This window comes from Lotus japonicus, chromosome 2 (genome assembly GCF_012489685.1).
Source record: "Lotus japonicus ecotype B-129 chromosome 2, LjGifu_v1.2".
Lineage (NCBI taxonomy): Eukaryota > Viridiplantae > Streptophyta > Magnoliopsida > Fabales > Fabaceae > Lotus > Lotus japonicus.
The window spans coordinates 67582992-67655080 of NC_080042.1; the positions used below are offsets into that span (position 1 = coordinate 67582992).

General features: G+C 35.1%; 5 protein-coding genes and 1 long non-coding RNA gene across 11 annotated transcripts; 5 read left to right on the plus strand and 1 right to left on the minus strand.

Moving 5' to 3' along the window:
• The first annotated feature begins 23488 nt into the window (after positions 1–23488).
• On the plus strand, positions 23489–25780 carry LOC130735579 (protein SPEAR1-like). The gene is made up of 5 exons (XM_057587516.1): positions 23489–23928; positions 24163–24276; positions 24910–24977; positions 25260–25320; positions 25425–25780. Exons 1-5 carry the CDS (start codon positions 23713–23715, stop codon positions 25539–25541), a joined length of 576 nt encoding a protein of 191 aa, XP_057443499.1. The 5' UTR covers positions 23489–23712; the 3' UTR covers positions 25542–25780.
• A 16482-nt stretch (positions 25781–42262) lies between these two features.
• LOC130738997 (aldehyde oxidase GLOX1-like) lies at positions 42263–45438 on the plus strand. The gene is made up of 3 exons (XM_057591195.1): positions 42263–42806; positions 43577–43749; positions 43950–45438. The coding sequence occupies exons 1-3, from the start codon at positions 42306–42308 to the stop codon at positions 45145–45147; spliced, it is 1872 nt and encodes a 623-aa protein (XP_057447178.1). The 5' UTR covers positions 42263–42305; the 3' UTR covers positions 45148–45438.
• A 7192-nt stretch (positions 45439–52630) lies between these two features.
• Positions 52631–53219, minus strand: LOC130735580 (uncharacterized). The gene has a single exon (XM_057587517.1). The coding sequence runs from the start codon at positions 53202–53204 to the stop codon at positions 52743–52745; it is 462 nt and encodes a 153-aa protein (XP_057443500.1). The 5' UTR covers positions 53205–53219; the 3' UTR covers positions 52631–52742.
• Positions 53220–56253: 3034 nt separating this feature from the next.
• LOC130735581 (uncharacterized) lies at positions 56254–57943 on the plus strand. Of its 2 annotated transcripts, none has more exons than XR_009018509.1 (3): positions 56254–56525; positions 56685–56914; positions 57543–57943. It is a non-coding gene; the product is annotated as an uncharacterized LOC130735581 (long non-coding RNA). The 2 variants fall into 2 exon arrangements; XR_009018508.1 differs by having other exon boundaries at positions 56261–56525; positions 56760–56914.
• A 4535-nt stretch (positions 57944–62478) lies between these two features.
• LOC130738998 (probable xyloglucan endotransglucosylase/hydrolase protein 26) lies at positions 62479–64745 on the plus strand. The gene is made up of 4 exons (XM_057591196.1): positions 62479–62721; positions 63558–63658; positions 63767–63960; positions 64185–64745. The coding sequence occupies exons 1-4, from the start codon at positions 62544–62546 to the stop codon at positions 64591–64593; spliced, it is 882 nt and encodes a 293-aa protein (XP_057447179.1). The 5' UTR covers positions 62479–62543; the 3' UTR covers positions 64594–64745.
• A 1006-nt stretch (positions 64746–65751) lies between these two features.
• On the plus strand, positions 65752–72015 carry LOC130739000 (casein kinase 1-like protein 3). 5 transcript variants are annotated; one of them, XR_009019737.1, is made up of 18 exons: positions 65752–65973; positions 66063–66103; positions 67374–67443; positions 67602–67750; positions 67926–68021; positions 68139–68209; positions 68480–68541; positions 68635–68698; positions 68810–68894; positions 68967–69093; positions 69368–69450; positions 69535–69592; positions 69693–69808; positions 69953–70142; positions 70246–70384; positions 70666–70691; positions 71022–71189; positions 71303–72015. XR_009019737.1 is itself a non-coding variant. In XM_057591197.1 (15 exons), exons 1-14 carry the CDS (start codon positions 65898–65900, stop codon positions 70133–70135), a joined length of 1281 nt encoding a protein of 426 aa, XP_057447180.1. In that variant the 5' UTR covers positions 65752–65897; the 3' UTR covers positions 70136–70142; positions 70246–70706. The 5 variants fall into 5 exon arrangements, 1 of the variants encoding a protein (XP_057447180.1); XR_009019735.1 differs by having other exon boundaries at positions 71022–71117; positions 71211–72015; XR_009019736.1 differs by lacking the exon at positions 70666–70691.
• The last annotated feature ends 74 nt before the right edge of the window (positions 72016–72089 follow it).

Consider the following 72089-nt stretch of genomic DNA (forward strand, 5'->3'; position numbering starts at 1 on the left):
TTCTTGATTGTGCTTAGACTTACTTATATAGTTTTCTTGCTCGTTTGTAAAAAAAAAAGGACTACCTAATCACCATTATTTTTATAAGGGCTCTGATGTTGTAAGCATTTGTAATTGACTAATTGCTATTGGATACACCTTGCATTCTTGTCTTTCTTATTAAGTCATTTTCATTGCTTAAGAAAAATAACTAGTGAAATCAATGCTCAGAAGTCCTACATTGGCAAGAGATACAGCATAGATAACATTTATAAGGGTAGTGCAAACCTCAACTCTTGAGCTAGCTTTTGTGGTTGAGTATAAGTCTCCCAATTTCTAATAGCAATACATGAAATAATGTATGTTTTTGAAAGACATAATAATATACCACATAAAATAGTGAGAAACATGTGTATAAAATGAATTATATTTAATTTTACACCTAATATATGTATGCAGTATTTAAATCTCGCACGCATGCTTGTATTCACACAAGTTAGGCAAGTTCGGACGTTGAAAGAATACCAATATATTTGGAAGAAATAATACATGATGTGTGAACCTATCAGCTAGAACATAGTAAAGAATAGAATTTGCTACCATGATAATACTTAATAAAGATAAACTTTCATTGAAGATTAATGGTTGAATGAAAGGCTTTCTCTAAGCTATACTGACAAAACAATTAGAAAGATGCTAACATATTCTTTTAACATACTTTTGTTTTTTTAAAAGGTCAATGCAACTTTTAATAAGGGATAGTAATATATTCACTATTTTAAAAAATAGGTCAATCATAAAAAGTGTGTAAGTAAGAGTGTGTTAAAAAAAATTGTATTGATAGCACTTGTTAAATTTAGATGGAGGAGTTTCAGTAGGATAACTCAAGTGGTAGGAATTGGGAGACATGTGGGTTGGGTAGGGGAAGGTCCATGGATTGATTCCTGGCGGACGCAATTTATCTTTCCGATGTACAAAAGAAAAAGATGGAAGAATGAGAGGGAGATGAGAAGAACTATTGCGAGAGAAAGTGAGAAAAAAATTAAAATAGAGGTTGTGTTATATGATCCACCTCTATTATTTTGGTCAATTATAATTCTGACTTGTGGCTTAACCCGGTTCACATGTTGGTTGGGTAGCAAGAAAAAGAAAAGGTTTTACCAACACAAACTTTGAGGAGTTATTTTTCAATTTGCACTTCTTTGGGTGTGATAAATATTAAATGACTTTCTAAAAGTGTAGTTTTTAAGGTTCAAACAATCATTTTAGACCACTACGACCAACATTCGTTGAGTGCACTCCTTAAATTACTGATGACACGCCTAAATATTTTTTAAGTTTCTTACGTGCAAAAGTACACTTTAATTAAAAAGTCACACACCCTTCTTTCACACACATTATTCGTACAAAAATGCATTTTCATATCAATTCCCATAAGTCATATGGGACTCAAAGCATCTGGCCTCTTACCACCACCCTCCCTGGCCTCTTACCACCACCCTCCCCTGTCATTTTGACTTTGCCTTCCCTAGTAGCCCCAGTGACTCCAAGGTCCATGCCACCAACAAGATCGCCTCCCCGTCACCCATGCACTACTCTTTGTGAAATCTGCGAGTAAACCCGTATTAGCCTCACTTGCTAGGTCCAAGTTACCTCGCATGCGACTACCGCATCCATTCTTCCAGCCCCCTCACCTGTCGCGCGTGAGTGTTTTTCACGTCAACCCCTTCTTCCACTCTCTCCACTTCGCCAAGTCCCCATCTATCGTTAACTTCCTTGACCACTAGCGCTTCTTCAAAGATGATGCAGATGCACAAGCAGAAGCGGATGAGGTTGATGTTGTTTCATGGTTGTTCCCCACCCTTGAGGAAACAAATATATTTTCTAAACCAGATTTTCCTCCTCTATAGAGTTAAATTATGACGCCCAAGCTGAACAAAATATTAGCGAGTGAGGTTTCCGTGCAGGGCAACCTCAATACCTTCACCAACTCGAGGTGGGTTGAGCTAAGTTGACTATTTCTTTAGGACACGGTTTTAACCGACTTATGGGCCAACCTTTTTCTATAGACAAATGTTAGTTATTAGTACTGTTAGTAAATTAGTTCTTTCACCAGGGTTTGAACCATGACCCCTTCATCCTTCACACTCCCAACCCTTATGTCTTTTATCTCTTAACACTTGAGCTAACCTTCGAGGACATGGGCCAACCTAAGTTCACTTTAACAACTCTTTATAAGTCATGGACATTCTCCAACACCCTAACAAATTCATAATAGAAAAGCAACAAACATTTAACTGAAAGAACTAACTAACACCCCCCCCCCCCCCCGCCCCCCACACTCCCCCGCAAAACAAGGTGGAAGATGGAATTATTTGAGCTAAAAATACAGTTCTTATGATGGGTTGAATCAACAAATTTCCAAAATCAATGGAATATATTTTATTTTTAATAATTGTGTGCTTCTTTCAAAATTAATTTTTAATATTGTGTAACCGGTACACAATATTTATGTTTTCAATTTTCATCGTGTTTGGATCGAATAACAGTTTTGCGAATGTGCCTGAAAGTACTTTAGAAAACTACCCAAGGCAAAAAGAACACATTTTCTCAGAGGAAGAAAAGAGTTAGATTGGGTACAGAAACTTTTTCATTCGCAAACATGCTCTATATTTATTTTAAAAAGTATAGTTTACAAAATGAAGGTTGTCCTTAATTTTAACACATAAGAAATTTAGAAAAACACCTCTTCTTCCGTTCCTTATTAGTATAAGAACCAACTTCAAGATATACTGAAATAGTTTCCTTTTTCCGCAACCAAATTTGAATTTGTGATGCATTTTTCTTACAAGAATGTCTTTATGAAATTGGATTTTGTCTCTCTCTCCATTATACAATCATTGATAATGAATATAAATAAAAAAAGAGTAAGTTATGAGTAGTTCTTTTTATTTACAAAGGAAAAAAATAAATAGAAAAGCAAACTACGCACACAGGTTTAAATGCAATAAGCCACCGCTATATTTAGTGTTGTGTCCCCTTCCTAGACATCTTCCTAGCAAGGAAATCAGCCGTGTTGTTGTGCTCCCGTGGCAGATAAGTAATCGAAACACTCCATTCCCTTTGTAGCCATGCTTGCACCGTTAGAATCACTTCTCGCTCCCAGAACGCTCGACGTCCACATGAGGCTGAAGAAGTTAATTATGATGAGTAGTTTTGAATATAATAGTTGATAAAATGGAAAATACATTTAATACTACCAATTATATTTTTTAATGGGCGTGAAAGAAGTTATTTGATTTTTATAATAAGAAATAGAAAGAGTAATAAAATAGTACTAAATATAGTACTTCTTTTGTTCCTTTTTAAAGAATTGAACCATCATTTCACATCCCTTAAAGTAGTTGATATTATTTTATAACAATTAAAAAATTAGTTCAGGATGAACCGATTTTTAACATGATATATATACGGTATATATAGTATCATTTTTAGAAAGTGAATACAGAAGAATCCGGCATCATTATAATTCAAGCTCCATGTCTAATAAACTAATTCAATCATGTGTGGATCTCTGAATAATAATTTTAACACACTTGAGAGAAATGACATCATCCGAAATTCCGAATGGTTGAGATTGCGTTAAATATAAAGTGCTATGTCTCAACTTGTTCTTTAATTTGAACAAAAATTTATGAGCTGCTGCTTTTAAAAAATAACCAATTTAATATGAGAAGAAAACACGTGAAAAGGACAGAGTATATGTCATGAATGATGTGTTAGATGATCGAATATGGCTGCTCCTTGAGCAAGACTAAATAGTAAATACTAATAGCATAGTGTGGAGTCCTGGTAGATAGACATGCAATTTTAGATCCAGATTTAACTGACATATGTATTAGTGGTGGAATTATATCAATAAAAATTGCCTGCTCATGAAACCTTTTCGATTTCAAATTCCAGCTTTTTATATAAAAAGAAAATTAGAATCAAATTTAAAAACTTGTAGTATTAATGTGCACATTCAAAAAATTAGGATGAGATCAAGATAGTTAAAAAAGTGTTGATATTCAGACATATATATAACTTGTGTTATATCTTTTGGACATAGATATGAAAAATCGTTGTGAATTAGTATATTTAAAGGATGTCGCACAACTTAAGAGGGGTAACTTAGTTGACAATGCAGATTGAGTGTATGTGAATAGCTATCGGATTCGATCCCTACACAATACATTCTAAAGGAGGGATGAGGAGCCTTAATTGTGATTAAATCTCAAATCTGACAGTATTTAAAGGATAACCGGCCGGTTGCCGGGTATTTATAAAAAAAAATGTAGCACAATTTTATACTCCTTTAAATTAAAAAAAAAAAAAAACTCAATTCAAACTTTATGGATACCCGACACCCTTTAATTTGTATCCTTTCCAAAGATAATGTCACTAGTAACCTGTAGTAGAAATAATTTATTATCAAAGCTACAATTATTGTTATCACAAACTTTGATTAAGAAAATTAAAAATAATAAAATGGGAATAAACATCAGAGTTATTCTCCTTAATTAAACATTGTGCTCTTAACCACTATACTAGTTCCATTGAATCTTTCCATTATATATAACATCAAAGATTAAATTAAACAAATAAAATATTATTTTGTCGTTGGATAATTGAAAAATTCAAATCTTAAAGGCACCTCTTAAGTCTTAAAACCGATGATGGAGCCCCTAAATAATGCAAACCAGGTATGCTGCAGTGCATAATCAATACAGATCACATAACAAATGAAATCAAAGATCGGATATTAACAACTTAATCATGCTTTATATGATCAATATCAAGTGTATCAGAAAACCGTATCCACTATAGATTATAAGAGCACTAGGGGATGTTGGTTTTCTCAGACAAGGAGGACCAATTGCATTAATGCTGCCACATTTCCAAGTAATCAGTGGGACCCTTATAAACTTTCTTTTAGCGATGTATCTCTACTGTTGGCTGTTATAAAATTAATTCTCTCAAAATTTTGAGATCATATTAAAAAAGTAAACTTTTTTCCGATAAATTATTTCTTATACCCACCGTCATGTATCAAACTGTGAACAAAATGCTTAAGAGTTTAGTTATTTATAAACTATGTTGGATGTTGTTGGTATTTATTAACTTTTTATAATAAGGTTTTCAAATCTAAAGCAAGCCAAAGTGTAGCATTTTGCAGTTTCATCTCCACATGTAGCTCTCAGGACCATTCCTTGTAGTTTCCAAGGTCCCATTTCCAGTTGTGCCAATACATGAGACTTTATGTAGTTTTATTATATTCTAAGAAAATCTTCCACCAAAGTAAAACATGGATTACATGTGGGCATCAAAATATTTCGTAAGCATCTTCGATCAGCTACAAATACCTAGGTCATAAGATCTCTACATGTTAGTTTTTAAGTGGACACAGATCAATCATGCATTTAAATTGGAGATATAATAACACACTCTTTTAAAAATACATTTCAATATACTTACTGTGATTAGTTTATTTTTAAAAAGTCGAACACATTTTTTCACTCTTCTTAAAAAATATGTTGATTTTTTTAAAAATAAACTAATGATCCGAATGAATGTGTTGAAATATTTCTTTAAAAAAAATAATATTGTTAACCTTTCTCAGTGAATTGAAGTGCCTGGTTAGATACTTAGACTTCAATAATTGGGGACATCCCAAAAAAAAAAAGCAAATCACTCCTTGTGACAGCAAACTCAGCATGGTTTCGTTGATATTAAAAATTCAGAAAGAAAAAAAAACATGCATTTAATTTTTGCATATGCAAATTATGAGGATAATATTTTATTTTCTTTATTAAAAATTGCATGCATGAGAAATCTTAAATTTGACAGGTTGCAGATATTTTATTTTAAATATGCTTTTAGTCGCCATAAAATTAGTGAGTTTTTGTTTTAATCACTCATTAAAGTAAAGTTACAAGAATATTCTACATTTAGAGAAATACTTATGTTCTAGCTTGTTTTTAGTCGAGAGGGAGGGTGACCTTTGTCATATGGCCGCTCAAGCTGATGTAGCACGCCCATTTCTGTTCATTTAAAAGTCAATTAAATTCCACATCTATACTTTTGTAAAAGAAGTCATTGATGAAGAAGAAATACACCCATAGGTCAATAAGCTAAATAAAAGAAGAAGACATGGGGCAGACTCTTCAACCCAAATAGAATTTGAGAAAGATCCTAACTAGAAAATTAACGACAGTATTATCACTTGTACGAACAAAATAAAAATCAATAAGATCAAAGTACAAAGAAATATCACGATAATCCCTCCCAATTAGTAGGGCTAATGTAAGAACTACAACCCAAAGGCTTCCACCACAATTCAAACAATTGTAAGCAATATGTCTCAAAACACATCGATTAATTGGAAACAAACATTAATAGTTAAAGATAATGCCCAATGAAATTTAAGGGCTTCAACTAACATTAATTAGCAAATTCCTACCACATTTATTAGATTTCTATTACATGCTTCTTATTATTAGCTAGGTTTTATACTACCTTTTTTTTTCTCCTTTGACCACCCGTCTCCACGGGGGAAAGGGGTCCCACGTGACTAATCTGACTCGGGATACGGTAGTGATGTCCCTGGCCACAAAGGTTTTTATTTTTGACCTCAGAGGGGATCGAACCCGGGCCAGAAGCCTAGGTGAAATCCCTTAAGGAAATGCACATTCACCACTTGTGCCACCCCTTGTGGTTAGGTTTTATACTACCTTAATTAGCTAATCATTAAAATTAATAAATGAGTAAAAAATACAATATGGAATTATGTGATTTAAAAGTGTGTGTAAAACTATTATTGTGTGGATGTATAATAATTAATGTATATATTAGTCATTTTTTAAAAGTATACATACATATATATACACAACAAAGGAGAAAAAAGTAGTGCTTTGAAAAACGTTTTTTTACTTTCAAAAAGTGGATAAAAAGAGATTTTATACATATAAAGTTAGAAGCATATAACAGAGGTAATCAAAGGAAAAGAGAAAGAGAAACCATCATAAACAATGCTGCAGATAATAGTTATATGAGTAAAGTAGGGATGAAAACAAGGGATTATGATGATCGGATTTGATTTTGTTTATAGTAGGAAAACAGAGCTATATATATAGTGATTGTGCATGTGTGCATTGATCTGTATGCGTGTGTTGTAATGTACTAAGAAATAAGAAAACGTAGACAAAAAGAAGTGGAAACAGATGTAGGGAATATATGGTATCTACTATAGATTTTTGGGCACATGCAAAGTTGCAAACCCTTACAGGTTGCATTACTCTACCGAAGGAAAATGATCCTTGGAAAATGCTGTGTACAGCCAAAGCTTCATATCCACACAAATCACCCACGATCCCTTATTATATCAGAATTTCAGTTTTTTTAGATACATTCACACGTACGGGGACTTGAGCCAACCTCATCTTGGTTAAGATTTAAGACTTAGCAATATTATTTTGAAGCGGATCTTTCTGATCAGTTTATTTTTTTAATTCAGGTACAGAATGCAAGATCCCTCTGTCACAAACATATTTGGAGATGAGAAAAGATATAGCAAATATAATATATTGTATAGTATACAGTCTGTATTAACTCTAATAGTATTAGGTCAGATAAAATAAGGTCAGACAAAAAATAATATTATACAACATCTGATCATATATACTTTGTATAATATATTATATTGTTTAAATTGATACAATTATATATTTAGTGAAGGATGGTGGTGGTGAAGAGGCAATGGTGGGTGGTGAAGTAGAGATGGCGGTGGTGATGGCGGCAATGGACTTGTGGCGACAGTAGTGGTGGGGGCTGTGATAGTGGTCGTAGTGGCGGTGGTGGAGGAGGCGTTTATGAGGGGATGGTGGGGTTCGTTGTTGTGGTGTCGGTGGCACTAGTAGTGGTAGTAGGGATGGCAGTGTTGTAGAGCGGTAACGGCGCGGTGGAGAAGGAAGGCGTGGTGGCTAAAACAACAGTGACAATGGCGAAGGGTGGTGATTGTGGCGGTAGTGGCAATGGAGGTGGTGGGTGGTGGCGGTAGAGTGGTGACAGTAGTAGTGGCAAAGGCGGTGGGGGAGATTGGTAGTGAGGGAGGTGGTGGAGTTATTTATGGTGATGGCGATGACGATATTGGTTGTGGTGGTGGTGACCATAGTGGTGGCGAAAGGTGGTGGTGGCAGTGGTTGGTGGGTTGATGGCGGTGGAGTTGGTCGTGGTGGTGATGGCGGTGGAGTTGGTCGTGGTGGTGATGGTGAATGCGGCGGTGGCGGGGATGGCATTGGCAACATCAACGGTGGTGGAAGTGGTGGAGTGTGGTCGAGGGGGGTGGTAGTTGTGGCATTGAATTAAATAATTTCAAGTAGCTTCTACGTCACAATTTTTTCAGGCCTTATCCTTAATCTACATGTTGAATTAAATAATCCATCATTTTAATATATAAGAGTGGATTGATGGATGAACCTATATTTTACAAATATACAATGTTAGTACCAAACAATGGATAAAATAGAAATGTATTGTATAAAATTATACTATCATGCCTAATACGGCGTACTAAACGATCCCTTAAGATTATCGACCCAGTTTTTCCATGTTTGATTTCATGCATAATTAAGAAATTTATCAGTTTCCCCCTTTATTTACCTTCTTCGAGATACACCTTTGAACTAATCAGGTAATTGCGGCAGAGATCGTGGAGTGACAGCAACAAACTCTTTTACGGACACGCTTCAACACGCTTCAACACACTTATTATGATTTATTTATTTTCTTTGAAGAGAAGTGCTACACTCTTTCACACTTTACTTCTATCACTCTCTTTTTTATTAGTTAAAATTCATGTGAAGTGCAAAGGAGAAGAAGGCACTACGTTAGAAGGAGTAGAAGGAATCACCTTAGAAAAAGTGGAAGACACCATTTATAGAGGAAGACACTAGTGCTTATGACCACTGTAAAGGAGAAAGAAGACCACCTTTGCAACATGTGCGTAGAAGTAAATATTGATGCACATCTAACATGCATACATTTTACTATGTTTTCATATGGTTTTATACCTTTAGGTTGCATTATATTTACATAATTCATGTGTTTTATGAAGTATTTGTAGTAACAAGTCAAAAACGGAAAAAAGTGAAATGTGATAGAAAACAGATAAAAAGAGGGGGGAAATGATCACTTGATGAATTCTGCAAGTTGTCAACTTTGAGCACACGTCGTAGAATGGCTCGTGCAGATTTGTTCAACGTTGAATCAGGTTAAAATTTGGGTATGTTGCTTAAAACTTCCAGATGTTCAATTTAGCTGGTCTAGTTATCAAGAAAATGTATGTGCTGAGAGAACAAGCTCAAACAAGAAGCCATTATTATGAAGGATTTTTCTAGCATCGTGCTTCTGAGTTACGAATTTAACTCGGTTTTGCCTTCATAGAAATCTCGTGAACAATGCTTGAATAGACCCAAGATGGTTCTAAATAGAGAGGAAAGACCCCTAGATCATTGATGACATATGTATGTGTGTAAGAAATGATGTAGCTTTTTGGCATATGTAAGTGTGACACTCAAGGGCGAGGAGTGATTGCCGGTACAATGAGAAGGCATGAACAAGGAACAACTCCTAGCAGACTTCTAGGAAAATGGACACATGAAGAACTGATCTCGCACCCGAATGCGAGGTATTATGAGGCTGTATAGGTATGAGACTATACAGCTGAGGAGGGCATAAACGATTTGATTGATATTACTAATGACAACAGGATACATATTATTTTTGGGAGCCCAACTCATAAAAACTCCAAGGTTACGAGGATTTCCTTGGAGAAATATTGGGATGAGTGACATCCTGTGAAGTTTTCTCGGGAAACGCAGGAGTGATGACAAAGCATGTTGGAAAGACTCGTGTTGTTAACGTAAGGTCATTCGTTAAGTCGAGAGGTTACAAATGGTATCTGAGCCAACCTCATCCAATGAGGTGTGCTTTGGAGACAAATCAAGCGGAAACTGGTGGGCATGTGACACCTGGGGCCGAAGAGGGCTGAGAGGGATTATTGGTACAATGAGAAGACACGAATAATGAGCGACTCCTGGAAGGCTTCTAGTGAAGGACACGTGAAGGAATCGATCTCATACGCGAACGAGATGTATTCCGAGGCTGTATACGTATGAGACTTTACAGTTAGTGAGGGCATACAAGAATTTATTGTTACTACTCATGAAAACAAGATGCATATTATTTTCGAGAGCCAAACTCATAAAAACTTTAAGATTCTTCAAAGAATGCTAAATCCTAGTGTGGTAAAAGTCCTAGAGAAGAGGAAGAAAAACAGTAAGAATGATGTGCAAGTCAAGGAGGTCATTCACGAGATAAAGAGAACACACTTTATTGGTGTTATTTGGGGTATACCTTCGAAGGCTAGGAATATAGCTAAGAAGGATGTTCAGGGAGATGCTTCTAAGAAATATCCTATGTTGTGGTCTTATGCAGGTAATCTTAATCGTGCAAATCCTAGGTATTCTCCTTCTTTCATTAGAGGGCTCGATTGTTGGTGATTTAAAGGCTTTGGAAGTTGAGGCCGTGGTTTTTTATTCCTGGAGTGTTGCATAATGGCTCCAATTGTGGGGGTTTGATGGTTGTTGTGCGGTAGGTGATGGTTGTTGGTGAATGAGGTTTTCTAGGTTGTTGACTGAGTTTTGTGATGGAACAGTTGGGCTTATGATGGCAACCTGGAAAACGAGTAATCGGAGAAAACAAAAACCAGAGCTTTCGGAGATGGACGATGTTCTGCAAATTAACTACATTGATTTTTGTTGTTGATGGTGTTGTTGGTCATAACTTCCATTATGAAAGGGAAGAACCTTGAGGGGTTAATGATACGCAATCCGCAAGTATACGATACGCCCAAAGTAGTATAAAAGATTGTCAAACTACAGAGATTGGGGAATAACCAATTTACACAAGCAAGACTTGTTTAGAGAAAAGGAAAGTAAAAGCAAATAATAATTTGATTGGTTGGTAGAGAACTAAGATTTCTAAATAGGAGAAGGAATTATGATGTAGAGCTAGCACTTGGGTTAGCTTCACCAAAAGAAGTTATGCTTTAAGAGAAATGAGAGTATATGGAATATAAAATGGGATTCACTCTATTGTTGATCTAACCTAATTCTCTAAGGGTTGAATCCTCAAGTCAAAAAGAGCTTTCAATTAGATTTCATTAGTTTAATTCCTCACCACCTAAGAGTAACCCAATTGAAGATGAAGTTCTTAAGTTCAGACAACCACTATTAGACCTCACCCTTATTCCTAAGGCGCAAGTGCTCTAATAAGTCTCATCTCAGGTCCCCTGTTCTAAACCAAACTTCCATTTGCGCAAAGGATAAGTAAAACAACTTGCATGCATTCAAGCTAATGTTGAAACATGGAACATGAGCTCATAGATGAAAACCTTATTCCATATAAACTCAGAAGTTAAAACATAACAAGTTAGGGATCCACATCCAAAATGCTAAAAGAAAACTTAGTCAAGCATGGCTAATGAAAACATAATTCATAACTTATGAAGAAGCCTTAGAGAAGCTCCAAAACACCTTACACAAGTTACTTGTTCAGAAAAACTAAGATACAAAACTAAAATGACAAAGTTTTATTTATAGGAAAAAGTAACCGCCCAGGCACACATGCGCGAGCCTCAACTGCACGCACATCCGTGCAATAATGCCAAGCCACTGACTTAGCACGCATGTGCGTACCATATAGTGCACGCACATGCGTGCAACCCTTCTTAGAATGCCAAGCCACTGTGCTGGCCCGCATGTGCGTGCCACCTCATTGGGGGAATCCTCGTCAATTCTTCAGCTCACAATCTCTTCTTTAATGCTTGTAACTCCTCCCAATAGCTCTTTTGGTCATCATTGCTCACTTATGAAACCTCTTTGCCCTTACTCTTCACCAATCCTTGTAATTCTTCATCAATAGACTCTTTGGACAATGAGAATTCTTCCTTCAGAAGTCATAAATGAGAAGTTCACACTAAACACACCATCAAAGCATCTTTGTAACTTCCAAACCTCTATTCTAATGCACATTAAGCCATGAAAGTTCAGGTTATAACTACAAAATATTTCTTCCTATAATGCCCTTAGTTGCTCTAACATTCTAGACCAAGGGCTGAAATTCAAAATGACTAAGTTCTAAGGATTAAAATCCAATAAAAGACTCAAAAGGGGTAATATGCAAATTTTGACTGTAAAATACTAAAAAGACCTAAATGCAACTAGAGACTCTATTTAATAACAAAAAAGATAATAAAATCTAAATAAAAGACAAGAAAAATAAGGTTAAAAGACCACATAAATTATTGTCATCAATTAAGAGTGAAGTTCTATGTAAAAGAAGCACAGACGCGAGTTCTTTATTTGGATTTGTAATTTGGGTTCTGGATTTCTTAGATTTTGGAAGATGATTTGTTTTTTGTGATCTGAAAGAAATAGGGGCATAGAGGAATTAGAAAATGGTTGGTTGATTTTATGGAAGAAGCTTGGTGGTATGGTTAAGAACATAGTGATAGATTGGAGAAGAAAGATGATGAAGATGAAGAGGGGGCACAGGAAGAGGATGAATTTGGATGAGGTGGGTTATAAAAGGAAAATAAAACTTTCATGTGGGATTAAAAAATTTCATACAGGATTAGTGAATGGCGTGAAGGAGTTCATTGATCAAAATTGATGACAAATAGATTTGAATTTAGCAATTGGATATATCACAAATAAAAACAATTTCAAGCATCGATTGCAAAAGATTTTTTTGTATAGTTCCTCTTTGAAAGTCAGAGACTAAAATCTATTATAATTTGGAAGCTCCAACTCTATCCCAAAATGTAGGTTGGAGGAGAAGATTATTTTGTTTATATCTCTAGTAAATGTGAGACTTCTTAACACATCCCTCACGCGCAATGTTTGACATATGAGCGTGCAATTTTCATGAATCAACATCTATAGGTAGTCCATATTTGAGTGGTCTCCAAAGATGATCTAGGATATTGGAATTTATGAGACCTAAATCTACCCCCAAAGATGATTTGGAGGTGAGGATTACCTTGCCATATATAAAAGTTATCTTGGTCATATCTCTAGTGAATGTAAAAATTCTCAACAAAAACATATTTAAACCATATATTATCGAGTGTATATATCATTAGCATAACATTATTTAATGTTAGACAAGTTATTTAGACCTAATGAAAGTGATGACACAAGCATGTATCAAGTAGGTCTATCCATTTTTTGGTGGCTGTCTGAAACCGTCTGGTTTCGCTGCAAAAAAAAAAGGCTTCTCGGGTCGGTGATGAAAGGATATTTAATGAAGAGGTTTTCCTCCACTAACTACTATCAAATCCCTTTCAAGACTCAATCGTAGTATAGTATCGGGTTTTGTCGTCTCCACAGGGATTGTGTTGCTACGTATTAATCTCACTAGCTAGATGTTGGATGATCGATTTAACAAGTAAAATGTGATTTTATGTAAATAAAAGAGAAAATATATTTAAAGCGATAAAAGAAGTTTCACGGAGGCAAACAAAGAAGAAAGTGTATTTGGAAAATGAGTTCACTTGATTTACTACTTATTATCAACCAATATACTCCTATAAGATGAAATTAACATTTAAGATGCCGATAAGAGCTATTCACCCACTAATTTCTTAGCTAAGTGAATCTACCAATTAAGAACATAGCCTTAATTCCTTAAGCCCTAGTGATCATAAAAGGAGCATTATAGCACATACCTACTCGATAAGACATTCCCAAGCTCTGTTCCTAACCTAAGAAGTTCATGTCCTAGCGGATAGAATCTCTGACTGTCACTCAAGAAATTCCAATAGTTCCTACTAGATAATCATATCCTAGAGAGGTGAGTATCCCGACTAGTCACTCGGTTTAGACCTATTTTCCAACTCATGATATTCATACCTAAGAGTTAATGTCTCCTATTGTCACCTAGAAAACCTCAACCCTACCTAAGACATGTCTTTCTTAAGATGACTGATGCAAGAGTGGTTTCTCTCATTAACTAAACTCACACCAACTTTTCAATTGTCATACAAATCCTAAAAATCATCATATTGGCAAAAAATACATGAACGCGCAAAGAGAATTAATAACCTAAGACATAGGAATTTTTCCCCTTTTATGAACTAAGCCTACATTAACCCATATCAATTTCCCAATCTATTTATGAATTAATATAAACTCTTTAGAACACCAATTAACCAATTGAAGCATTAATCATAGAGAGAAACACCAAATAATGAAAATTCATACTTATAATTGCATAAAAGTATATTGAATAAGAGAGAAAATCAAATTAAGTCATCCCAAATACTAAAAGAGAGTCAACACAAAAATAGGTAAAGAGAAAAACAAAACCCAAAATAGAACGGAGCCATGGACGTCCGGAGAAGCTGTCACCTCCTCCATGGCCCTGACACCGGCCCTCAAGGGCCTAGCCTTCCTCTCCACCAAGAAATTGCCTCCAAGTCTCCCAAAGGTTTTTTATTTGGTTTTGGAGAAAAGAAAGATGAAAAAGATCCCAAAAAATAGGTTAAAAGCTGATTTTATAATGATTTTCGTGTTCTGTGCCTATTTTGTCTTTTCTGGCGCAGGAGATGATCTGGCGCGGTCAGGTACACCGTAACACGGTGCACCCGCGTGCATCTGGTGCATTTTCTTCCAGCCACTGACACGTGTCACGATCCCAGCGCAGGTGCACGGTAAGCTCGTGCACTTGCACACCGCATGATTCCAGCCTCCATAATTCTATTTTAATTCCGAATTTTCTCTATCTTCTCCTAAAATAAAGCAAATAAAAATAGATAAGAGATAAAAATAAGATAACACCTTAAAATAAAATTATCTAATACTAAATTAAAGTAAATAAATCCTAATAATAATTAAATAGAATATAAAGCTAATTTAAATCCTAATAAAATCTAGAAAAATAATATAAAATGTAGAAAAATACTAGAACTAAATAAAAATATTAAAATGCATGAAATAAGCCTAAAGTGTCCTAAAATGACTAAAATATCTTAAATAATATATCAAAATGCATGCAAATAAACTAGGAAAATAGCCTTAAATCCTGGGTCATCAGTCGGCTGATTCGGTTCACGAGTTTAATGGGTGGCGAAAACCGATTTTCGATGGTTTGGTTTGGTCGAGTACGGTTTGGCCTCTAAACCGAACGAACCAACTCTGATAACAAAAAAATAAAGACCTCATACAAGGCCCAATCTAGCCTTGAACCCAAAGCCACCGTTTTAAAAAAAAATCTAAGTCATATAAATACTCGCATTAACCCATTAACCCTAACTCTTCAACATCTCTTCATCCTCTCTCACAAACCTTAGTCGCCAACCGCCTCTTAAGCTCCACCACTACATGCGTCTCTGTGTCAGACTCTCTACCCTTAGCCTACACTAACCTTCAGCCTCTCTCTCTCTCTCAAGTCTCTTAGTCTCTCTACCACTCTCTATCTGTTGACGCCACCAACCCCACCACTACATTCCTCCCAAACCCTACGGTTCTAAGCAACCACCACCACAACCTTTTATTCTCACCTTTCTCCTCCATGACTTTAACCTTCAACCACTGAACCCAAAAACCACCACCATCGCACCTCGACCCTGCCACCACGAAACCACCGTTGTCGCTTCTCAAGGCAGATCCACCGTCATTCACGTCGTCACTACCTCAATCGTTGAGACCGGGATAAGGAATCCCTCAAGATTCGAAAGAAGATCAAGTCTCACTACATCTCTGAACGAAATCGCAGGTATCCCCACCAATCTTTCGACTCTGAATCAGCTTCAAAAACACAAACGATTTGAGAGGGGGAAGGATCCTGATTTGATACACTATCATGGACGATTTGATTGTACCATTTGTTTATATTTTGGATATGATGTAATACACTATGTAATGAACTTTTTGTACCTCTCAGTTTCTTTCCTCTCATGCTCTCAGAGTCTTCGTTTTTTTTTTTCAATTTTATGAATCAACAACTGTAACCGGCCGATTCAATCCTCCACTTGTCAAAACCGAACCCAACGTAACCGTGGCCTCTGAATGGACAGTAGCAGACTTGGATTTTTGGTGATTTTCACCTGACGAAACCGATGTCGGCGATCCAAAACCGACCGTAACAAACCGATGGACTGCCCTAGTATCAAGAGTAATTGTCACATAGTTTTCGGAACAAATTTAGACTAATCGCATTCTATCAACAATTAGACGAATTTAGTTTACAAGAAATATAGCTATAATGTTTTAGTTTCTGAAATTACAGAGAAGGGCAGTTTTAGTCCATAAAAAAATATTTTTGAATTTTTAATATTTAGAATTATACATTATTAATTTTAGAAGGTGTAATCTAACTTAACCCAAAAATTATCTGATATCATATTAGAATTTTAGAGATCTTACTCAACACAAAAGCTAGTTCAAAAGTTGATGATTGTTCTACCTTTTAATTTGTATAAAATCTCAAATCAATCCAATTTGTGAGTATAAAGGTGTTTCGATATCAATATTTCCTCATCAAAATTTCTCTTGCAAGTATTATTAGTATTATATATATTGATAGTACAGTTAATTTTTTCAAAATATTAGGAGTGCCTTGGCCACTCTATGTCCTCAAGATAATCCGTCACTGCCCCCGCCCTCAATCTATATGTGTATATCTACCATTTTAGCTATCATTCAGGGACACCAATTATGTATATTTGAAATCACCAGTTTCATGATTTGATTGAATTCGTTTTCGGTTAGTAAATCATAACTGAGAGGACTGAGTTTATCTCAATGTTTTGCATCACACGCAATGTAGAATAGTCATCGCAATGTTGCGATGTCCTCACTATGAGGTAAAACAGCTTAAACAGAGGGGGAATGATTCAAATATTAAATATTTTTTTCATTTTTTTCAAATGATTAACATACAAATTACATTTATTCAAACTTATAAATAGCATTTTTATTTAGACCAGAGTATCCACATAGAAGGCATGCGAGTGCCCCATTGTTAGCAAGCTATGTGATCATAGGAGGCTAGTTAAATAATTTTATTTATTTATAGGAGTTGAAAATTAGATCCACAACCATTTATTTAAGGGGGTGTCTAAATGACCCATGATAAAGTTTGAGTTAAATAATCCATCATCCAATCATATTGGAGATAGGTGAGTTGGAATTTCCATATTTTATTTATTAATTTATTTCCAACTCATTTATCTCCAATGTAATTAGATGATGAATTATTTAACCCAAACTTTATTATGGTCATTTAGACAACCCTTTATTTAAAGAATAAAATGTTGAAGGATTCACCTGGTTTATTATCGTTTTTCTAATGGTAATTTTATTCAGTAAAAGACGTGTGACAAAACATTAGTTAATGTACGGTCAAGAAAAAAAAAATTTATGTTTTCCGATATGATACAGAAAAAAAAAACATTAATTAATGTATTATAGGAACCTACACTGTAGCTGGTATATTTTGACTAAACAGGATAAAAAAACCCGCTGCTTGTTGACTTTTCCTGGCAATTTCTGTTTGTAATGAAGCTCAAAGCTAAGAAAATTATTTCATGAAGTTGTGTACGTAATTTAATATTACATTATATGTAGTGTATAGGGATAAGCACAATAAGAATTTGATCAAGAGAGGCTGAAGAGACCTGCCATACAACACCTAGGGACACAACTCAGAAATCATAGCCCTAATGATATTCAAAACATCTGGTAAAACAAAGCGGGTAGACCATCTTACTCATAAGCTTTTGTTTGGTGCATATGAAATAAAGACACTTTTACCTCTAAAGTAAAATGAGTCGATAAACCTGCAAATGTGCCCCCAGTCACTCTATTAGTCACTAGAGAAGTGACCTGCTCAATCCTTGAGGGAGAATTAGAGTGAAAAATATCATAAAAAAAACTAGTCACAACCGCTATGTCCTCCTCATCCTCATGTTCCACCCAAAGGTCGCCTTTAATCTTTTCAACAGAGTTCCGCTTATGTCGCTCAAAAGCCTTTTGGTGGAAAAACTGTGTTCCTAGCACAACCAATTAGCTCAGGACTGCTGATAACAATGAACCTCCTCAGACACTAAAAGCGATCCAACACCCTCTACCCGTCGAGTCTCCTCAACGACCTGCTCAGTCTGAACACACTTTTGTAGCTTAGCTAAAGATCTCTTGGCCTCCTCAATATTCTAAGGAAGGTCCACGAAGGTAGCCCGAAGTCCCAGTCACCAAGTATAGAAGCCAACAAAGAGTTCTTATCATCAACATCACCAATAGATGAGCACCACCAAACATGAGCTATCATATCAAACCTCTCGTCCTCCCTGTCAAGCCAAACCTCCTCAAAACGGAATGTCCTGCACCTTTCTTTTTCTTTTTCTTTTTTCGGTTTTCTTGCATCTCCTGATAAAACTAAACTCAAACAAAATTGGATTATGGTCTAATCAAAAGCGTGGTAAATGATTAACAAAAATGTGCGGCCAGGATGAAAACCAAGCCTACGTACGAACCAGAGCGTAATCCAGTATCTCTTTAATCGTACCAAGAGTTTTCCTCTTATTAGATCAAGTAAACAAGTACCCGCAAAACTGATATCATGGAGATCTCACTCCTCACAAAGAGCCAAATTAAAACCTCCTACAAGTGAACCAATTCAACCGGTGCATGATTTCTTATCCGCCACAACAAGAAACATCATTAAAATCGCCAACACAAAGCCAAGAAACATCATCTGAAGCCTTAAGCCTCCTCACAAGCTCCTAAGTCATGTGCTTATTCGCCAGATCAGGAAAACCATAAATAGTTGAGACTTGCATAAGGGTTTCCTGACCATCAAACCTGAGTAGAAAATGAATACTACTATGATTTAGGGAAGAAAAAACAAACTAAACCTGAGCATCATCTCTCCATAACAAACCAAGGCTTGAGAGCAACCATGCATGGTATACCGTGGGTATCTACCAAGGTCATATGACTAGAACACGCAACCGGAAACACATTAGGAAAACTACAATTATAGTGAAACACCAGTAACTCAAAAGATGACTTATGGGTCTCCATCACAAATAAAACATCGAGAGCTTTAGAGTGGATGAGCTTATTCAAAGGCGCATGGCCCTTAGGTTCCCAAGCCCATGACAGTTCCATGATAGAAGCTTCATTGGGACAGGTGGATTGCCATGCAACCTTCATTGGAGAAGAGAGAATAGAGCACTTCTGAAGAGGAGGAGAGACCCTCCCCTCCCCCAAAATTAGCATCTACACCAACCGACATAATCGAACCATCGATCATATTAGTAAACAAATGGAGCCACCCACAGAAGACACGACACAATAGCCCCCCCTTTTCTGCAAAACGAGTTACCTTCTTCTACTTGTTACTCAACAAAGAACCATAAAAAACCAAGGTAGAGTCCCCGACCACATTCCTACAAATACAAACAGAACCTCTAGTAATCTCCCCAGCCTGGACACTATCTAAAGGCACTCCAACGGGAAAAGATGATGAAACCGCCTCTGAAGGTCGGGCAACACCATGCTTCCTACGTCGTTCCCAGCTTCTAGCTATCAAAAGGGCGACGGTCCTTGGGGGCTTTGTGAGCCCCCTTCTGACTAACCCCTGCTTCCATTGGCTTTTCGAAAAAGGAAAAAAAAAAAAAAGGCTTCCTTCGTGCAGCCGCCTCCGGAGCATCATCGGTGGGTGCACAAATTCAGGACCCATAGGGAAAACACTCAATGGCATCAGCCCCCTCCACCACCGCCGCAACAAAAAATCTTTCACAAGATAGTCAAGACATACACACTTAAAACAGAAATTCGAGAGCTTTTCATAAGCAAACAGAACCATGATAGGATCTTATCCAAGCCGAGCCAGTATAATGTCACACGTGAGAGGAACCGAAACCTATACCGAAGCTTTGTCCTAAAGGGTGAAGGGAGGCTCTTCCTTTCCAAAATTAATAAAGATATGTAATGCAATTATATATACAAATTCTTATCAAAATAATCCTTAAATTTGAATATTTTTAAAAAAACTAACCTTAAGCATGGATGTCTCTATGTCAATCGATATATTGTCATAGCTTCAAATAATCTAACCACCAATCATAAAGATCAACTAACTTGAGATTATTTTAATTTATAAGTTGAGGTCTAGATATGGGGTTCGAGCTCTATGAATATAACTGCATTAAGTATTTGATATGGATAATTTTACCGTTTATAGAGGTTTTACCCGATCGATAAAAACATGATTGCTTCATAGATGATATTTGTGGGTTAAAAAAAGGATAAAATTTAGGTCAAGTTCCTTACGTTCATTCCATCAAGTTTATGTGTAATTTTTCAAATTTTGACAATAAATTTTTAATAAATGACATTTATTTTTTAAAATAGTTGCACATGTGTGATCACATGATTGGTAAACTTAATGAAATGGATTTAAGGAACTTAATCTAAGTTTTATCCTTAAAAAAACTAATGAAGTGTCTGGATTTTCATGTAGTTCACTGATTAATTAGTTCTAAGTGATGTGTAAATACGTAGTGACCTTAAAAAGGAAAGAAAAAAAAAAACACTAAATAAGTAGTGCCTTTTAGGTCAGCAATTCCATCATCTGTGCAAGAAGTTTAGCAGAGGATGAAGAATGAAAAAGGTGAAGAAAGAAAAGAGAAAATAAAGGGAGAATGAGGCAGATCCCCAAATAGCGTAAAGCAAAACAAATTAATTAGTACTATTTTTTCTTTTAAACTGTAACACTTTGTATGTGTTAATAATTTGTCATCCAATTAAGCAACAAATGACATACTTTTGGTGGGGTTAGTGGGGTTTGTTGTAATTTACATGGGTTCACATGTCTGGCTAACAAATTGGAGGATTATTCTCATTTACCACCACACAAACAACTCATAAAATATGACCTGCACGAACCATGCGTGAAACAGTTCAATTAGATCATTTGGCATTTGCCATCTTAAACAATTAATTATAACCCCATTATTATTTTAATCATAATATATTGCTTGAATTGTGGCTTTCTTAGTTAATTAATTCCAATCCCTATGCAATACTATCATTTTTATTACTTCTAGAAATATAAGAAATGGTCATTTTAGCGTCAAAAATTAGCTTTGGCCTCGACATTGACACTAATTTTAGTCAGCTAGTGTTGATCCAAGCCGACGCAAAACGGACACAAATGGTCAAAATAAGGATTTTGCAACTCACACTAGTTGTCGCTACGTAGCATCGACCGAACTTACTCTACTACCATTAATATAGGCGCACTCTACCGACATGTACTTGTTAGTGTCGGTTATGATTGACGCTAATTAGGAGGCTTAGGTCCACTGGAAAAAAGCTTAGCATTGGATTGGCCGACAATAATTTTGAGTAAGGAGAAATCATTGTCTTCAACCTTACTCTCCCACTATAGTTATCTTCTCCCACTGGAAGCCCTAACCTCCTCCTCCCATCGCCCGAAAGCTCATTTTCTACTGTCGCATACGTTGGTCTTTTCGTTCCCCACTTCGTTCAATCTCGTGGACGTTAAGTCTCGTTGTCGGGCTGGGTTGTTGCTCCTCCATTCAGTCTAGCTTCCACTCCTATCGTCGTTGCTTGAAGCCCCTGCACCTCCCCCCACCGTCGTGGTCCTCTTCAAGTTTCTCTCTTTAAAAGTCAAGGCCAATGACGTTGGGGCTCTCTCACTACAAGAAAACACCGATTATCTACAACTAGAAGTCGTCGTTATTCACTAAAAACCATTAGCAATGTTAATTAGTTTCGGTCTAGTGTCGAAGTTGAAATGAATTACAAAGATTTTGATATTTTTCTATAAGCCAAGGAAAATGCAGTAAAAGAGGGTACACGAGTTGCCCTAACCCATATAAGCTTACACAACACAATGTTATCACCAAACAATGGATAAGTCTATAATATATTGTATAAGTTTATACTAACATGCTTAATACGACACATCAAATGATCCCTAACATGTTAAATGAAGTTTAGGAAACCTATATCAATCAATAGATGAAAAATGAAAAGCACTAACTCAAGACCGAGCACTAACATGTTGACTTAGCTGATGCTAATAGTCCCAAATAAAAATATTATTTCATGTTGAGTCGGCTTAGTCGTTGCTAAAAGGAGAATATGAGAGACGCCTTATAAGGTCAACACTAATAATTACATTTCAGCGTCGACCGGTTTAGTCGGGGTGGTGCATTGGTTTGAGTCGACTGAACCGACGCTATAATGTAATGTGGTTGTCGTAATCGATGTTAAGTATTACCTTCAAACCGTTTAACATGAGCTTCAACGGTGACGCTAAGTCGAATGTAACGTGAACTTTTTGCCTTGGTCGACGTCGAGTTAATTAACCCTTATTTTGTAAAACCACTTAAATTCGCGCATTATTATATATAATCACTCAAAAAATGAAAGCTTTTTGGGATTTCTCTCATACTAATAATAATCACTGCTAAATTTAATTCACTCTCTTTTTGTGGAATTTCACAGCTGGGGCATTTCAGTTCATGAGGCCCTTGATTGTACTATCAGCTGAGACAAATTGACCGAGAACTAGGAAACCACATGCAAAGTGGAACCTACTCAAGGCTGTGATATCTTTTACATTTTTTTACAAAGGTACACCAAGCTTTGTAATCTACTTTGATCAGTGTAATCTTATATAAAAGTACCATATTAAAAAAAAAAAACTGCAAGTAAAGAAGGAGCCAATAAATCAAATAATCACCTATATGCCACTTTGGAAGACCATATAATATAAATGCTGATTGCTGAGAGAGTGAGAAGTGCCAACCTCATCATCATCCTCCTCGGCATGTATAGCGTAGCATACCCTAATCAATTTTTTAAAGGAAAGAAAGTTTGAGAAAAAATCTACAAAAACAATGCAAATAATCATTTCTTAAAAATACTTAGACATTACAATTACGCACCATAAAATACATCTCATTTTTCACTCTACATTTCTTCTTATTTGATCTCACATTACATATCTCATCTTTTTTCTTATTTCTCCCCTTTCGTTCTCACTTGCTGTGAGTAGAATAGCTAGTACATGCGGATGTCCACATATCATTTTTCTTAATTAATATATTGAACCAGCAAAATCATATGAGCAATAAATAAAGATCCAAATAAACTAATAAATAAATTGCACTTGCAGCCTACCTTGTGGCGCGTGGCTACACAGTCTTCCAATACAGCTTTTAATAAACATTTTATATGAGAGACAATCGCTTTCAAAGATAGTCTCCAAAGTCTGTATAACAAATGGCCTTGTAGAAAAACTACAATAATTTAATATGTGATCATATGTTGATATAATAATCAAAGAAAAATAGATGCAAAGAGGTTAGAGGAGGAGAGATAAAGAGCATAGAATCTAGGCGTATATATATAACTTAAGATTGAAATCTACACACAATCTGATCCAGCGATGCAATTATTCTTATTATTTTGCTAGCTAGAAGAAGCTGCTTAAAAGAGCATTGGATCTCTCTGATTTCCCTGGAAGTGGAAGCAGTTCTTCCGGGATTTGCAAAAACCTCAAGAAAGATTTAGAGAGAGAAGGAGCAAAATGGGTAGCAGTTATTTTGGAGAGCCAAACATGGGAAATAATGAAAGAGTGAGTGGATCTTCTTCAAGGAAAGGGAAGAAGAACAATCAAGACAAGCCAAAGCAACCGCAAAGAGGACTTGGTGTTGCTCAATTGGAGAAAATCAGGTTACATGGTCAAATGGCCTATGGCTTTCATCCTCTTCATCAGGGTTCTTTTCCTTCAAATCTTAACAATGTAAATCTCTCTACTTCTCTAGCTCCCTTTGATCAAATTAAGTGCATCTTTGGAAACCCCTTACCGTTTCTAAAGTCAAAATCAATTCGAGATAGAAGTTTATGTTGGTAGCTTCTAGATGTCTAAATTGATTTTGCGAATAAAAGAGACTGATCTTGTAACCTAGCAGTTTTCTTTTTTAATTGGATTTGTGGAATTGGAGGGAGTTTTAATTGATTTTTGATGATCATGCAGGAAGATCCAAGAGTGCAAACACCATATTCATCCTCAATACCATCATCATCATTTTCTTACTCATCATCATCCACATCATACTCAGCTTCACATGGCTTCCAACCCAACCTTGTGGTATGTGTAATTTTGGCCTTTTCTTTATTACAAATTGGTTGAACACTTTTACTGATATACTTTTTTTCTTTTTAACTTGTACCATATTCAACTTATTCGTTTTCATTCTTTTGTGATGAGTGAGCATGTTTCACTCATATTTTCATAATTGTGATTTGTCAAGACTTAGTAATTATAACTAGAAAAAAAATATATATCTTCAATTGTCCCCAAAGCAATCAAGGTGACTGTTTTTTCAACCCTTGTAAAAATTATTTGTGGTAATGATATGACATGATAATTATCTTCTTATCTTGAAAAGTTTATGTAGCATATATATACATAGATAACCCTAGAAACCTTCTTGTTGAACCTGATTGAACTAACTCTCGTCTATGCTGGGTTCAATTTGAAATTTCAAGGATAGTAATATATAACCTAGCTAGGTAATAAGGATAGTGCAAAATTATTAAAATTGATTAGAAGAGCCAGTACTACGTACTATCATTGAGAACACAATAATTGGCTAATTAATTCTCACATCCGATTTTGCAAAAACAAATAATTTAACAAGTTCATATGGAGTTTGGAAATGTATATGGTAAAGTTATATTTGGAGGATCCTGAATTTCAAAACACTGTTTGCTTTTGCAGATTGGCCTACCTGAATACGAGAGATCAAGCATGGGATATGGAGTTTCTCAGCCAACTAGTACAACAAGGTACTTCAAATTTCCAGCCCATGATCATCATTGCATGTTTGGAAATCCTTCTACAATTGATTTTAAAGTTAATTCTGGAGATAAGTTTATGTGAGTAGTTTCTGGGTTACAGAATTGATTCTGACGAAAGAGAAACTGCTCCTATAATCATTTGTCATCAATTAATGCAAAGACCAACATGTGTTAATTAACATATGTCGGATATTTTGTTCTTCTGATCTTGTTTAATGATTTTGCCATGATGAATTTCTTGCTGATATATTATTACTTATTTAAATCCAGATGGGAACAGGCCAATACCATTGCTCAACCCAACACAACTAGACCCTTACTTAACCTATATGTAAGCACTCTTTTTTCACATGAACAGTCTCTCATTGGATATTTCACGCCTTAATCTATATGTGAATTCAAAATGACCTTGATTATGTTTTCGATCATAATTAGGATTCAACACACATAAAGACCACTGAATACAGAAGTGGTTCCGCAGGCTCAAGCAGTCATTACTCTGAATCAAGTGACACTCAAGAGCCAGATTTGGAGCTAAGATTATCTCTTTGATCTTTCCATTTGGAAGAGTGGTGTGATTCTTGTAACTGCAATGCTTTTATTTACAAGTGAGAATTGCAATAGAACAATGAACAAGCAGCCAAGGTGTTTGTTTGTTTTAAAGTTTCATCCGGAGATCACAACTCTTGTGTAATGGAAGATAGATTATTGACACTTTGCATACAAAATAATGCAAATTAAACTTTCTCCTTTAACGTAAATTGTATCAAAGAAAAGAGGAGTTATTGTTATCTCTAGTCCTTAATTTTTGTTAGGTTTTCATTAGTTAGTATATGCAGATTCTTTCATGAATTTATCCAATCATTTTTTCTTTTAAACTGCTTGGAGTTGAAGAAGTTGATACTTTCATGAATAAACTAAATATTCAGAACTGAGGTGGTAATAGTACTTCATTTTATTTTCCTCAACCAAATTTGATGCATGTAATAATAAAGGTAATCCAAAGTTATTGTTTCATTTTTAGGCTTTGTCGTCCAAGGTAGGTTGGGTACTTTTCCTAAGTTGTTGAGTTTGGTTTATAATTATATCTAATAAAGCTTGTAATTATCATTGACGTTTATAATCATGTCTCATTTTTCGATCTTGAATTTGTTGAAAATGATAAGGTAACATTAAACATAATTACAAGTCACAAATATTTCGATCTTCAATAAATTATAAGCAATGTAACAGCGCAACACCTATTTTGGAAGAGTCAATCCTAATAATCAAGGTTATGTTTTTTTTTTTTGAGCATCTCTCTTCAGCATGCAACTTGATGTCCTCTGACCGTTTGAGGGTTTGAATTCATGAACTGTTTGGTGAGTTATTGTCGTACATTTGCTTCTTTCTATACGGCCCTTATACCAGGAGGAATCTCGAAGTTTGGAATTGTACCATAGTAGTCAATCCCGGATAGCGGCGCGGAGTGGCCGACCCCAAAAATGGGATAGCACATAGCGGGATGGCCGCTATTCTGATTTTTCATATATAATTTATAGTTTAATAGCATATACATATAATTACTAAAAAATGATAAATATAACTTAAAATTCATAACATGATGAAATGATAGAGAAGAGATGCCCTGCTGGAAGAGGAGAGAAACAAAGGGTAGCAAAATGAAATGATTGAGAATAGAAAATTAAAGAGGAAAAGAATGGAAAGAAAAATAAAGGAATAAAAAGAAGAAAAAAAAACATAGCAAAACAGAGGCCAAAGGGAAACATCCAAACAGGGCCAGTGGTCGCCGGAGATAGGCTGATCGGAGGTGGACGGTGCTGTCGGAGGTCGTGCTGTGGCCATGGGTGCTCATCGACGGTGGCTGAAGGAGGTCGCACCATGACCAGATTCGCAGAAGAAAGAAGAAGATGAATAGTGATGAAAGTGAAATGCGCGTTTCATTTATTCAGAACGAAATCCCAAAAGTACCCTCAAAGTTTAACCTAATTGTAAAATTTCAAGGGCAATTTAGGTTTTTCCTTGAGTTCCCCTTCTCTTCTTCCTGTCGCTCCGCGATCTGGTGCGATTGGCTGCGATTTGGGCCGCGAATCGCGCCGCTCCAGCCGCGACGGTGATTTGCGACGCAATTGTTTCAGAATCGCGGGGAGGGGCCGCGACGCGACGGCCTATAGCGGCGCGATTGACTACTATGAATTGTACATCTTCCCTTCTAGTGTGTTGAAGCCTTATATAGAGGAGTCTTCTTTGCTCTAAAATGTGGAAAAATCCTTTACCAACTAGGGCGGTCGAACTCCGCTCCCGTGAACGTTTCAATGGTGAGAGATAATCTACGTTTGGGGCCTTGTGGGCGTAGTCCAGTGTAGGTCTTGTTGAAGGTGCTAATCCTTCTGACTTAGCCATGATGCTACAATCACCAGAGGACAAGGGAATGATATATAGATGAGGTACTCAGACGTACGACCTTGATGGGTCTTGTTCAAGGGACTAAGTCTTGGGACTTATCCCCTGATGTCGTGTTCATTGAAGGTAATGCCTCTGATGGGGGACTTGAATATGAGGTGCAACTACGTTCGTGGCTCGATGGGCATGTGCTCCATAATGGGTCATGTTAAGATATAAGCACTGTGACTTAGCCTTAATATCGCGCTCATTGGATGTAGTGTTGCCAATAAGGGACCTGAAGATGAGTTACTCCGATATCCTTGTCTTGGTGGACATAGCACGGCGTGGTTCCTGTTTATTAAGCGTTGTGAGTACTTAGCCCGAATGTTGCGCTCATCGGGCCTCAAACTTCGAATGGAGAACTTGAAGATTAGGTGCGTCTAATTAATATAATATATACAACCATTATGTTAGACAAATAATATAAAATTATTCATGTGGCTTTTTTCCAACAACTAAGTTTTTAGGATAATTGGTTGCTTTACATGGTATCAGAGTCGCTATGGTCAAGCAGTCCTGAGTTCGATATTTGTTGCCCCTGATTCTTCTAATAAAAAGTTGAATTTAAGCGCATGACAGGTGGGTCTGTGCGGCATTTATCAACACTTCAAGTCCAGAGAGCTCTTGCGTGTTAGAGAAATAATCCATTCATATGACATTTATCCAACAATTTAACTTTTGACATAATTGGTTGTTTAATTCATTACATGTCTTTCTTTATGGATATGTACATACTCAGGCATATTGTATCACTTTGTACTTGTACCAATAAATCAATAAAAACACGAATTTCCTGTTTCATGCTATCATTCTGAACCTATTCAAATTAGACTATCTGTTAAAACTACTTTTTAGCTATTATGCAAATCTATCAAGAGCTGGATCTTCACCTTGCATAAATCCTTTATGGGCTGTCTTGCTTTATAGAGATAATAATGGATATCCTTTGGTTGGCCTGGCCACGTTTGCAATTTTACCGTAACCTGTCATACATGAATTAACTTCTACAGGCAAATGATGGGAAATCAGCTGTATCATTATTGTCAATCAGCGAAAAGAATAATCAAGACAAATAGTTAATAGAGATCGATCACTCCAAGTGGGTACTATTAGATCAAAACACTATTAATTATAAAAGCTTGGTATCTTCCTTTTGATTATGGTGCCAAATCAGTTTTTGACTCTATGCAAATGATTATTGAGTTTTGGAAGAAGTCTCACATCATTCATAATGATAAATAAGAGGGAGGAAAGCCAAATAAAATTTTGGAGAAGTTTCACACACTTGGACTCTTCTAAAGTGAGTCACGGGTTAACTCATCCGATCCAACCTAAATATTATCATTTTGATTCCATTCTAGTTTGAAGATAAAATATGTGAAATTTGGTTCAAACCAATCTGAACAGTTTTGATTGATCCAAATTCTATTTAGGCCAAAATTCAACCCTGTGTGCTCGAATCACAATCATTATTGAGTTGTTTTATTGACTTCCAAAATAAATGGTTGTGATGACTTACTTTACCTATTTTAGATGAGTTAAATTTGTCTCACGTTGCCTAAATGGTAAAGGAAGAGGGTGCCAATATTATGTATTGCGAAAAATTCTTTGTTTGAAGATGCACCAGTTGAAAATATTGTGTTTATATTTGTGTTTCCTCTTTTTCTCTTATAATTTTCTATTAGAGTGTGGTGATATTTAATTTAGGGCTAAAGGTCAAATTAGTCCCTGAATTTGTAAGCGAGTTCGATTTTAGTCCTTCTGAAGAAAATTGACGTTTAGTGGCGGTTATTTTTACAATTACTGACGTTTTTTGACCGCCAATAAATGTCATTTTTCCTCAGAGTGACTAAAATCAAACTCGCTTACAAACTCAGAGACTTATTTTCTCGTTAACCCTTTAATTTAAATATTTTCTTTAGAAAGTGTGGGTGTAATAGTTATGGATTGGGGAGTGAAATCTATATGTTGTAAAAAAATTACAAAGTATTATTTTCTTGTCGGTTTAGACAACAGTCGTGGTTTTTCTCCAATTTTAGAGTTTTTCAAGTTACATGATTATGTTACGATTTTATTTCATGATGAGGCGTATCTTTTTTCCAACATTGGTATAATAGCTTATGGTTCGACCATAGTGACGACTTCGAGGATAGCCCCCGTTGCCTTGTTGGGCGTTGGACGTGTTGTGTTTTCCCCTGTTTCTGCTATCTGGTTCTCTGCCTTGGCCGTTGGTGCTACTGGTTTTTGCTCTTGTTTTATTTCTGCTTATGTTTTTACTTTATCGTTTGTTTTGTTGCTTTTCTTGTTTGGCTTTGTTGCTTTTCCGTTTTTATGTTTTTGGACTCACTTGGGAGGGCCTTGTTCCAAAGTTTTCTTTCTATCAATATTATCTTTCAAAAAAAAAAAAGTTAAGAAACACTTGGTATTTAAGCGTGTCCAATGTGGCTTACCTCTCTTTCTAGAGAACCAAAGTGGTACACTATTTATAGTTGATATATGATATTGTTGTGATAGATAAATTTTATTGAAGGATCAATTTTGACTTGTGACAAATACAAATTATGTATGTGTTGATGTAATCAGGATTACACAAGGCTTTATGAACAAGTAAAGAATTTTTTTCCACACGGCACACGATCATTGGTCGACATTGATTCAATATATGTGGCGATAGTGCACGTGCATTGGTTGAATATGGATGCATGGTGTGTGGTAAGGTTATGTCGATGACTTATGAAGTTTCGAGGAAAGCCAGCATGAACATTGCACTATAACTTTCAGCATAGTTTCAACATACAAAAATTGTTAAAATGGTATAGTTCGGAGTGAAATGTAATCTTTATGGTTGAGTATGATATTTTCTTTATCAGTATAGGCAATGCAAACTAATGATTCTCAGCAATGTCAAATCCAGAAATTCTAACTTGTGGGGGAGCGTATACATATAAATTTCTAACATTAAAAATTTAATTGACTATTATAGTTTGAATACATCATAATTGTTCATTATGAGAAGAAATATTAGAATTTTTTTCAAAAGTAGACTCCAAAAATATTTGTTTTATTGGACCAATAGATGGACCTAAGTTATAGGAAAATGGGCAAGTTGCCCATATTTTTTTTAATATAATAGTTTTCAAACTATTATAATTTAATTATTGGGGATAGTCTCTTGGAGAACATTTATACTATCAAAGGTATTTTGCGATAGTTTCAATTGATTTCCGGCCTAAAGGTCAATTTTTTCAAAAGCAAGTTGGCGGGAATTGCAGTGGAGGAAAGGGTGGTGGAACAATATGCAGGTATTCTGAATTGCAAGGTCATGTTGATACCCTTTGTATATTTGGGGATTTAGGTGGGTGCAAACCCAAGGAGGGTGGCTACATGGGAACTAGTGATCAGGAAGGTGAAAAATAGATTGACCCCTTGGAAGATGAAGCATCTCTCTTTTAGCAGTCGTCTTTGCCTCTTGAATTCAGTACTTAGTTCCATCCCTCTCTTTTATTTATCTTTTTATAAAATTACACTGTCTGTTGCTAACAATATCAAAAAGTTGCAGCGAACATTTCTGTGGGGGGGGGGGGGTGAGGATGTGAGGAAAATTCCATGGGTCAGCTGTGATGGAGTGTATAGGCCAAAGGATCGGGGTGGTTTGGGGGTGAGAGATATAGTACCATTTAATAGGCATTATTGGGTAAGTGGAGGTGGAGGTTGTTGAGTGAGAGAGATAGCTTGTCGGGAAGGGTTCTCGGGTTGAGATATGGGGCTAAAGTATGGGTTGGTGAAGAATCATGCTTTGGGAAGGGTCAATTTGGTGGAAGGACCTAGGGATTATAGGGGAGTGCAGTGAGATGGGAGGTGGCTACAAGAAAATACAAAGAGGGTTGTGGGGGATGCAAGTTCAGTGAGGTTTTGGGGAGAGTGTTGGGTTTGTTAGAGTGGCGCAGCGGAACGCTAGACTCTTCATAGTCTTACGGATCATGAGGGGGTTGGGAGTTTACCATCCACACATTGGGTTAAGAGGCTAAGAGCACAAGTGGTCTAGGACATCATCCACATAAATTCACCACAAAACTTAAGGCAATGGGTGAGTGGGTCCTTCCACTTATAAACTCTTTAACTCTTGCTAACATATCCAATGTGAAACTATTTTATTCATAATTATTATTTAAACACTCTCCTTCAATTGTGAATCTATTTTCATCTTTTCAATTTTTTTCTTTCTTGGGAATTTTTCCCTTCTTTTTTATTCTTTCCTTTTTTTCACTTTTACTCTCCTTGAGCACTTCACTTTGTACATTCTTGTATTGTCGTTGTAACTCAACACCAACGGGGCACACTGCTTTCTAATCTCCACACTTCCGGGATGATTTAACGATACAAGGAGTCGTCACATCATGGTTGTTGCATAATTGCATCACTCGCAATCGACCTTTCACTTGGGTCGTCACACCATTGCCACTTCATGGTTGCATCATTGACTTAACTCGCCATTAAGCTTTCACTCGGTCGTTGCACAACATCGACTTCACTTGTCATTGACCATGGTCTCGCATCATCGGCTCTTTCTCTGTCACAGGTTCACTCGAACCTCGGCTCTGATACCATTGTTGGGGAGAGTCACGGTGAGGACCCATGGCTCAAGGCCGAGGGAGAGACCAAGGGGATTTTGACGCCACATCTTAACCCAAAACTTTAAGGCATTAGGTTTATGAGTTTATCTCCTTATAAACTCTCCTTCTTACCTTGACTTCTCCGATGTGGGACTTGACTCTAACACTTGATTCCAACAATCTCCCCTCAAGTGTGAGTCCCTCGAACACATCACCCATGGTCCTCCCGTCTGCGGAAGCTATCCACCCTTGCACCGTCGTTCATCAACGAAACCCGTCGCCTAGCCACACTGCTAGGAAGACTTTCGACACAAGGAGTCATTACCATGGTCCCACGAACCATCAACTCTTTCTCTGTCACAGGTTCAATTGAACCTCAGCTCTGATACCATTGTTGGAGTGGCGCACCGGAACGCTAGACTCTTCATAGTCTTACGGCTCATGAGGGGGTTGAGAGTTTACCATCTACATATTGGGTTAAGAGGCTAAGAGCACAAGTGGTCTAGGACATTATCCACATACATTCACCACAAAACCTTAAGGAAATGGGTGAGTGAGTCATTCCACTTATAAACTCTTTAACTTTTGCTCACATGTCCAATGTGTGAATATTTTATTCACAAGGATTACTTCAACAGGGTTGGGGGTGGAGTGTCTAAACCAGAAATTCAAAAGGTTGTATAATGTGTATGTTTAAAAGAATTCATCAGTGGCGATGGGGGAATGGGGGGTGGCCGGTTAGGAATGGAAGATTCAGAGGAACGTGAAGGATTCATGGCGCTGGAGCTGCGAACCAGATGGGGGATATTCAGTGAAATCAGCATACTTGGCTCAATTCTCTCGTGTTGACAGCAACAACTTTTTCAAGGAGTTGTGGAGGGGCCTAGCCCCTTCCAAGGTTGTCTGTCTTGTGTGGAGAGTTGCACTAGGAAGGTTGCCAACGTTGGATAATTTGCTTTGGAGGGGAGTGGTTGTGAACAACAATAGAAATGGTGAATGCTTCTTTTGTTCTCAACAGTTAGAGAGCGTTGGACATATATTCTTTGGCTTCCATGTCTCATATAGGATATGGAAGAGTTGCTATGTATGGTTAGGGGTGGAAACAGTATTACCAATGGATCATAACATTCATCTTGCGCATCATGAAATTTGGGGGAGAAATAAAAAACAAAGGTTGTGCTGGAAAATTATTTGGTTCGTTGTTATTTGAGTATTTGGATCCAGAGGAATGCAGTGGCTTTCAAAGGCGAGCAAGTGAATTTGGAAGAAGTAGTGGATATGGTGAAATTGAGGTCTTGGCTGTGGCTTAAATCTCAAATGCAAAGCTTCAAATCATCTTTTTATGAGTGGAATAGGGAACCTCAGATCTTTATGATGGGGAGTTAAGGACTTCATCAATACTATCTTTCTTGGTCTTGATGTGTTTCTAACAAGTGGGCTGGTGCTTTAATATGTTGCCGAGCTATCTCTATAGTTCCCTACTCCTTATTATCTTGGAAACCTTTTGTTAATTTTTGTTTTTGATCTTTGCTTTTTTGGCTGCATGTGGTTCTTATTGCTGTTTGAGCATGGGGGCCATGAACAATGTACGCTATTTTCTTGCACATCTTGTGCGTTTTTAATGCATCTTTTCTTTGGCTTCTCAAAAATAATATAATAGTATTCAAATGCTATATTTCTCCCTCCGGAAATGTCTTATATTTTGGTTTTCGATTATTCATTGTTAATTTTACTTAATGCTTTAAATTTCCGCTCTCCCTATAAAAAAAAAAATTTGTTCCTCCTTTGAATGGACCCAAAATTTTATCGAAGGCTTGAGGTTGAGGAGCGGATGATTGCTCTGATATTCTTCTTGTGAGAAATTTTTCCATTGCTAGTGTTAAATCAAAATAACCGATCAATGTCCTTGTAGGATAGCTCAAGTGGTAGACGCTTGGGAATATATGAGTTAGGTAGGAGGAGGTACAGGAATCGATTCCTGACGGGTGTAATTTATCTTACCGATGTATAAAAAAAAAATAACCGATCAATATTTAAATATAGAAATATCTCTATTTATATTAAAAACTAGCGGAATTATCCGTGCTCTGCACGAGTGACTTTTGTTATTTACAATTTAAATTTGATGTAATATAATGTTTTGTATCTTTTTAGTAAATATATTTTAACAATTGTTTCAACTATATGTTCTTAATAGTGATAATTGTGTATTAGTCTACCACAACTTTTTACTTAAATTTTTTTACTTATTTAAATATGAAAAAAATTAAATATTTTAAATTATAAGGCTTAAAGTCACTCAAATTTTTATATATGCATTAAATCAGTATTTTAATTTTTTAATACATGTTTAATTATTAATATTTGATTGATTATTTTTCATATCAATGTTTCTATTTATAATAGCAATAAGACTAATAATAATATATATATTTTGATTCAAAATGTTTGGTGAATGTGTATTTCCTTAAGGGATTTTGCCTAGGCTTCTGGCCCGGGCTCGATCCCCTCTAACGTAAAATATAATACATTTGTGGTCAGGGACATCACTACCGTATCCCGAGCCAGATTAGTCATGTGGGGCCCTTTTCCGCCGTGGTGACTGGTGGCCAAAGGAAAAAAAAAACATGTAACAACAAAATGAAACCCCACTTCTAATAAAACTCAAATCAAATCATTGGAGAAAATTGCCAGATTAAATAAACCAAAATAATAGATAATTTACGAAAATTATTTAGATCCAAAGGTTTCTCTTATTTTTGAATAAACTATCATGTGACTATTACTTTTAAGTTTGAACTCGTTCCCCTTTTTTGTCTTTGCCTCTTCAATCATACCTTTGGTAACCACCGCCTACCAGGGACGATGGAGGAAAAATTCATTTTATCAATCCAAGCAGATAAATTGAAGGATTTTCGTCTTTCCCCTTCATGATTTAAAAAGGGGTGAAACAATATATGATGGTGAATAAAAAATGGATGAATAAGTAAATAATAGGATCATGAAATAAGGGTGTTCATAACCGAACCAAACCAATTAAAACCGCTCAAATCAATCCAAAAAACCAAAAACTGAAAAAACCGAAAACCGCAAAAACCAATATTTTGCTAATGGATCGGATTGGTTTTCAGTTCCCATGTTCTAAATCGAACCGATCCAAACCAAACCGAAAGTATTTATTTATTTAAATTTTGACATACATAATTATCCATTTAACCATACTTATAATATTTTATTCCATGTATACCCAAACCTTTACAGTAATGTGTTTAACATTTTCCAAGTTAGGAGACATATGTCTTCTTTTCATTCAGCGAAAGTGAAACATATCAGTGCGTACATAATTCATTTCTTACAATATTGATGTTACTGTTAAGCATGATATCTTGTCTCTGTAACTTTTACAGTGCTTCTTGTTTTATGATTTTATTTTCTATTTCGTTATGTATTTCAAGATTTTTAGTTTTTTTGAAAAACTGAAATCCAATCCAATTCAAACTGATAAAAATTGGATTGGATTTCAAAAAAAAAGATTGGGTGATTAAATTATAAAACCGAAACGATAGGATAGGATAAATTTTTCCTTTAAAACCAAATCGCGATCACCTGTATCATGAAACATGAAATAAATCATTTTACACAACAAATAAAAAGGAGTGAATAAGAGGATAATGTAATCAATAATAAACTTATAATATTGCGAATTTGCGATCATATAGTGGTGGGGGAGAATTATAAAATAAAAAATGGAAATAAAACTCTGAAAACAATAAATCAAAATAAGATAAACACAATCCCACAAAGAACGGGTGAAAGAGAATGTGATAAATTAAAGAAATAATGTGAGAAATTTTCAAAAGAGCAAATGAATTCTCTAACCAATGCACATGTATAGCAAAATTAATTATTTTTGCATTAAGATAAAATTAAAGCATTACCTTGCACATGATTGATACATTATTTTTCTCTGTAGTTGTTTCAAATGAAAGAAAAATTGAAGGTGAAAATTCCTTAACATGAAATTGAATAAAGAATTGAGAAACAGAAAAATGAAAGGGAGGAAAGAGGAAGTATGAAAAATATGGAAGAAAGTTGAAAATACTTACCATGGAGTAGACGAACGGAGAAAAAAACAGGATGAGTTTTTTTCATAAGAAATTTCAAAGATGGGAGGAAGAAGTATAAGATGAATAGGAAATGGAGGAAAATGAAAGTCCTTGCCTTGTTTTCGAGGAGGTATGCACAAAATGATGTTGAAATATTTTGATTTATTAATGCTTAATTTTTTCCTAAAATAAAATATTCATTATTGGTCAATGAAAAATTAATCAGAAATTAAACATATCAACAAAATTATATGTATTAAATGTTCTAAGGATTCATTAATTAAATTATATCAAAATGTTATAGATTAAATAAATAATGTGAGAAATGTCTCAAAAGAGCAAATGAATTCTCTAACCAATGCACATGTATAGCAAAATTAATTATTTTTGCATTAAGATAAAATTAAAGCATTACCTAGCACATGATTGATAAATTATTTTTCTCTATAGTTGTTTCAAATGAAAGAAAAATTGAAGGTGAACTATTTAGATTTATTAATGCTTTCCTAAAATAAAATATTCATTATTGGTCAATGAAAAATTAATCAGAAATTAAACATATCAACAAAATTATTTGTATTAAATGTTCTAATGATTCATTAATTAAATTATATCAATTTAATTTCGAAAATTCAATTCTTTAATTAATCTTGTCTAATTTAATTAAAAAATTTCGTTATTTCTTACAAATTATTTCATTGTTCCAATAAATTATCAATTTTTTAGCATCGAGGTTTTTAAAAATTGAACTTCAAAAGACAATTAATTATACTCATTAATTTTAGGAATTAATTAGAGCCATTAATTTCAATTATAAGAAATCAGAATTTTAGTATCTAAAAAAGGAATATTTATTCAATTGAAAAATTTTCGAAAAATTCAAAATTAAAAAAATGATGCTGAAAATTTAAAAAAATATATTTATTTTATTTTCAAAAATTTATTTGCTCATGACACTCATTTTACAACTAATATAGTAATAATTAGATTTTAAACAATTACTATAGTAAAGGAAATTCGAATTTCAAAAAAAATTAATTTATCTTTTAAAATCATTTTAACCATAATATTAAAGAAAAACAAATAAATGAATTTTAGAAAAATAAAAATTAAAAGATCCAATATTTATTTCTATTTGAAATAATTACGAATATTTATTATATTTATTTAGCATATTATTAATTAAAATAAAAGGATTCCAAGTATTTTTATGAATCGTATTTTCAAATTTGTAATATTTTTTTAAAATATATATTTGATATATCTTAAAAAATAATTTAAGGGAAAATAAAAATTGAATTTTTTTAATCCGAATTGATTATTTTCAAAAAGTTTAAATCTAATCATGAACTTTTTATAATGGATGAAATGAAATAGGTTTAGAGATGTTCATGTATTTTATCATGTTTTCGAAAATATGGAGGGGCATAAAATAATATTATTTGGAATTTATATCCTTACTTTGATAGTTTTTATAAGTATTACTTATGTTTTATTCTTAAAAAAGATTTTACCTATATTAAACTTAGCAATTAATGTGACAAAAAAAAGTGGAAATATATCTTTTTGTTTTGGAAGGAAAATGAATTACTTAAGAGGAGACATGTGGCATAGGTCTTCTAGAAGAAAACCTTCTTTTCATATATATATATATATATATATAAATATAGATTGAAAAATTAAAATAACATTTACGTTGAAAATTAAATTAAAAGGATTTAAATTAATTTTATTTTATGATTTTTTATTATTTTTGTTCTATTTTCGAATTCAATTTTTTTATTATATTAGATATATTTTCAAATAAAATTCCTAGTAAAGGTTACATAAAAAATTGAAATTAAAATCAATATTAAATATTGAAAATCTGTACTTTCGTAACACATGAAAAATTAAAATAATAACTACGTTGAAAATTAAATTAAGAAGTATTTTTTTTTTTGATTTGTGATTATTTTTGTTTTATTTTCGAATTTAATTTTTTTTCTTATCATATTTGATATGTTTTCAAATATAATTCCAAGTAAACGTTATATAAAAAATCGAAATTAAATATTAAATATTAAAACATTAATTGCTGTGATAATTAAATTAAAAAGGATTTAAAATATTTTTGATCTTTGAAATAAAGGTTATATAAAAATTGGAATTACATTAAATAATATTAAATATGGTGAGTCATGATTGTATGTTGTGACAAAAAAGTAGAATGAGTATTTTTTTCTTGGAGGGAAAATGGATGAATATGGTGGTGCCATGTGTCATAGACCTTCTAGAATAAAACCTTATTTTCATATATATATATATATATATAGATTAACATTCAAACTCATTCAAGTCGGTCACTTTCACCCATCAATATTACTATAATAAATATGAGATGTACCATGACTTTAATATAATAATTAATAAGTATTAAACTACAAAAAAAATTTATTCCTCAACGTCGTATTAACTTAAGAAGTTTATATACCATTTTTATTTCATTCATATGACTAAATACTTAATTACTCTCACCAATTAATAAATGATCTCATTCCTAAAGGCATGGAGGAATTTATCATTTTGTGGAGGAAATTATACACTCAATATTGTAGTAGTATAGTATATGATATAGTATACTTGTGTTAAAATCTGGAAATGTAGCGGGGGCAGCTGCCCCTTCCACCATTGTGGAGTTGATTGTCCGTGTAGATGATGAAGGTGGAAGAGACAATCATTATAATTATTTTGGAGATTGTGGAGTTTAATTATTGTAATAACAGAACATGTCTCACATTACCCTGTATGGTAAATGAAGAAGGAGGTAAAAGAAACTCTTGTGGAAGTCCCCACAAAACTTAGGATGGTGAAGAAAGAGAGATAGTAATACTATATACTGAGCCAAGTTCACTGTTTGAAGAAGCCTCAGTTGGAAACACTTTAAATTTATATTTGTCTTTCTTCTTTTTCTCTTATACTATTTTTAGAGTGTGTTGAGATGTAGTTTATATATTTTCTTTAGAGAGTGTGAGTGTGCGTATTGGGCCACGGAGTGGTTGAGAAATATGTTTATGTGTGGTAAAAATTCCACATAATTTTATTTTCTTGTCATTTTAATCGGTTGTTGAGTTTACCACGTTACAATTATTTTGTGCATATTGTGATCCGGTTTTATTTCTCTGTGGTTGAAGCACGTAAAGGCCCTCGTATGAGGTACAAGCCTCCGATGTGCGCGACACCATTTAAGTCCTCCTATTGAGGCGACACATTTGATGAGTGCCACACCCCTGTTCAACACGTAGGCACGTAAAAGGCCCTGTCCAAGGCGCAAAGCTCTGATGCACGCGAGATCTAAGTTCCTTATCCAAGGCTACACTTGTAATAAGCACATCAGCTATACTCAACATAATGGACCGTAAAGGCTGCCCTCCCAAGCACAAGCCTCGGATGCATGTGACATTATCTAAGTCCTCACAGCAGGCAATGCGTCTGATGAGTGCACACTTTTATTCCTCACGTAAGCACGTAAATGCTAATGTTCTGGGCGCAAGCCTCCGATGCACACGATACCATCTAAGTCCCCCATTTGAGGAAACACCTCCAATAAGTGTGGAAGCTCTATTCGACGCTTAGGCACATGAAGACCCTCGTTCAAAGCGCAGGCCTCCAATGCATGTGACACCTAAGTCCCCCATCCGATGAAACACATGCGATAATAAGTTCACACCTTTGCTCGACGTGTAGGAACATAAAGGCCCCCATCCGAGGTGCAAGCCTCCAATTCATGTGACACCATCTTAGTCCCCCATTCAAGGAAAGACCTTTAATGAGCACAAAATCTCTTTCAGCGTGCAAGCACATAAAGGCCTTTGTTTGTGAGAAAAGCATCCAATGAGCGCAACACCATCGTTCTCAGCTGAAATCCCATCTTCATTAAGAGCAGGATTCAAGAACTTCAAATGTATTCGAGCATACTCAAATTACTCAGCTTTAACCCTTGGCATTTCATAAACTTTTATTCATTAAGAAAATAAAAATCGAGAAAAAATCTTTCTCAATTTGATAAAGAGTAAAAATATGACATAAAATATATCTATCACACTTAACGAAACATACCTTCACAATTGACAAAAAAAAAGCCAAATAAAAGGGTTGTCAGCCTACAAAACAATCTTTAAAAAATTATTCAATGATAATTTAGATGTTAAATGATATGAATGAATAATTGGGCCACTGGAAAGCAATTTTTCAGGTGTTTCGAGTCCCTTGAGGATGTTCACAAAAACTTCTCAATGCCATACACCAATTTTTTTAAGGATGACAAATAGGCAAGGGAAAGATTGAATCAAACTAAGAAGAATGATATAAAGAAACTATATATAAGATGAGAGTTCATAAAGTTTAGTTAGTTGGCTACCTTGAGATGTAGAACTTTTTAATGGCTAACACCAAGCCTAGCATGAGAAACTTAACATCGGTTACAATTGACCTCAGATAAGAAGATGTTGACTTCAAATCTTGGATTGGTTTTTGAACCAAATTTTTTTAGAAAGCAAAAGAGTGTATTATTCACAGCTTTGAAAAACAAAGCTAAAAAAGAGACAAAGCAAGGGGGTGATTAGTAGAATCAAAAAGCTAACCAAGAAGAATGCATATTGGAAACATACTGACACAAAAATAGAAAAATAAATCACACAAAAATGAAATCGATAAACATGAAGTCATTGTTCAAGAAATCTTGATCTTACATCCTTCTAGAAAAATCTAAAGAAAAAATAAAGAACAAAACAGAACATGTACACTGTCTAAAAATCGCATTGATTTTCAGTGCAGGATTTACAAAACTTGAAACCTAAAACATATGCTAGTAACTCATTAATTTCACAGCAACAAAGAAACCCTGCATAGAGTTATGATTTGTAGTCACTGACAACTCTGGAGAGTATTTATACCTAAAGACTCAACATTAAAGGATATGAAAAGCCCCAACAATTCACTTCCCCATTCCATTCATTGAATAATATTCATTTTAGAATCAATTAAAATTGGAGGAGAAGTTTTGGATAGTGAAAAGTCATGAATCATTAATTTAAAAAAGTTGAAACAATTAGAATATTGAAAGATCAAGAATTCTTTTAAAGTATTAAAATCATTAAAGTGATCTCAAATTTTAAAATCAATTTCATAAGAGATGAATTAAAAAAATATATTTATTAGAAAATGTATAAAAAAATATAAATATTTGATTGGACAAATGGCGAAATTAAAAGAGAAATAAAACTACATAAATTTTAAAAAATTAGAATAAATAAAAAACTAAATAGCTATGTGCTAACAAAATAACATATTTGTATATCACTCAAAAAATCACATAATAAATAAAAATATTTTTTAAAAAAATTATGCATGATTGTTAAAGAATTGTTGATTAACCAAACGGAATATGAAAAATCAATGTTATTAAAAACCACACATTAATTAATGTTTAAATTCAAAACGTTAAATTTTATATTACTTTTCTTATGTGAATATGATTGTAGAATTTGAAAGGTTCTTGTAACATTATTAGACACTTTGAAGTTGGATCAATTGTTCTTTTTAAGGTTATATGGAATGAACGGCTGAGATTCAATCTAAGCAAAATAAAATGCATATTTACTAAAATATTCATGCTCATCTTTCACAATTTGTAAAATTATTTGTTGTGTGACAGATTTGCCCTCAATGTTGCATAAACTCTCCATTTATATATAGTATAGAAGATAGATAGATAGATAGATAGATAGATAGATAGATAGATAGATAGATATAGATAGATACTGAATAGTTATGTATTATTGTTTAATGCATTTTCCCAATATGTCAATTAAATGAAAGAAGCATTAATTAGCACATCGAGAATTTCCCCAAAATTAAAACAGACAAAAATGAAGGGGATTACCAAGCATTGCATGCATGTTTTCCAGTTTACAAATTTAACATAAATGGCTATACATTCACCACATCTATGAGAGGTGCTAGTGTTTCTAAAGGGGTGTTCCTCTAAACATTGGCTAAAATCCATTTACTATTTTAGCAAAAATGCCTTAAACCAACCAACGGCTACATTAAATCCCACGTGAAGGTTTCTCAGACATGAACCTAACCTAAAAGGAGCAGAAACACACACCATGTGTGTTCGTGTTTCTGGTCAGCTCTCTCCTTCTGTGAAGAATCCTCATCCATCATCATCATCCAACAAAACAACATCAATGCCGACATTGCACAAGGTTCTATTTATCAGTCTCACCTTCCTCTTCGTCGCCGTCACTTTCACGTTCCTGGCCGTGGAAGCCAAACATTGGAAGCACCACCTCATACCCTTCCCTATCTTTGGCGACGGTGGAGAAGGAGGGGAGGGAGAAGACAAGCCTGATTTTGAAACGAAATCCAAGGGGCACTGGGATTTGATTTCTCAGAACTCAGGTGTCTCAGCCATGCAGATCAATTTGATGCCAAACAACAAGATGAATGTGTATGATGCCACCGTTTACCGTCTCTCTAGGCTCAAATTACCAGCTGGAGTACCGTGTGTTCCTTTTGTAGTTGAAAGGACTAAAGAGAAAAGACAAGATTGTTTTGCTCATGCAATGGAATATGATATTGAGACAAATAAAGTTAGGCCACTCAAGGTTGGTACTCAGATATCTTTGTTTTCTTCTTTAATTTTACACTTTTGAATTAAAACGGCATAAAATTAGAATTTAATTACTATGAACGGATATTTTAAACACTTCTTCACAACATCTAATTAATTATCTCTCTCAATCTTGCTTTTTTATTTTAAATATATCAATTAAATTATAATGTGAAAAAATAGTGAAACATAGTTTCATGCTAATATAAACAGTAATGAAACTTAGACACGTAATTAGTACAAACACCTCTCTATCTTTCTTTTTATCACCGTAGAGTATGAGGTTCTTAAAATTCGATATTGACAACACGTTAAAAGGAAACCTAGGAGATAGTGGTGTGCGGGCGTGTTAAGAAAGTTAAGAAATAGCGAACAACATATTCTCAGAATATTTTCCAAAACGGTGGGCAGTTTCTGGGCATATGAGGCAGAGATTCTAGCTATCCTAAATACACGCCCTTAGGGATACAGAGGAATTATCCTCATGCTTAAGTGGTCCATATTTTTAGGGAGATGAATGCCATTGATGACCACTTGGCCAAGCAATAATGTAATAGAGAGGAGGACCTTTGGGTCTTGTGAGAGTCGCCTCAATCAAATCCAATTTGTTTTTCTTATTAGGAGAGCTAGCCTTATAAGAATGAGGATATCTAGGGATTTGAATAAGATTGGTTTTCTCTAACGGATACTCATGTTAGATAAAAAGAAAAAAATTAATGGGATGGGTGGATTAAATTAAATGTGTGGCATTAACCTTTGGTGCAGGTAATAACAGATCCATGGTGCTCATGCGGAGGGCTTGCACCTGATGGTACCCTCGTGAGTGCTGGTGGCTTCGCAGATGGAGGGAAAACCATTAGATACATTGGTGGTAACAAATGTCAACGAGACGACTGTGATTGGAGGGAATTTGCCAATACATTGAAAGAAGACAGATGGTACGTGCATATGCTATTTATCTAGTTAGTATAATGCACATTCCCATTTTCATTTCTTTCATTATTCAAACCAACAATATTTACTTAAATTAACATCCATTAAGACTCTTCACTTGAGAAGTTGTAAGATTAACTTGTGTTTTACTTTTCCATAAAATTATGTATCATGGTTTGATGTTCCACTCTTGTTTATCCCACAGGTATGCAACTCAACAAATCCTTCCCAACGGAGACTTCATTGTGATAGGAGGCCGCAGGTCTTTCAGCTATGAGTTCCTCCCAAGACAAGAAGGAAAATCTGTAGACAAACCCTTCTTCTTCCCATTCCTCTATGAGACCGCGGACATTGATGAGAACAACCTCTACCCTTTTGTCCACCTCTCCACCGACGGCAACCTCTTTGTCTTCTCCAACAACCGCTCGGTCCTACTCAACCCCAACAACAACAAAATCGTCCGCACCTACCCCGTCCTCCCCGGCGGCTCTCGGAACTACCCAGCTTCTGGCATGTCCACTCTCCTTCCCATAAATCTCACTACCACCACCGAATTCGCAGAATCCTCCCCCCTATTCAAGGCGGAGGTACTCATCTGCGGCGGCAACACGCACGACGCGTTCTTGCTGGCCGAGACGAAGAAAATATTCCATCCCGCTCTCCGAGACTGCAACAGAATGGTCATCACGGACCCTAACCCTGAGTGGGAATATGAACTGATGCCTTCAGGGAGAACCATGGGTGATGCTTTGAACCTCCCTAATGGACAAATCTTGTTCATCAACGGTGCACAAAAGGGCACAGCTGCGTGGTGGGACGCCGATGATCCAAACTTTAATCCAGTGTTGTATAGTCCAAAGAAACCAAAGGGTAAGAGGTTCAAGGTTCTTAAACCTTCCCAAATAGCTAGAATGTATCACTCAACCTCAGCCGTGCTTCCTAGTGGCAAGATTTGGGTTGCTGGAAGCAACACTCATGATACCTACAAGGACAAGGATAAATACCCAACTGAGACTAGGGTTGAGGCTTTTTCTCCTCCTTATTTGGACACGAGTTTGGACAAATTTAGACCCCAAATTGTTGAGGAAGCATCTGATAAGAACTTGAGGTATGGTTTAGGATTCACAACACATTTCAAGGTGGAAGATGATGATGGTGAATTGACCAAGAATGACATTAAGGTCACTATGTATTTTCCACCCTTTACCACCCATGGGTTCAGCATGAATCAAAGGCTTTTGGTTCTCAAGACCGAGTATGTTGGCGATGGGCTCCTTAAAGGTGTTCGTGTGGTTAGGTGGAAAGCGCCACCATTCGGGGAGGTTGCTCCTCCTGGTTACTACTTGATCTTTGTGGTCCATCGTGGAGTGCCTAGCAAGGGAATGTGGGTGCATCTCCAGTAGGGCTAGTTTGCTCTCAGTTTTGGGATTCCATAAGCTAGTGTGTTTTCAAGCAGTTATATGTTAGGGTAATTTTAAAATTCTTCATTTTTGATGATTTTTCAAAAATGAAGGAAAATAGAGTGATGTCGTTATAGGTAATGTAAAGTTAAAATGTTTTAGTTTCGGGCACAAGAATTAGGCACCGGTTTCTACATGAGACTTACATCACGTATGAGGAACTAATTCATTTTTGTGCAATATGAATTACGTGAAAGATATTGGACTTCTCTTCGAAAATTATTCATCTATCAACTTTTCTGATACTTGCTAGATTAGAATCAGTTTTTTATTTAATTTTGTCAACTGGTTTTGAGTTTTGACTGAAAACTATGAATAAAAGTCCATTGGTTTTGGTGATTGTAAACCAAAAAACTTATAATAGATAAAGTACCCTGTGAAGTTTACAGGGAAGGTCCATACTCGAAAACCATCCTCTTGCACTGCAAACAATTTGATCATTATGTAAAACCTTAGATAAAGAGGAGATTGAGATTGGTTATGAAAACTGTGTTCTCAAAATCACTTCACATACAAATAGCACTGCAAATATTTATCTTTATTGTATTGTATAGGTTTATTTGCCATTTTCTAGTAGGGAAGAAGTAACTCAAATGGCACTAAGTCCTTTTGAGCCTACGAGCTATCGTAGCTTTCCTACACAAGCGTATCTTATACCTCTATTATAACACCAAAAATAGTCTAAGCAGTGGCATAAAATCAACAGTTAATCGGTCAGTAACTGAATAAATAAAGGTTAGTCATTGGTCTTATACAGCCTTAAGCAAGAAGCAAAGCTGGGGTTTTTACTCTTAAACAGCAACTCCAATTCTTCACAGTTTACATAGGGTTGATGGCAAAATTAGGCACATATAGAGAGAACAGCAGAGGGGGAAAAAATGAAGGATTGTTTGTATGTTATAGTCTGATAGATTAGTCAAATTGCATTGATAAAATATTAAAATTATTGACTTCTCAAATATCTAGTAAAATTAAATGCAGCATTTAGGTTTGAGAATAACACACCAGTGAATAGTGATTGAAGTAAAATAGAAAGCTAACTCTAAACTAAGAAAATTGAAGTACTAAAAACAGCACAACCAATTTAAGAAAGATGTGTTATAGAATTTAACCAATTCCACTTTGATTTTTTAACTGAAACTGAACCACAACAAGTTTCCCTTCAAGCAAATATACGATGGAATGCACCATCAATGAAACTCCGAGTCGAACCTATCAATCCGGCATTATTAGTTGCATTTTCCCCCTGTAAAATTGCATTTTACTTAGTCTATAGTTGAATAATACAAATCTCTCAAAAATTCTCCGTTTTCTTGTAGTGATTCTAGAACAATAAGGCCTTCTAAATCTAGTCACAATTACATTTGTGCCTCTGCTACAATAGAGGACTAGAGGTAGATAATTTTTATAGAACTAAACAACTAAATAAGCCTTCATAAGTTAGAAACATGGAAATTTGAACTTCTACTGAAACAAGGAATTTCAATCCCTTCACACCAGAATCAAAATCTTAAATGAGACTTGAGGCATAGGTTTAACTATAACCAAGCTAGATGCCCATACTAGTAAGTTAGCATTATGGTTTCTCAATAAGGGACTATTGTGTTTCCGAATCCAGCATAAATTTCATCCAATCAGATAAACGGTTGTTTTAAGCAGTACAACTCAGTCTCAAATTTGTGAAAATCCATTCTTTGTTACTGATGTGCCAAAGATACCATCAAATTTACATGGTCTCAATCACAGTTTGTTAAACATGACGTGCCTCATACAAAGAAAAGAAAAGAAAAGAAAAATGAAAAGTTGTAAAACTGGCATGCCCTAAGTCTGTGATTCTTTATGGTTCAAAGATAACCACAAAGCTAAGGACAGTAAGATATTGATGCAAATAGTTGAGTAAAAAAAACAATGAAAAAAAAACAATGAAAACTAAAGAGAATGCTTTATATATGAGCTTGCTTCTAATTTGAGTTAGGTATGGGTTAGGAAAAATTTCACACCATGCCAAGTTGGTGTGAAATATATCCATTTTCCCCAAAATCTGCTACTTTTTGGAAGCCCAATTTAAAAAGAAAAAAAGGAGAAGGACTACAACATACTTTGGTGAGAGGCCAGCTATTTGATGGTTGAGAAGGCAATATGAGACATCAGCTATCAGAAGGTGCGAGAAGAAAGGACTCAATAATCATCAGCATTGAGAAGATTCTCCAAGATGCAGAACCAACAAAATGGAAACAGTGGAACAGAGAAGGAAGATGAAGATCAAAGATCAATATATCAGAAAATGTGAAGCAAAAGAATTTTTCACAATACCATGTTTAGTAGCAGAATATGAAAAATAGAAAGAACAATTGAGAACTTGGTAGAAGAGAATGATACATATCCCCAACGCACAACTTCAAAAATAAATCAAAGTTCCCACCAATTAAACTATTGTTAGGAGAGTGTTCCAGCGCTAAATTCCTAAGCCGAAAAAAAAAAAAAACTGATTAACTCTTAACCATATGATTATTAAGACTAACTCTAATTACCTTAACTAATAAACTGAATTCAATGGACTAATAAGCCTAATGTTTCCATCACTTTTTCCTTTCTAAAGAAATACATCTATTCTTCCCAAAATCTGCTTGAAGAAACTTCGCCCGTAATCACTTCTCCGGTTCTCCCCCTCCACTCGACATCAAAATATAACGGGTTTCGAATCACACTAAATTGGCATAGTTAAACTTATCCTAGTTTCTATTACTACCCTTATCTTATCTCATCACTTAAATGTGCTAATTGATTCATGTCTCTCAGCTAGTGGATGCAGGTACTGAGGTACATGTGCATTTAAGCACACATGTCAACAATCACAGACAGGAGCAAAAGCATTTTGTGGCTCAAGTAAACATCTATTATCCTCATCTATTCTGGGTAAGATCTTCCTAAATCAAAACGAATTATCAATGTAATTCACAAATCAAAAAACAACAAAAATCAGCATATATTACAAGTTCACAAATTCATATACCTCACCAAAACAGCATATTTCACACTCAAGCATTTAAAAAAATAGTCCAATTACCCTTAGGAAGCAACTTTTGCACTGGGAAACACTTTCTTCAATTCAGCAACTCTTTCCACACCAAGAGTGACAGTAGGCAAGAGTATCAAGGTAAATGGGTGTGTGTGGGTGATTTTAACCTCATTTGTGAGCTGAATGAGAAATCTGGGGGCAGGTCTGGTAATCTTGCACATATGGAAATGTTTAGGAAAGGGTTGGAGGAGTGGGGCCTAGCTGATGTGGGGTTTTCTGGTTTTCCTTTTACTTGGGATAATGGTAGAGAGGGGAAACATAATGTGAGGGAAAGGCTGGACAGGTGCTTGGTAAATAAGGATTTCTTGGAGTCTTCTTTATCAGCTTCTGTATTTCATTTGGGAAGGTATGGTTCAGACCATATTGCTCTGGCTGTGTCTGTGCTTAATGTGGTGGAGGCTGGTGAATTAGGTGAGAAGAGTGAGAGGGTGTTCAGGTTTGAGGAATCTTGGATAAAGACTGATGGTTGTGACCAGGTGGTGCATGATTCTTGGTTCAGACCTGGGGCAGATTGCCTGGAGAGAGTTAAAGCTATTCAAGAAGCTTTGACTTTCTTTGGGAAAAAGCAGGGTAGTCTGAGGAAGCAGATTGAGATAAAGGAGAAGGAGGTAGGTAGATTGGAGAAGATGAGTGCCACTCATGAGAATGTTGCAAAGAGGAGGGTTGCACAGGGTGAGTTTAATGATCTTTTACAGAAGGAAGAATTGTATTGGAGGCAGCGTTCACGGGCAGTTTGGCTGAAAGATGGGGATAAAAATACCTCATTTTTTCACAAAAAGGCTTCTCAGAGGCAGACTCATAATAGGATAAAAAAGATTATGAATGAGAATGGTGATTGGGTTTTTGGGGACAGGGCAGTGGCTGGAATTGTTCAGCAACATTTTGAGCAGGTTTTTTCTTCTTCTGAGCTTCAAGATGTTCAGGATACTTCAACCAGAGTCAGGCATAAGCTGTCTAGGGAAATGATGGATTTTATGGGAGTTCCTTTTAGCAAAGAGGAGGTCAAAGAGGCCATTGATCATATGCATCCGCTGAAATCACCAGGGCCTGATGGGCTCCCAGCATTGTTTTATCAGCACTATTGGGGACTGGTTGGAGGGAATATAACAAGTTATGTGCTGGAAATTCTGAATAATGGGAGGGAAATCTCAGAGTTGAATGAGACTTTCATTTGTTTGATTCCTAAGGTGAATAAGCCTCAATCCCCTAAGGACTTGCGTCCTATTAGTTTGTGCAATGTTCTTATGAAGATAATTACTAAGTGCATAGCTAATAGGATGAAAGTTATCTTACCTAAGTTGGTGGGGGAATCCCAAAGCGCTTTTGTGCCGGGTCGGTTAATTACCGATAATGCACTTATTGGGATGGAAGTTTTTCATGCCATGAAGAAGAGGGTGGGTGGGAAGAAAGGGTGGATGGCCTTAAAGTTGGATATGTCAAAAGCGTACGATCGAATTGAGTGGGAGTTTCTAAGGCATGTTCTGATTTCTATGGGGTTCCCTACACATGTGGTGGCTCTCATTCTTAGGTGCACAAGTTCTGTGAGATATGCTATTTTGCTAAATGGAAAGCCAAGAGATTGGTTTTTTCCAAAGAGGGGGTTGAGACAAGGGGATCCCTTGTCTCCTTATCTTTTCATCTTGTGTGCTGAGGTGTTTGCTGGGCTGATTGAGGAGCAAGTTACTTTGTCTAAGCTTCATGGTTTTAAAATTGCAAGGGGGGCTCCCGCTATTTCCCATTTATTCTTCGCCGATGATAGCTTGCTGTTTATGAGAGCAAATACAGTGGAAGCTGATTGTATTTTAGCTGTTATCAAGAGGTATGAAGAGGCATCGGGGCAGAGGGTGAATTTTGAAAAAACTGAGTTGTCGTTTAGCCAAAATGTGCAGGAATGTGTTAGAATACAGATCCGGAACAGGATGAGGGTGAAGGCTGTCGAGACTCATGACAAATATCTCGGGTTGCCCACGATTCTTGGTAGATCTAAGAAGCGGGTGTTCTTGAATGTGCAGGAGAGGGTGGCAAAAAAATTGAAAGGGTGGAAGGAGAAGTCACTGTCTAGAGCCGGTAAGGAAACGTTGCTAAAGTCTATAGCTCAAGCGATACCCATTTACATTATGAGCTGTTTCCGGATGCCTAGTGGTGTGTGTGATGCTATGGAAGCTCTTATGGCTAATTTTTGGTGGGGTCAGCAAAAAGAGGAGAGGAAAATCCATTGGATGAGGTGGTCATATCTGTGCAGGCCTAAGTATTGTGGGGGTTTGGGTTTTAGGGATCTCAAGAGGTTTAATGAAGCTTTGTTAGCTAAGCAAGTGTGGAGGTTACTTCAGAGGGAGGATTCTCTTCTGTTCAAGTGCCTCAAAGCTCGCTATTTTCCACGTTGCTCTCTCATGGATGCTAATGTTGGTTTCAGGCCAAGTTTCTCTTGGAGAAGCATTTGTGCAGTTAGGCATGTGGTGAAGGATGGTTCAAGGTGGAGGGTGGGGAATGGACGATCAGTTGCTTTTTGGCATGATGCTTGGCTTCCTGGACCTGGGTCGGGTAGGATTCTAAGTCCTGTTAAGGATGTTCCTGAGAATGTTAGTGTGGAGGAGTTTATTGACCCTGACACAAGGTTGTGGAAGAGGGATCTGTTGGGCAGAGTTCTTCATGAGAGTGAGGCTGCTCTAGTTCAGAGGATTCCTCTACCTTGGGTTCCAAGTGAGGATAAGCTGATCTGGAACTATACTAGACATGGTTCTTTTTCTGTGAGGTCTGCATATTCTAGATTGATCCAGATTCATATGGCAGAAGAAGCTTCTTCTTCTAAGGGTTTTTCGGGGAGTAAGTACATTTGGAAGCTAAGGGTGCCTAGAAAGGTTCAACATTTCTTGTTCAGATTAGTAAATAATGCCTTGCCTTGTCAAGATAGTCTCAAGAGGAGGAAGGTGTTTTTGGATCCTTTCTGTCAGTTGTGTGGGGAATGTGTGGATGAATCTTCTTCTCATATCTTCTTATCTTGATTTTGGTCAAGATTGGTCTGGTTCTCTTCTCCTCTAGCTCTAAGATCGGGTGGCTTCAGTAGTGGTGTGGGTGATTGGGTGAACATGCTAAGGAATGCTTTGCCAGCGGAGGATTTTGAACTGTTTGTTATGCTGCTATGGAGCATTTGGAAGACTCGGAATAATTGCTTGTTTAATAAAGCTAAGCCAGATCGGGTGGGTACTATTGAGATGGCTGTGGTTTTGTGGAATGAATGGTTGCAGCATCAAGTTCCTGCTGCTACTGCAGGGAGTAGGTAGGTTTCTTCTGTGTGGGTTCCCCCTGTGGTGGGCAAACTGAAAGTGAATATTGATGCTGGGTGGGCTGGGAAGGAAGGGACTGGTTTTGGTCTGGTGATAAGAGATGAAAGGGGCAAGTTTCAGGCTTCTGCGGCTCATTATGTCCCTTATAGGATGGACCCTTTATTGGCTGAAGCGTTGTGTCTCAGGTGGAGTTTGAATTTGGTAGTGGATTGGGGGTTGGATGATGTGATTTTCTCCTCAGATTGCAAGCAGCTGGTGGATGCGTATGCAGAGCCTCAGAGTTTCCCTGCACTGTTTGTGTTGTTACAAGATTGTTTGGGTTTAGCCAGGAATTTTTCTTTTTTTCAGTTTATGTTTGAACCTCGAGGCACTAATAGAGTGGCCCATACTTTAGCAGCAAATAGTTTTACATATAAAGATTGTACTTGGTGGGATAACCCACCTGTGGATATTTTACTTAGCTTAGCTGCTGATTCTCCTGATGTAGATTCTCATTGATTTGAATATATTTGGTTACTTTTGTCTTCAAAAAAAAAAAGAGTGACAGTAGGATCCTGAAATTCAAACTCAGATGGATCAATTTCCAAGCATTGTTCAAAAAAAACAGCAAAAATCGGAAAGAAACTTGAAAATACAATATATCGTTGCAGAGAGAGAGAGGAAGAAAGAAAGAAAGACCTTAGAAGAAGAAAAATTGCAGTGACAATGTTGAGAAGAAAAGCATAACGTTAATGATTTGGGGTATAAGGGTTTCATTCTTCATTGCAAGCGAGAGGGGGAAAGAGTGTTTTTTGTGTTTAGGATCATTAAAGTGATTGAAAGTCAATATGTGTTTAAAAAAATTTCACATAGCTTTTATTCGACGATGTCTTCGGTGGTACACTATGTTTAGTGACACACCGTGTACCTGTGGAAAAAAAATATAAAAGTCCAAAAATACCCTGTACTAATATTGATATTCCATATCTATCCTTTTAATTTCCTAACCTCTTCCCCTTTCTCCTGGACGTTCTTGTTGAAGTTTTTTCAGATTTTTTTTCTTCAGTTCCTCTTTTTTTTTTTGGAAAATCAATAACTTTTTCTTCCTCTTTAACTTTAATTTTTCAAGCAGAAATGTTTAGAAAAAACAGGTTTCATGTATCTTGTACAAAAAAGAAAGATGCTGGAAGGCCACGCTACTTAGATTCATCCATTGGGTCATGGCGATTACAAGATTGAGATCTCAAATCATCTTGCCTGGATTCCTCAGGCTCCACCGACTTCAACACAGAGTCCTCAAGAGCCTCGAGAAAAGACAAAACTGTGAACTTGTATTTACTTGGATCAATCCCAAACTGAGACAAATCTATCTGTCCTGTTTTAAGTACATAAGTAAATGAATCTACTTGCTGACGGAAAGGTGGGCTCTGCAATAACTCCAATATATCTTCTGGAGACCACTTACCCTCAGGTCTTCTTCTAACAATTGGGTTCCATTCCCTCCATCGTTTTTGGCATGTGGGGACAGGTAGGTGGATGTGGGATGGAGAAGGGGGTTGGGGTGCGATGGGGGGAGGAGGGGGAGAGGAAGAAGGGTAGGAATGGGGGTGAATGAACACAGTCTGAGAAGCTGTAAAGATCAGGGATGGGTCAGACATGGTGGTGCGGTGGATGTGGGTGGAGAGAAAAGGAAAAAGGAAAATAAACAGGAGAAAGAAAAGGGTGTTTATGTAAATGTTCATTTAAAATTAATTATATCTGTGCCGTTTATTATTTTAATATTATATCGAACGGTTGAAAATAAACTACACCACGGTGAGACAGTTTTCAACTGAAGCCATTCAGTTATCGATTTTTTGACAACTATTGTGGTTTTTCTAAGGTATAGGAGTTTCACGTGCAATATTTTTGTGTTCCGATTATGTTTTAAACAATACTTAAAAGCATTGCATGCCCCTGATGTATCATAATTATGCAAAAGTTGTTCCTACTCTTTTTTCGTCTACGTTTGTACCCTTCATGTTTCTAAAAAGTGCACTGAATGCTCCTCCGTCACTCTGGAGATGGAAAAATATGAGGTTTAATGTAGTTGGGGATGAAGATGATGAAGAAAATGATGAGACAATGAAGATGATGATGAATGAGTATGATATAAATAAAACTTTGGTCATGATATAACAAATTGGTTGTGTAGCTCAACTAGTAAAGTGTGTGTTTTGTTAGTTCAAGGTCTTGGGTTTGAATCCCCGACCCCATTTTCCCAAGTTCTGTTTTTTATTTAATGACACGTCACACCATGTAGGACGCTGACGTGGCCCATTTTTTAACGTCAGAGTGACAGAGGGGCATTCGGTGCACTTTTTAGAAACATGAAGGGTACAAATGTAGACGAAAAAAGAGTAGGGGCGACTTTTGCACAATCGTCATACATCAGGGGCATGAAATGCTTTTAAGCCTTTAAACAACAGTCGGTTTCTTTGTGGTTTTCAAACAGTCGTACCAGAGTTGATAGTTCGACCAATGTGATAACTTTGTGGGTAATTTTTGCCGAGAGCCACGATGATACTTTGAAAGTACTGCTTGAAAAAGTGATTGAGGTGGTGATCAGTGGTGGAACTTGAAGAAAAAGTTTGAGGGAGCTAAAAGAATATTTCAATACATAAACTATAATAATTTTTTTCATTATTAATACACATATATTCCTAAACATTTCATCGTAAAAAATTGACTTTGTTTCTTGTGTTAAATTTTTGAAGAATCAACATCGTAAAATAGTTTCTTTATTCTATAAAAATTACCATTACAATTAATAATAAGGAAAAAATAGGTGAAATCTAAAAAACTATCTATAGAATAAAGAAAATAAGTTTTAATATTTTTGCAAGTCAACTAAGGCCAGGTCAAAAGCTAAGTGGAACTGGATGTTAAAAATGAAAAAAAACCTATAAAAGGGGGGTTTGAAGTTAGATTTGAACCTCAGACCTCCCTATCGTGAGGGCTGTGCAGAACCGCTAAACCAGTGTAGTTGTTATGTTCTCACATACACATGGTAATATATATAGCTATTAGTTAAATTTGTTTTTTACGCAAATACTTTTTAAAATTTTTTCCTGAAATTTTTGAGGGAGCTATAGCTCCCTCCCGTCACCAAGAAGGTCCGCCTCTGGTGGTGATGGTGGCGACCACAGGGGTGATGGGAGTGGCGGTGAGCCGATGATAGTGACAGTAGTGGTGGCTTATTTTCATTTTCAGCGAAAATGAAAATGACTTTTTTGAATTTCCTGTTATTTCTGAAAAATATTTTTATAAATATCAATTAAATAAGTTTTTATTCCTGCAAAATACATCGTTTTTGTTTTTCATCCTTGAAAAATATTTTTTGTGTTTAACATCCTCCAAAAATTACAAGTTTCATTTTTAGTCCCTGCGGTCATATTTGTCATCCAAATTAAACGGAATTATATGTGGTATGAGTTAAATGGTTATTATGTTAAATAATTATTTAGTTTATTCATTTATATTCTTGCATTTAATTAATAGTGTTTAATCTGTTTAGTTTGGACGAAAAATGTGAAGGAAATGACTTTAAACTTTTTTTTTGGTTAAATGAAAAGTAAAATGTAAGAGGGCAATTTACTCATGAGAAGTTTTTTCCCCTCAATTTTTTTTAATATCAGAAAGATAAATTGCACCATCCAGGAATTGGTCCCTGGACCTTCTCCTGCCCAACCAATATGTCTCGTAACTCTTACCACTTGAGTTATCATTCTAATTTCATGATATCAATCAATAATGTATTTACTATTTTTTTGCTTAAATAAGTTTTTAGTCTCTGTAAAATATTGTTTTTCCTCATTAGGAAATATTTTTCTTGTTTGACATCCTCATAAAATTATACATTTTATTTAAGACTAGTAAATAGTAATAACAGCCGACAGCAATGACTAATCTTCGTGTTACGTGTGCTCACACAAACAGTAATTCACTGACCAGTGACCATAAATTGTATTTCACTTTTATGAGCAATAATAAATCCAACCCCATCTTAATAATATATAAAGCCCATCTACCAAAGTGGGCCATAATGCTTTCTAATTTCCACATGTCATGTTTTTGTTGGGTGTTTTCATTGAATTTCCACATGTCTATTTCTCATTGGTTCAAATCCTTAATTTTTGATTGGTCGACATTAATTACAACATTAAACAATAAATAAGTAAATACATAAATCAAACAATTTGAAATTTGGTCGACATTAATTGGCTAGTAAACATTTCTTATGATTGTTTGACTATTTCAAGCATTGAATATCGATTACATTTTTTTTTAAAAAATAATTTACGTTGCAATTAAGCCAAACAAGAAACTTGATTTCTTTTGAGACAATTAAGCCAAACTTGATTTACGTTGCAATTGAACAGTTTTTTAAAAGCCCAAAATAAGTCACAGTAGGAAGATGTAAATTTGGAAATATACCAAGTTCTTAGCCTAATTTCCTTTTTTACACGCTTTTTGATTTCATTCTTTCAATTAACCGATATTAAATTATTTTTATTAATTAAAATTTTTAATCATTCAATCAACAAAGTTTGAAATTCAAAATTTAAATCATTTCTAATTATTAATGTACGAAGTGATAATGACACACGTTTTCTTTTCTGCAGCTATTTTATTAATTTAAATTAAGAAAATTTGGATTTGAAAATTAATTGAGTACACAATGTTAAAATTTCCCAATTCTTCTATCTCCATTTTCTAAGCCTGCATCAAAACATGAGCAGCAATCAATTTTCATTTGGAGGGTTCCATTTCATATCAAAGGAATTAGAAGCAACCCAACCATATCAAATCACAAAAAGTTTGAAAACACAATAGGATTCCCTTGGCTGGTCTTGAATCCCTAACCATCTGCTGGCTTCTATTGCGTCGGTTGTAGGGAGATCCAAAATTTTCATGCTCGACGACTTCAAGCTTTGAAGGTATTTTCTAGGTTTTCTTCGAACAAGATCATGAGTTTCTGGGATATTTAACTACTGAGCTTTGTATCATTTTTTTCATCTATTTTGTTTCAATTAAACTTGAATATTTTTTCTAAAAATCAATCTGATTCATGATTTTCATTGTATATGGTAATGTAGATCTTTGGTTTATGCACAAGTTCATAGCTATACAGGCTTCGTGTTATTGTGTGCATATCGCTGATTTTGTTGTAGGGGATCTGCAATACAACAAAGGGCTTGCTTTGACCGAGAATTTCAAACAATTTTTTTGAGAGAAGGATACTGGCCAGTAAAGTACAATAGAGATTGAATTCCCTAAAGGTTTTGGCCAAGAAAGGAGAAGATACTTCGACTTAAAGGAGAACGAGGTTAGTTAATGAAAATTGTGTTTCAATTTTTGGTGATATCCCAACTTTTGTGGAGTGAAAATTAGAATCATTGTTTCACGTGCAATTGAGGTTTGGTTAAGTATAGAACAACACAAACACAATCTAGATTCAGAGATGTAATAATATTATTCACTTATAACCATATGATTCCCTACAACTAGATTACCGTTTTTTTAATGGGTTTTGGTCACCACTTTACTCTTCGGATATGAAATTATGAAATATGGTTTAGTGATCTTTCTAATTTGAACAGTAGCACTCTCCCCCCAGAGTAGTATTTGATACAAAATATTTGTTAGTTACTGATTAAGTTCATTTGTCTCTTCTTCCTCTCCTGTCACTGCTCAATTCTAGCCATGTTAATTGGGGGGGAAGATTGATTTGAATGTTTCTTTCATTTTTATCCAAATGAATGTACTTGGTTACAACAAAGGGAAGAAATGGACATGTTCCTTTCAAATATTCGAAGCTAGCCCGTATATTGCAATTGCATTAGGAGTTTTCTTTAAGATTAGAGTACCAAGTATGCTTGATCAAGAAGGTCTTTATAGGTTATTTGACTTTTCTATGCAATTTTTCATTTTATCACCCTTTTGATTTTGTGCAGGATGACCCTTTTGCTAGATCAACATTCTTCTGAGAAAGTGATACTTTTGTTGGCATTGGCTGGAAAATTGGATCACGAATTGACAGTAGACAAGGGTTATAAAATGATTTAAAGCATATTTCATGTAATTATTAGATAGGGAAAGAAAAAATGACATTTTCTTCCAAATATATTATGTGAATTAAGTTACATGGCTATTTTCCTAAGAGAATTGGTATTGTACTACTGATATCAAGTTTGAGGTCAGTTTGAGGAATTAAAGGCTTTGCTAAGGTTGGGTGTTTTCGTTAGAGAACTTCATTTGTAGGATGGAGTTGGAAGTGAATTCTTAGAATCAGGTTCAATGCTATTTGGGCTGTGTAGTAGCTTGGCTATTAGTTATTAATTCTTCTATTTTTATATGTTGGCTGTTTGGATTTTAGATGGTTGATACACTTGAGGTGTTAGTTTTTGTTTTGGTTTTCTTTTTACCCTCTTTTAGAGTGATGTTTCTCAAAGATCATAAATATGTTGAATACCATTTTGTTTCATAAAAAGAAGGGTTTTTATCTCAATTGATTTGAATACAGGTTTGAATATATACTTGGTGCTCACCAACTCACAACGTGGAAGGAAAAACTTATATTGTGCATTTGGTATTAGAAATGAATAAATTTGAAAGTTTGTGAATTACAGTAGCAAATGTTACAATAAGGAGTTGTTATTTAGGTATCTACAGATAAATTTCCTACACGGGTTTTTAAACTCTAATCCTAGATTATATGTACAGAATCACATAAAAGGCCATCCTCATAATTTTACAGGCCGAAAACCTTCCACGAGGAGAAACATTCTATAATTTTAGCCTTTTCTTTCATAATCTAAAAAACTTAAAGTATACAAGTACATCAAATTATAAAAATTATTTAGTTAGAATATGTTGTGCTGAGATTTTAAAATATTTGCCCTAATTATCTAAGAAAATTTATTTTGTTTCATTTTTAGTATCTCATTTTTTTATAATCAAAGTATTGATTGATGTCTAAATACAATATTAAATTTCACCATACAATGCACGAGTAAAAACACAAACGCAAATAAATTATTACACTACTTTTTCTTAATTTTTAAATATTTTAGATTTAAATATAAATACCTCAAATTAAAATTAATATAAGAGTTAATTATAATATCACTTAAGTACTTTTTCTTAGCTTTTAAAAATAATTTTAAATGTAAATATAAATACCAGTATGATAATTTGATGATGAAAAATTTCGTGTGGAGATTAGAAAACATTAGTCCATATATAGTTTATATTTATTTATGTTTAAATTACATATTCACAAGTTTCCACAAGGAGGAACGAACATTTAAATACTTGGTTAAAACTACTAGGTAAAAATCACTTATGAGGAGAAACATTTTACATGAAAATACTTTCATTTAAGTGCATTGTTTATAATTTTTAAAATAATTTTAATAATAAAAATATTTTATATATTGATTCATGTTTAAAATATACAAGAGGAATACCCTCCCTGCACAATGAACGGGTAAGTAAAGATTTTTGCCAATTAATTCTTTTTTTTCTTCAGAATCTTTATATTTTTAAATGGGTGTATTGGTACAAAACAAAATAATTGAGTGTACCAATTTATGTTTTTGAAATACTTACTTTTTTATTATAATTGTAATTTAATTACTTTCATTATTAATATCTCAATTTTTTATAATCAAAATATGGTTATGACTCAGTACAATATCAAATTTCACCGTGCAACACATGGGTAAAAATTAACGTTTGTTAGTAATGTTTGTTGTATTTTTTTGTGCATTGAAAAATTAACATTTGTTGTATTGAACGAACATGTATTTACTTATTCTTTTTTACTAAGTAAACTATCCAGTTTACGTGAAATTTTTTTATCATCAAACAATATAACTAACATGTAAGATACTATCACGTTTTCTTCAACAACTAAAAAAAAAAGATACATAACATCACAATTTAAATGAATTAATTCATATATAAAAAATTAACAACCTAAAATTTCCGTGCAACGCACGGGTCATCACACTAGTAATTAAAGAATGAGATAAACAACAATCACGCGCCACACCTCATAATTTTTAACGAAATAGTTTTAAAACATGCATACCCAGACAGGTTTTGCAACATGACCAGATTAATAGGAATCAAAGAAAGACAAAAAAAAATGTGATCTCATTAAAGAGAGAGCACAACTAACGCAAAAAAAAAATTCCACAATAAGGCGTGCACGTAGGTATCCACTCATCATTGGAAGCTGGATTTACATGGCACTAGTCCTTGGCACGCTATTCCTCTACTCTCTAACCGCGTTCCTCCAGCTAGGTTTGCTTTCATTCTCTTGCATCTTGTACCATCACTACTACTCATAAAAAAACATTTTGTTTCAATTGATTTCAAGATTTTTTTCTTATCGTAATGGTAAAAAGTTGATATTTGAACCCTTAAATTGGAAAATCAATTTTTAGAGTCACACTCTTTAGGAGACTGTTGGTTTTCACCACACCGAATCACAATTACATGAGCAATATAACACAACAACAAAAATCTTTATACCATTTAATTTATACTGTGACTTTGGTGGGTGGGGGCGGGGGGAGAGAACACATATTGTGGAAAAATATACTAATCAAAAATTTAATTTATATGTACATTAATAAGTGCTTATTTGACTTTCAAAAAAAAGTGCTTATTTGATAAACTTTTTCAGCTCAAAATAGCTTGTGATGGTAGAAACATTTATGTATAAGTTAATATGAAAAAGTCATAGTTAAAGATAAACTCAAAAGGATTATTTTTAATTAGATTTATGTAAATCAAAACTCCTTATAAATACTTATGCTTTAAGACAAGTTTGAATAAATTACTGCGGACTCAGCTTTAATTATATAATAATTACAAGGTAAGTCCTAACAAGTCTATGATTGCAAATAATTAATGTTTGTAAGAAAAATAAAAATAAAAATAAACGACATGTCAACAACATATAGATTTCAAATAGTTGCACATAATAATAATAATAATGAATGTGGCTCGTCGGGGTTAAATATGGTTGTTTGAATTTCTAAGTTGAAAATTTAATTTTTAAAGGACTTTATATATGCATGATAATATAAGTGTATATAATACATATAAACTTATTTATTGTTTGATGCTAACATTATATTGTACAGGTTTATCTATTAATATGTCAGATTATTTAATTCAACATGTAGATGATAGATAATGTTAGATAAAAATGAGACATTTAAGCTACTTGAAATTTTTAATCGACCGTCACGACTACCATCACTACTAACCTCCACCATTGATACCACTGTCATTGCCGACATTTCCATCGCCATCGCCATCACCACTTACTGCTCTACAACATTGCCCGCCACCATCACAAAATCAGTACCACCACCACAACCAACTTCATCACTATCCTCACCATCACCTTCCACCACCACTATTGCTGCTACCACCAGCACCGCTCTATCGCCACAACTACCATGCACCTCCACCACCGCCACTACCACTTCCATCTTTACCACCTCCACCATCAACCACCACCATTATCACTACCACACTCTCCACCACCACCGTTCACCAAACATATAATTATATCAATTTAAACATTATGATAATTTATATAGTGCTTTACTAAATGTTATATAATAGTATAAATATTTTATCAGACTCTATTCTATCAAGTCTAATACTGTAGAATTTTATACGATATAATATATCAAACAGACTCTAAGGGCCCGTTTGGTGACCAGGACAGGATAATAATTATATCTTGTTGTTATCTGTTGTTTGTTGCACCAGCAGGATATGATAACACTATCCTGTCTCCTATCCTATCCCGTCAATCATGTGTAAAAAAGTTATCCTGAGGGGGAGCTAAGATAGAGCAGGATATGATACCAGTTATATATTTTCTTTCAGTTTCCTAACTCCAAATTAATTTATTTTAATATTATATAATTTATAATAATATTAATTAATAAATATAAAAATATTAATTTAACTAAAATAAAAAATAAATAAAATTATTATTCATAAATAGTAAAATAGACTACTCACTTACAAATATTGATTTATTAATAATAATAGACTAATTTAATATTTTCATCTCCTATTATTTAAAAAATATTTATCTACTTATATAATAATTTAAATATAAAGTATTTTTGAAATAATAATATTTTTAATTTAGTTAATTTTTATTGTTTATCACGTGTCACAACTAAGTGAAAAACATTGATTACAAATATTGATTTTTTAATAGTAATAGATTAATTTTTTATTTTCATCTCCTATTATTTAAAACTACTTATCTACTTATATAATAATTTATAATTCAAATATAAAGTACTTTTGAAATAATAATATTCTTAATTTAGTTAACTTTTATTGTTAATTATCACGTGTCACAACTAAGTGAAAACCAATCGGTTAACTGCATAATTTTATTTTAAAATATAGACTCATTCATGAATATAAATCTGATACATTTTTCATTATCATATCCTGTCCTTATCATGTGCACCTCAAACACAGGATATGATAAGAGTCTATCCTACTCTTATCCTATCATGTTGATATCATGTTCACATATCATATCCTATCATATCCTATCCTGACCACCAAACGGGCCTAACTGTCTTCGCACCCGGTTGAAATTGTGGAAAATGATTTAGTAAAAACAAAAATTTCAAGTATCAGGAGCCAAGCTCATTTACCATAGCTGGCATTAACTCATGGCTCTCACTTCTAAAGAATAATTTCAGAATGTCAAAGACAAATCTTATGAAGAGGTCAATGTACTCGGAAACCATATAAAATTATAAACATATTTCGTCTCTTGAGTGTCGCCACGTTAATTGGTGCTATATAAAGACATCACAAACCACAACATAGAGCATCCCAGTTTTCAACTCCATAGAACAAAATCAAACACAGATAGAACTGAGAAGCTATTCATGTGTGTTAACATGGCAAATTCTGACAAAATGTTGGTAGCATTGTTCTTATTTGCCATTGCATCCTCCACAATCTTTGTGAATGCCGACTTTTCGAAAAGCATGTACATCACCTGGGGTGCTCAACACGCAATAATGCAGGGTGACGATCTCCAGCTTGTGTTGGATCAAACCTCAGGTTGCATTCAATTTACATTGTTTCAAAAGATTATAATATATCTGTCTCTTAATTGCAATAGAATAAATTTGCATCTATATTCAAGAAAGGGATCATATATAGTTGCAAGCATGTTGCATATTGTTCAATGTTTTGCAATTGAATATTAGTAGTGATGATGAAGGATATATGTGAAGCTTATAGCTTGAATTTCCTAATTCTGTTAATAGCTACTTGTCAGTTAGTAGGATTGCTATAGTTAGTAACTGTAACTTAGATGTAGTTAATTAACTATATATAGTTAGCATTGATTAGTTTTCTGTTAGCATTTAGAACTACTATAAATAGTTTTTTCATCCTATTACACAAGTACAATGAAAACCAGTTGATTCAATTCACTTCTATCTTCTTAATCTCTCGGTTTCTCGCCATTTTAGGATATAATGAGGTAAACAAAAAATACTTACATTCAAGTATAGAGATTTGTTATTTAAATTTAGAAAAAGAAATGAGATTTGTTATTGTGCGAATAAAACTTATTTTCATCTGGTTTTACTTATAAAAAATTCCAAAATTTTGTAATTCTAATTTTTCAAAAGGCTAATTGAACACTCTAGAAAATAAAATCTTTTCAAGCATTTGTTAAAAAAAATGTTTAAACAAAAAAAATTTCTAAATATTAAAAAAAAAGAGGCTAAATTGACTATTACTTTTTCATATAGCAGTTATACACAAATTTGTATAGCAAATCTGAACAAGCTGTTAACTTTAGTAACATAAATAACTAGATGAACTCTCTGTTCTTGATCAGCTTAATTAACTCAATGAAATATCTGGTATTGCATTCTATATTGCAGGATCCGCAGCTCAAACAAAGAAAGCATTCTTATTTGGAACCATTGAAAACCGAATCAAGTTGGTGCCTGGCAACTCTGCAGGAATTGTTACAGCCTATTATGTAAGTTCACTAGAGAACTATCACTAAAAGAAGTGCAAATATTAATTTAATTTAATTTACAGAAGGTAAAGTGCTAATTAATATTTCATTGTACAAAACTTTGTTCAGCTATCATCTACAGGAAGCCAGCATGATGAGATAGATTTTGAGTTCTTAGGCAACATTTCAGGACAACCATACATTGTCCACACAAACATTTACACACAAGGAAATGGAAGCAGGGAGCAACAATTTTACCTCTGGTTTGACCCAACTGCTGATTTCCACAATTACACCATTCACTGGAATCCCACTGAAGTTGTGTAAGTTAACCAACTTTGTCAACACAAAGTTAATTAATCAATAATGATACTCAGACATACAAATAGTGCAGACATTCAACAGACACCCTGTAGAGATAAAGTAAGAGAATTCTCATTCCAGGTGTCTGTTGGATGTCTGCACTATACGAATGTCTAGAAATCATTTTCATTAATTAGTTATAACTTGTTATTGTATTCATGGCCTATTTCATTTGTTGTCTCAGGTGGTATGTTGATAGCATTCCAATCAGGGTGTTCCGCAACTACGAAAATGAGGGAATTGCTTACCCAAACAAGCAAGGAATGAGGGTTTATACGAGTCTATGGAACGCGGATGACTGGGCCACTCGAGGTGGGCTTGATAAGGCCAACTGGAGTGGCGCGCCATTCGTAGCCAGAATGAATCATTTCAGACCAAGGGCTTGTCCTTGGAATGGAGCAGTGAGCATTAGCCAGTGTGCCTCCAATGTCCCTGCAAATTGGTGGACTTCTCCCACTTACAAGCAACTGAGTTATGCAAAGTTGGGGCAGATGAATTGGGTCAGGAGCAATTACATGATCTATGATTACTGCAAGGATATCAAAAGATTCAATGGACAGATGCCTCCAGAATGTTTCAAGGCACAATTCTGATTAAACATGAAAATGAGAAGCAGCTGAAAAGTGTTTTTTTTTATCCTTCTTTTTGTTTATTGATTTTGTCCCATTTGTTTGTGTTTCAATCTTTGTGATTTCATTCTTATTCGCCAAAAAAATGAATAACATATATGGTTTGTGTATTGCAATTCAGTTTCATCTTCATTCCCTGCCCTGCATTCTTAGGCATATAAAGTATCAAAGTGAAATTTATGGATCATGGACCTAGTTTAGATGACAATTTTATTGCTGTCCTTATTGATTTTACGAATATATGTTTAGTATTGCTATGATGATGTCCAAAGCTAAGTGAATGTGATAGGAAGAAATTCTCTCATCAAGCAAGAACCACAAGAACTAAGCATAAAAGCAAAGAAAATAAAATAACAAATTGAAATGGAGTGCAATATTGCTCAATTTTCTGGATAATTTTCATTCATACTGTCGGTTCTATTGGGCTAGATAAATGGCCAAACAAAGGAGATGGTTTAAAATTGGGGGATAAAACTCCACGTTGGGCTAAAGAGCAAACCATAATTGGACCAGACACCACATCTTTCACCAAAAACCTTAAGGCAATTGGTGTATGAGTCCTCACACTTATAAATTACTAAAACTTATCTTTATCTTCCAATGTGAGACTTACTCAAATTTAAATTCCCAACAATCTCCCGCTTAAGTGTGAGTCCATCTCAAACGAAAGTTGGGCTTGTACTCATCCAGAACCTCAAAGGTCGTCATTCTGGGCTTGTGCTCCTGAGTCTCAGAGGCTCAGGCTCATGATCAAACAATTATCGGCTCTGATACCACTGTTGGGCCAAAGAAAGACCCAAATGAAGGAGATGGTTTAAAACTGAGGATAAAACTCCACATTGAGCTTTGAGCAAACCACAAGTGGACCAGACACCACAGTTTTATTTAAAATAATACTTTTTAAAAAGTTAAAACAAATCATTTTTTTACGGAGAAAACAAAACATCTTAAAATTCTAAAATTAAGATTTTTTAATTAAAAAAAAGTGATTTTTCAAGCCGACCCTTTATTCAAATTTAATTTCATCAAATTTAACTTAAAAAATGATAAATAAATAAAAAAACATCCTTATTTGATCCGAATAACAAATAATTCATTAATTTCATCGAAATTAGGTGGTTGGGTTGATCAACTCAACTGTGAGTGAAAGAAAGAAAGAAAGAAAAGACTTGTATTTCAACGTTCTCTCTCTTTCGATTGAACTCAACTGAAGTTTCCCGGTGGCGCTACCACAACCTACCCCGATTGGAGTTGGACTCAGTACAGACATGGAACGCATCATCGGCACCAAGTACAAGATGGGTCGCAAGATTGGAAGTGGATCCTTCGGTCAAATCTACCTCGGTCTCTTTTTCTCTCTCTATTTCTCCATTTTTCTTCAACTCTTTAATTTGGAAGTGTGTTCTTATTGCAATTCAATTTGATTTTTGCAGCTACTCATATTGATACCTTCGAGAGCGTAGCTATCAAGATCGTATGTTTCTTCCCCTTCCTATATAATTTTTTTTTTGAATTGTTTAGCTCAGTTTTGAGTTTTAGTTTCATTTTCTTATCTTTATTGATTGTTGCCAATTCAGATTCTCAAGCACTCTAACTTTTTTAGTTGATTGTTTGGAGATTTTCGCAATCGGCTGCATGTTATGCAGCTGCTATTTAGTGATGCTGTGTGTTCTTGTAATGTTGATTGTTTGATGTATTGTGTATGGGGTGGCAAAATGAGCTGAATATTAGCATCTCTTGGCTGAATATTGGTATAATACCGATTATCACTCGGCTATAAACATGGCTCCATTTGAAGCTCTTTTTGGCGGCCCACTTCATTAGACAAAATCCTTATGTGGCCAGAGATTCATTAGTAGATGCTATTGACTGCGCCTTGTATGCAAGTGAGCATATGCACAGCCACTCCGGCATAATCTTCTACACCGCAGTCCCACGCGAAGTTTTATGCTGATAATAAGAGAATGGAAAGGCAGTTTGAAATGGGAGATTGGGCTAATTTGAAGATGTAGTCATATAGACAGCCTTCGTTGCGTAATGGTGCTTTTCATAGGGTCTTAACCAAGTATTATGGCCTTTATAGGGTGAGGGCTGAGATTGGTACTTCTATGGCAATCAACTGCAACTTCCTAAAGGCTCTAAAATCCATGATGTGTTTCATGTTTCCGTGCTGAAACAACATTACGGTAGCCATCCTGTTCCACTTACCATGCGTGCCCATTATCAGATATTATACCCATGGTTCTAGTTGCTAATGTAGGAAGCACATGATAGAAGTAATAATTCATTGGAGCTACACTGACCCTTCAGTTGCTACATGGGTGGAGCTTCAATATTTCAAAACCAGTTTCCAAACTTTGATACCAGCCTTGAGGCCAACTACACAATTGCCAATCCTGAGGACAAGGATATTTGAAATGGTTTGGTTTTATGCGGTTGCTAATTAGCGATATGGTGTATTTTGGTAATGTTGATTGTTTTGTGTAATTGTGTACGGGCAGCAAGCTATTAGTGTAAAGAAACTAATTCTGTTAGGTTAGATCTTTGACGGTAAAATGGACTCTGCTAGAAAAGCAGGGTAATTACTGAAATTGTAGTGTAATGATTCATCATAAACATTGCTTAGTTTACGAAGACTAATCCACGTTGTGGGATTCTCTTTAATAAGGAAGCACTTTGAGCGAGTGTGCTTTCATTTGATTGGTACCAAATTTTCACTTGATTGATACCATTTTGTGTTGCAGGAGAAGAAAGACACAAAACATGCACAGTTGCTTTATGAGGCCAAGCTATACAATATTCTCCAAGGAGGAAGTATGCATTTTCTTTTTTATATTAACTTTAAGCAATTATTATTATTACAATTATTATGTGTATGTGCATGTCAGTCAGCGAGTGAATTGGTGTATCAGTTTGGAGGTGAAGGCTATTAGGATATTGGTGAGTTGAAGATTTTGGATTTTTTTATGTAGGTGGCATCCCAAGTATAAAGTGGTGTGGTGTAGAGGGAGAGGACAACGTGCTTGTTATGGATTTGCTGGGGCCTAGTCTTGAGGATCTTTTTGTGTACTGTGGAAGAAAGTTTTCTCTCAAAACTGTATTGATGTTGGCTGATCAAATGGTAATCTTCATGGATTCAGCTGAACGGAAGGGGAAAATACTCTTTAAATTCACCTATCTTAGCCTTACTCTGTTATTTGGTCCTGCAGAAAATTTGTTGTCACCGTGTTATAAATCTTTTTGTGTGTTTAAGTTGACATTTGACATTAGCTCTTATTTATTTATTTTTCATGTAGATAACCAGAATAGAATATGTGCATTCTAAAGGATTCCTACATAGGGACATAAAACCTGATAACTTCCTCATGGGACTTGGTCGGAAGGCAAACCAGGTGACCATCCTGTTGAAGTTTCCCTTGATTTTGATTTGACTGATCCTGTCATTCTTTCAACTTTTTGTTGGCACAACTTACAGTGTTGTACATGTATATTTGGGTTGGAAATGTCAGGTTTATGTAATTGATTTTGGGCTTGCAAAACGATATCGGGACTCCAGAACCAATTGCCACATCCCTTACAGGTATCTAACTTTCTACTGTAGCATTCCATTGACTTATTCATTCTCTCTCTCTCTCTCTCTCTCTCTCTCTCTCTCCACCCCTTTTCTTTCTGGGTTTGATGTATTTGTTTGATATTTCTCGCTTCTGATTTTGAATTTATTTTCATATCCCAACCAATTCATCATCAGTTAATTAAACTTGTTTTTTGAGAAGATTTCTTTCCTTTTTCTCTTCTTTTCTCATGCCCTGGATATTCCCCAAATTAGTAACTAATCAACTGTTCCACTCAGGGAGAACAAAAGCTTAACAGGGACTGCACGTTATGCAAGTTGCAATACTCATCTTGGAATTGGTACGTTAAAAATTAGTTAAGCCTTTCATTCCAAATAAAATGCAATTATTTTCTTTAGCCTTTTCTTTATGTTATTTTCTATTTTATTTATAGAGCAAAGCCGACGGGATGATTTGGTATCACTAGGATATGTGCTTCTGTATTTCCTCAGAGGAAGGTAGGACATGGTTATCTTGCTTCTATTCTTCTTCCATTAGCATTTATTGTATCATCTATTGAAAGCAATATAATGAGATGTTCTAGCTTTTACATGACTACTTGCATTTAGCCTTCCTTGGCAAAACCTAAAGGCCGCAACAAAGAAGCAAAAGTATGATCAAATATGTCAGAAGAAACTAGCAACTCCTATTGAGGTAAGTGTTTGGACAATTATCTGTCTTGAAGGGTTTTGATCATGAGTCTTATTTGTTTGTTGTTTTCCATAGGTATTGTGCAAATCTTATCCTGTAGAGTTTGCTTCATACTTCCACTACTGTCACTCTCTGACCTTTGATCAGCGACCTGATTATGCATTCTTAAATCGCTTATTTCGGGAGTTATTTTCTCGGGAAGGTAACTATTTTGTTCTTTCTGCAATCTTTATATAATTATATTCTACATACATATTGTTTAGTTGTGTGTGCTAAAAAACACTAGCCATGCTCAGTTCAAATCATGAAGAAAGATATGGTATTAAATGGACCTTTGATTTTTATTGACATAGATGTTCTTTCGTTATGCAAAATTTTATATTCAGTTGTGGTGAAGTTAACAATGTTTGTCATTTTTTCATATCTTTACTATATGTAACTTGACTCTCCATTCTCTCCTTGTCGGTATATGACAGGTTATGAATTTGATTATGCATTTGATTGGTCTATTTTAAAGTATCAGCAGGCACAACAGAATAGAGTCCAGCCTCGTGTAACTGTAAGTATATTAGATAGGTAGATAGATAAGTGGGAGTTAGAGTCTTCTCATGCTTCTGAAAGTACTAATTTTGTCATATTGCAGCCGGTTCCTAGAGCAAGCAACAATCGTGCAGTGCCCATGAATGTTGGCAACTATCAAGGTTGGTACTTCTCAAATTAGTTGTATCATTTTTTATTTGCATTGCATACACAAATGTCTTGTTCATTTTTACTGATTGTCCAGAATTAATGTTTATTCAGGGGATGTCTCAGCAGAGCGCATTGAATCAGGCAATGCTACTGGGTCTGGTGTTAAAACTCAATTTAAATCACAAGTCGGTAAAACTTTGGGTTCTGAAAATCATCTTGACAAGAATGTAAGCCATCTTAAGAGTAAAAACTTTTGATTTCTTGCTATACCTTTGATGCAACACTGAATCACAATACTTTGGTTGCACACTATTATGTTTAAAATTTATGAAATAAACTAGTGTTTAACGAGCATTATTAATTTTTTTTAGATTTTCAGTGGAGCAAATATCCCCTCTACCTCGTACTCTCTTGCTGGTACCTCAAAAAGGAACTCCTTGAAGCCTGCCCTGTCGTCTGAAGCTGTGAACCCTGGACCTGGGCAAGGCAGTAGTAAAATGGGCCCTTCAAGTAGCTGGATTTCATCTCTGCATCGCAGATCTTCTGCCAAATGAATGCCCGGTATGGTAATTTTCTGGTTTATAATGCCTGTGATGCAGTGAGCATTATTGTCTAAATGCCCCACTTCTATCATTGACAATTTTGTATTATTATGTTTTTCCAGCTGTGGTCTGATCAAGAAGATACTCTGTACACATACGTGAAGCTGCAAATTCGTGGCGTATTGCTTGCATCTCTTTCCTATGTAGATGGTGAAGAATGTTTGAGTGGTCTATCCACGGAGACTGCAAATGAGCTGCAAGGTTTATAAATTTCATATCTCATCTTGAGGCGAGCTTGTCTTGCTTTTTTCCTAAGGTGACTGCAAACTATTGTTTGGTACAAAATACAAACTACCCAGGCTTGGCTGCTTTGCTGTGGTTAGATTTCAAACATGGAACACAGCAATCTTGTGTATCTATGTTCTTATGTAAAATTATTGTGTGATCGTAGCCTAATTTGACCGTTTTGTTCCTTGATGATTCGTGCCATATGACAAGTGGTGAAAGTTTCGGTTTAAATCGATTGATATTATGCATTGCAGGTGTATTTTCAATTGCCTCTGTTAAGGTACATTTGATTTCAGTTTTTTGCCTTTTTGTTGCTTGCTTATTTTTAGCAGAACAATTTAAGTTGGTTTTTAGTGGCATCGATCTAACACTTACGATTGCTTAGTGTGATATGCTTGGCTATGAGCTCACTTATTATTGAGATCTGTGTTCTGTTTTGGTCTAAATCTTGTTATTCAAGAAAAGTATTCATTCTCCTGCCAATGTCAAATTCTGAATTCTGTAAAATTATGTACAGTGGAATAATGAGAGATTTATTGCTTTAGATTTCCTTATCATTCCTTTTAAATTTTTCAATTCGATCGTGATGCCTGAATTTTGACTTTTGTAGGTAGCTCGAATTTGATGGTCAGCTTGATTAATTTGCTTTGTCTGTCATTCTTGGGATGAATGAGTTCAATCTGATTGTATTGCAATGTAGTTGAAGGTTTGGAGAAGCTGTTATTGATTTGATGTTGCTGTGGTAAAATTAATTGCAAATGATCAGCTCAGTTATCAGGTTACACTTCTTATTTTGCAGGGTTTCCCTTTTCAACTCTAAAGGATTCATATGACAGAAAATTGGCATTTATATGGATGTCATTATCAACTGAAACATACCTCTCCATACAGATTGGATCCTCATATAGCACATTGCTGGAAATGTGAATTGTTTGCCAGAACAGCAAACTTCAAAGACTTCTATGCGATATGTGGGCATAATTGGTTTATAAAAACTTTATGGGCCCTTGAGAGTTAGTGCCTTTTTGTTTCTGCGTCGGCAAGGCGTTGGATGTGAGTATGGGGAGAATCTTCAATGTGGAGCGATGGAAAGAACATGCTATGGACTCCTGCAACACGTACGCAAACAGACCCTATGCTATGGACTCCTGCAACGCGTATGCAAACGGACCCTTATTGTTCGCTTGTGTGAGCATCTTGAGCAGCAGACACACGTAAACCTAGAATCAACTATAGAGGGGACGTGAACTCAAACACTCCCTTAATATACATATAAAGGGAGATATAAATTTTACATCACAAGGTTTAAAGTTTAATCTATAAGTACCCGAGACAATCATGGGCAAGTCGGGTATAACCACTATGGGTGGGAAAGCACTCCCTATCAAGTATTTAACCAAGTTCTATTCAAAGCGACCTGAACTTAAGACATATTTAAATTAGTGCATGTTAGCTGATCTCTGTTTGGTGGTCATTACGTGACTTAAGAGAATTCATTCCCTTATTAATAACACAACGACATTAAAAATGTACTCCCTCCGTTCTAAAATGTAAGTTGTTTTAGAATTTATATCATATTTCAAAATATAAGTTGTTTTGCAAAACCAATGCACTTTTTCTCTCTTTCTTCCTTATATATCCTCATTTAATATTATATCTCTTAATTACCACCTTCAAT

Excerpts from the sequence above, each read along its gene's own strand:
- LOC130735579 (XM_057587516.1), top strand. The coding sequence starts at position 23,713 with ATGGGTAGCAGTTATTTTGGAGAGCCAAACATGGGAAATAATGAAAGA. Across the intron at positions 24,277-24,909 it reads GCTTCCAACCCAACCTTGTG|ATTGGCCTACCTGAATACGA; the intron begins GTATGTGTAATT and ends TTGCTTTTGCAG. Across the intron at positions 24,978-25,259 it reads CAGCCAACTAGTACAACAAG|ATGGGAACAGGCCAATACCA; the intron begins GTACTTCAAATT and ends ATTTAAATCCAG.
- LOC130738997 (XM_057591195.1), top strand. The coding sequence starts at position 42,306 with ATGTGTGTTCGTGTTTCTGGTCAGCTCTCTCCTTCTGTGAAGAATCCT. Across the intron at positions 42,807-43,576 it reads ATAAAGTTAGGCCACTCAAG|GTAATAACAGATCCATGGTG; the intron begins GTTGGTACTCAG and ends CCTTTGGTGCAG. Across the intron at positions 43,750-43,949 it reads ACATTGAAAGAAGACAGATG|GTATGCAACTCAACAAATCC; the intron begins GTACGTGCATAT and ends TTTATCCCACAG.
- LOC130735580 (XM_057587517.1), bottom strand. The coding sequence starts at position 53,204 with ATGTCTGACCCATCCCTGATCTTTACAGCTTCTCAGACTGTGTTCATT.
- LOC130738998 (XM_057591196.1), top strand. The coding sequence starts at position 62,544 with ATGTGTGTTAACATGGCAAATTCTGACAAAATGTTGGTAGCATTGTTC. Across the intron at positions 63,659-63,766 it reads GAATTGTTACAGCCTATTAT|CTATCATCTACAGGAAGCCA; the intron begins GTAAGTTCACTA and ends AACTTTGTTCAG. Across the intron at positions 63,961-64,184 it reads TGGAATCCCACTGAAGTTGT|GTGGTATGTTGATAGCATTC; the intron begins GTAAGTTAACCA and ends TTGTTGTCTCAG.
- LOC130739000 (XM_057591197.1), top strand. The coding sequence starts at position 65,898 with ATGGAACGCATCATCGGCACCAAGTACAAGATGGGTCGCAAGATTGGA. Across the intron at positions 67,444-67,601 it reads CAATATTCTCCAAGGAGGAA|GTGGCATCCCAAGTATAAAG; the intron begins GTATGCATTTTC and ends TTTTTTATGTAG. Across the intron at positions 69,451-69,534 it reads GAGTCCAGCCTCGTGTAACT|CCGGTTCCTAGAGCAAGCAA; the intron begins GTAAGTATATTA and ends GTCATATTGCAG.